The following is a 72089-nucleotide window of genomic DNA, read 5'->3' as shown; positions in this document are numbered from 1 at the left end:
CAGGTCCTTCAGCTAATGATCACAGGCCTCATTCTTAACAGCATGGAGTCCCCAAGGCTTCTATTTAAAGTCAGCAGGAGAAGCAAATGCTCAGTAGTTCCAAAAAAAAAAAAAAAAAAAAAGTCAGACTCTGTTCTTTGAGAGTATCCACAGCAGAAATAAATCTGAATTCTCTTGCCAGTAGTTTAATATCAGAATTTTTAATAGACTTTGAAAATAGTCTTACTATTATTTCTTCCCTTTTAACTGCTTTGTAGCTCATGGTCCCACTCAAGTTTTTTAGACAGTCATCCTTTTAATGTTGGGTTGGTTTTTTTTGGTTGTGTTTTGTTGTTGGTTTGGGGGGGGTTTTTTGGGTTTTTGTTGGGTTTTTTTGTTTGTTTGGGTTTTTTGTTTGTTTGTTTGCTTTGTTGTTTTTTTTTTTTTTTTTTTGCTTCAGCACTGTGTAACTGTCATTACAGCAGAATTGTCAGATACCTGAAATAAAAACATTTCAAGCCAGGAGGGGAAGCAACCCTCTGAAGAGTGCATGTGAAGTGAATATTTTCTTTGGTCAGTAACTCCGTTATTCTCTGAGAACCCTTTCATGACTTCTAGAATAAATTTGTCCTTTCTGTGCTGAGTGCCTGCTGTCAGGCTGTCCAAGTACCTCTGCAGACAACTCCAGCGTTGAAGGTTTTTAGGATTTCCCATTAGCACCTTTCACTCTGGTCTGTCGTCTCATGCAGCAAAATTTCTGAGTTGTACAAGTCCAAAGTGAGAGTGTCAGCAATGGAGTCCCATTTTTTTTTCTCCTTTTTAATTAAATAACTTCATGCCTTTTCACCTGTATTCCCATGGGTTTCATAATTTATAATACTGTTCTGTCTCTTCCTCATTTACAAAAGTATGAAATGCAAAAAGCAAAAAGAGGATTATGTAATTGGATTGCATTGGTCTGAGTATGTGAAATGCCCAAAGTCAGTGACCACTGAAATCAAAAGCAGGCAGAGTTCTCAATGTTTTGTAGATTATTTTGGTGTAAAATAATTTAACAAAATTGAATTTGTCAAGCTTTGCTTGAGGAGCTGCCTAGTTACAATGTTATATCAACACAGCCTAGGCTTGCTTGATGTAAAATTTTTAGATTTTTGATTCTAACAAATTGACACTTGTTCACTGTTCATCTGTGACTGTGTCTCCTTAGATACTTCTGACATGTCATTTTTAATTAGTCAAATCAGTTTCTAAACCTACCATTTATGTATGAAGTAGTAATGTATCCCAATAGAGAATGGAACCACGCTTCAATATCCAATTTCCACTGGTATCAGGGAGACTAGGATTCCGCCCAGCATCTTCATCAGCTCCTCTAAAACAGATAAATGCATAGTTATATGCTGAACAGTTTCTTCCACTATTGCCAAAGAAACCAGACATTGCTCATTGCAGAAGTTTGCCAGCTGTTTACAGCAATCAATTTTTAAACAATCAGGATGATACTTCCCAAGTTGACATTCTGTTGTAAGATTTTTATTTGCTTGTTTTGTGGTAAAGATAGGGGAGCATTCTCCAGGGAGGAAGAAGCCCAAACAAGGACATGACAACACACTACTTCCTCTTCTGAGAAAATTTCATCATACTCATATTAAAATTTCTGGCATTTTTTCCTTTGGTGAATTCCCCATTGGTAAGCTCTGACTGCCAGGTTCAAGTTCCTTCCCTGATAGAGAAGGGATTGATGCCATGACTCGGAAGGCAAACCAAGCCCTCTGCAAGGCGGAATACCTCTTGTACTCCCCATGTTTGCCTCAGACAGAGTAAAGGAGCAAAATATTTTATCCAGACTCAAGTGAAAGGAACAGAAGCTCAGGACAAAGCAGACAAACAGTGGATTGGTTCTTTAAGTTGGAAAATACTGGTCCTGAGAAAAAAACAGGAAAAACAGAAATTAATGTCAACATGGAGGAAATATTTGATAACTAGATAAAGGCTTAAATAATTTTTCTATAATTTTCAAAAACAATGCAAGGTTATGTTATTAATGTGCTCACAGGGCCAAAAAAACACTGGAAAAACTATCTGCTTCCTGGATCAATCAAATTAAGTAATATTTCTCAGCAGAAGTGCTTAAGGGCCCAAATAAAAGTAACACAACATTCAGAAGCACTGATCAAACCCAGCATTACCTCGTCTTTGAACATCAACAAAGCTAAGATGTCAAACTTACTTAAGTATGTATATTGTGTGATTGCGGACATCAACCTTAAACGAGTACTCTGTACAACTCTGTAAAGTCTGCATCTTCTCAGGTTGCTCATGAGACAAATTTTGGATTTTACCTGTAATGCTCTCAGAACTGTTACCTGAAATTGCTGATTTCCAAAGGCACTCCTCTTTGGAAATACATCTGGGATACAAATTCTTACAACTTTTGTGTTGCCTGAGAAAACCGTCATGGTAAGTGGACATGTGCTGGAAAACACTAAATTAATGAACTTCACTCTGTAGACCAGGACAGAAACACAATTTTCTTAAACCCATTAAGAAATGAAAAATACCACCATCAGACTTGTCAACATCTCCACACTACTGAAATCTTACAAGTAGTGCATGCTTTTTATGTCCAGAGCTTTTAAATCTGTGTATTCACATAATTAAATTGGAGTATATGTTCGTCCCATGTGATTATGGAATAAAATATGATCATATGCATATAAGCCCCAAAAGGGGGGGAAGCCAAATTGGAAATACTTCTTCCCTTCTCAGTGTTTCAGAAGACCTCATGACTTCAAGACACTTTTGCGCTTGGGAAGAGGAATTTATGGTTAGTTAATATTAGAGATTGACAGCCCTCATACACATCCTTTATAAATGGATGATGGCTGCTACTAAATTTTAATAACAAGGGACAAAAAGAAGGTTTTGGCCAATTTATTAAAATAATTTCTCTTATTTCATGGTAAACAATCTATTTCCTGATGCCACAGAAAAGAGCCGTTTATTTCTTTTTCCAAGCTGAACCCGAATGTTTTGATCTCTCACTTGAAAAGCACTGTCCCATAGATTGCAATGGAATGTTCATGAAAGCCCATCAGTAACATCTGTGCAGCTGTTTAATTGCTCATTTGCCAGCATGGAAAAAGCCCAGTGTCAAAAAATTCCACCTAAAGCACAAACTTCAAAATACTCTAAAACAGATGATAATTGCCTTTACTGATGCTTAAAGTGCAATAATTTTTACCCAGACAGCAATGACATTATGCAAAATAACATGAACTTGTGAGTACTTGAAAGAAAGAATTACATGAATGTGAAAGGCTACAAGAACTGCTAGAAATGCACACAGACCATCATCTCACACCACAAATAGGAGCCAGAATGACAATACCATAAATTAAAACAGCCCTCAAGCAAAAACTAACAGCCAGGAAATGAGAAACAGATTTAAAACAGAGAACAGAAACCAGAAAGCATGACCACTAATGAGATTCTGCACAGCACTTACAGTAACAAAGGAGGTGACAAATGATAGCAGAGATACAGTATTAATAAGGAAGTACAAATTATATTTCCTATTTATGCTTTCACCTTGCATAGGCACCTAGAAATTGGAAAGGGGGCATACATTCTCACCTTCGAGGGGTGGAAAGATGGGAATGGTGTGAAAATCCAATTGCAACACATCTCACAGCTGGAAAGTGGAGAAAAAAAGCAAGCTGATATAACCTGCAGAATTAAAATAACGTTATAATGCATGAAGTGATGCCCAGCCAGTACAGAAATAATGACTTCAACTCAGATTACAGCAGCCAATTTACTGTAAATATACAGCATGCTAATGTAGTGTCATACTCATTTCCTCTTCCCCCAGTGCTGCTTGTATTAAAGGCAGGATTCCCATATTTCTGTCCAGGATTTCTGCCCAGATAATGCAAACGCAGGGAAATTGATGCATCTGGGATACCTCAGAGCAATTGCACACATGAAATACAGATAACCTGTTTGTGAGAAAAGTCAGGCCTGCTGCACATGTTCCATTAAGCCCAGATCTTGTGGAGCCCAGGAGATTTTGACTGCATGCACAGAGCCCCATTTCAGCACGTGTGCTGCGGGGCCAGCGCGTCCTGAGCTCCGCATGTACGTGCTCCTCGGGTGGTCTGCACAAGAGTTGTGGATGCATCCAGAGCTGTGGCATCACTGCAGCCTGCCCAGAGGCTGTTGGAGATCCATAAATCCTGGGCAAGGAGTCAAAGACCTCAAAGAGGCCTCATACGGGAAATTTGGTCATTGATAGGGAAAGTTACAGGATGACGATCCCCAGACTGGGGGAGTCAGAATGTAATTTTGCAAAAGTCACATCTAGACAAGGCTGATGAAGCAACTAAGTGAATTAAACATGATAAATTAGCAGTCTACTAAATAATTAGAAAAAAATAGAACCACAGGAGGTGGACAGAAGTCTTGAGTGGCATGAGTACTATGTAATCTATCAATACTATTGGCATAGTTCAACATTGCTCAGCCTGAATTGAATCTTTTGGTGTGTGAACTAAGAAAAAAGAAAATGTTCTTGCAATGTAAGTTTTCTTATTGTTAGGAAACATGGTGCATTGCAGTTTCATAACACTGCATATGGTCTCCCAAAATGCAGCCATTTATAACTCTAATTTCTTTTCTTCTCCTATCCTAGTGTCTCAGTATTCTTGATGCAGTTTGGTAATGGATAATGAAGATGCACTTCATGTTAAACATGAAAAAACACATACACGAGAGATTCCCCTCAAGTGAAACAAACTAATTAAAAAAAAAATCATAAATATACAACAAATACATAAAACAAAATTAATAAGTATTATGTCTTATTGAATGTATGTAACAGAGAGAGTCTACAAAATAAGAAGTCATAAATGGGATCAAAATACTTATTATTCTTTAGGAAAAGGAAAGATATTTATGCAGTCAGGTGCTAATACTGAATCACCTACTCAGAAAATTTTTCTTTAGGTCAGCTGAAAAAAATTCATTCCAGTGCAATACTACCTTGACTTCAGTTGTATCAGAGCTTAATGAACCTAATTGGAGTACATCATTAATTGGAATATATGATAATAGATCCTTTTTTGGAGTACCTTTTCTTTTTCATTGCCTTTACATTCCGTATACTTCACAGAAATCAAAAGGCCAGGAGTCCTGACTGACAAAAAATTCAAGTATATGCTTAGCTTGATTCATGTGTATAAACTCATGATAACAATGGAATTTCTTTCCTCTTTCTTCACAGATGAGATATTTTCCTAGAGAGAATCTTTCTTTGACACGTTACAAAACCTTTTTAGAACAGAAAGCCCATACTTAATGCCATAAATCTGTGTTTCCTCAATCCCATACTCTAGTGAACTTTTGTTCCAAATTAGCAACCCCACAACAGACCTTCTGGCACAAAACTATATGCTTATGCTACCCCAAATTTCTATCTCCACCTTTAGAAGGTCTTTGCTATGTCTTTTAATACAAACACCCCTGCATTTTGTTAAAAGTTGATCTTTAGGACAGGTGTCTAACCTGAATTATTTTACAGCCATGTATAATACTAATTCAGAAAATGGATGGCAACAGATATTTAGCAGGCACAGAAACCTTCTTAATAAGTGAACAGCATTGACTATATGTGTCTTGTTCTGCTAGTTCAGAATTCTTGCTTGCAGTATGGCCAATGTCCTTGGCCAGGAGTGTGGCCCTCTCACTGTCCTGCAGACTGGCTTTTCTCAGAACAGGGTCTGGCTCCCCTCCTTGAAGAAACTTGGTGGCTGAGAAAGTGCTTGCTTGGGCAATTGCTGCTCCTGCAGAGATGCAGCCTGGGATCCTAAGCTTTGAGGTGCTGCCAACTACCCTACCATGCTTCCTCCACCTCCAGAACATCCTCAGCTCTGATACCAAAAGTCTGATGTAACAACTCTAGCTGTGTTACAGCCAGATCATGAAAGAGAGGAATATATAGAAAAACAGTTCATGCTTGGAGCAACAGCTTAATTCTGTATAATATTTACTGCCATCATAAAATCCTAATTAAATGTCAAACACTGCAATTTGCATGAGTTTGGGTAGAGTTAGAGATCCTGAGGAACACTTTCACTTTCCTCTCATAATATAGTTACTGGACTTTATGCATTGAGTTGGATGTCATATTCAGTCCTAGAGGAACTGTCTAGGGATTCTGAGTTGTCAGAGTGCTATTTTAAACTAAAACCCAAATAAAACAATTTAATACCATTAGTGTTATAAAAGAAAATATTAATTAAGTGCTGTCCTTAACAAAGCTTCTTTATGCAGTTCAACACCTGGTTTAGAACTGACATCTCAAAGAACACTCCATATTTTATCCTCACTCTTCACCACCATCTATGAATAATAAAATTCTTACATGTGCACGTGTTTCAAAAGAAGTTTGAGACTGAATTCAGGCTCTGTGTTTCACACCTATTCAATGAAATTGAAGCCAGGAGTAGAAAAAGGTCTCTGGGAGGTTCCCACTCCCACTCTGAGCGGGAATGCTCCATGGCTTCTGGGGAACATGCTCTGATGCTGCTTACAAGCACCGGCAGCAGTGGTGATCCCACAGCCCCCCCAGCCGTCACTTTGTTACTCTCTCTGTTGCAACTTAGACCCATTATTCTTTGCCCTCACCCTGGTAGGTCTTGACAACAATTTATTCTTTCTCTGTTTGCAGCAGCCTTTTTAGATATTCGAGGGCTGTCTTCACATCTTAGACTTGTTTTTTTCCAGGCTGCACTAGTCTCAGAACTGACACTGAGCACCAGGTGAGCCTTCAAGCAGCATCCACTGAAGTCAGAGATTGTTTTGCTTGCCAGTATTGCTCCTATTTTCACAAAACACCCTGTGCTATTTGCTTTTCAAAGGAAATGTCTATAAACTGGCAGTAGATGACAGAAAACTAAGTTCTCTGAAGTGCGATGATTGCTCCCATATTTTGCCTGAGCTGGTCCTTGCAGTAAAACCTTGTTTTTGTTTTGGGTTTGTATGTTTGGAAACAACAGCATAAGCATTCCAGGATTTGCCTGACTTTGCAGATGTTGAATTCTACTATTCTATTATCCATCAAAAATCTTTTGGTTCTGTCATTCTGCTGAAGAGTGAGCAGAGCCACAGCCATTCTGCCTAGGTTAATGTATGCTCTATTCCCCTTCCACCACAGCAGGGTGCCTCCAAGAGATGCTGACTGCTCTCTGGTCCATCCCCAGAGAGCAAAGAGATGTGTTTGTGTGGATTAGTGTGTGGAAATTCACAGTATATGAGTTTCCAGACATGCAACTACCTGTTCACCTCCAAAAAGCCTCCAAAGTTGAAGAACTGCCTGAATTAAATTCTCTTCTGTTGTCTGTCCTTAACTAGGATGACTTCTTCCCTCTTACTTCTCCCTGTCTTCTCAAAATATAGATTTAGATGGCAAAGAGTGAATAGCCCAGGCAGCATGCTGTGACCTCAGCACCAGCACAGGGGTCACTCCAAAGGGATGCACTGCAACACATGGTGCACCAGGCATAGCACCCTCTTCACTGGAATACCTTCAAAAATTGTCTTAGAGCTTGTATCTTGCTCATCCCTAAGGCAGCATTCTGTGGTCAGCGTGTCTTTGGAGGGGGTAATCACTTGGCAGAATATCTGATTTCTCATGGACTTTTCCAACTTCAGTGCTGAATGTAGTCCCAAATGAAGATGAGTCCAGAGAGGCTTACAGCATCACACTAATGGAAATATCTTCTCTGGGATTCTCAGGTGGTCAAATACACTCCAAATCCAATCCAATGGTGATGCTCACATGGAGAAATAGGGTTTTAAAAAGTCTGTCCTGAATTATCCAGTGAAAGTATGGAATTTTCTGCACTCAATATAATTTCTTGGGGTAGAAAGCAAGCAAACAAACCAACAAGCAAAACAACAAACAAACATTTTAATTGGTTAAAAAAATATATATATATATTTAAACTCGTTCTTGGATTCAAAGAGAATTATTGCAAGCTGGTTCCTCCCACAGCACTTATCAACATTCTTAAGCCTATAACCAATAGTGTGTATTACATTTCATCTAATGAGATCTTTTAGAGATAGAGAGTTGCTAAACAGTTTGAGGTCATTAATCTGTCAAGTGCAGAACATCAAAACCTTTAAATATTTGTAAAAGCAACTTTAAAACCACAAAGGATATTAACTATACAAGAGACGTGGAAAATAGTGGCAACAGGAAACAAAGAGCAATGGAAGAGCAGAATCCATCTAATGGTATATGCAGGCATTTCTACTACATTTGGAGCGTTTAGGTGGACTAATTCTCCAACTTGCAATTAAATCAGTTCCAATTACTTTAATTTTCAGCTTTTCATTTTAAATCTCCTGCTTACACAAGATCCCAAATTTCAGATGTAATAGAGTGGCCCCCTACCCAATTTTAGAACTGCCTTCTTACAGGGAAAATGGACAACATATCTGCAGATACTAGTGAACCACACCTGTATTCATGAAGCTTTCTCCACATTTTTAATTTCTCTACAGTCATAACATGGAGGAGAGGGAGGGAAATATTGGAAAGCAAAAGCTTTTCATCTTGGCTTCCCTCCTACACCTGAGTCACCGTATCTAGTTGTCTTTGGAAGCTTCAGGTTTCTGGGTTTTCCATTTATTACATGCAGAATGGTTATCTGGATTTGGGACTTCTAATCTAGCGTTTTTCGCCAGTATGAAGTTGTCTCTGTGAACTGGATTTTCACACATATTACCCTATTCTTTGTAACTTACCAAAAAGAACAAAATACGTAACAGAATTGCCTGTATTCCCAATGACGTCTGTTACACTACTGCCAGACTGCCAGGTTTTAGGATATGAGGTGGTTTATTACTGGCCTGCTGTAATTGCACTCTGTCATTGTAAATTCCCTTAATCCTTAGAGCGAGACTTGTTATAGAGACACATTCTGTAGTGTTTGCAGAAGGAAAACAAAATTCTGAAACATCTGAATTACAAACATTTAAGTCTCAAAACTGACACCTTGAGAAATCCTGGATCTTGCACTGAGGGGAGGGTAGCACAGATTGCAAGGACTGATGGAAGTGTGGGAGAGGACCTAGTCAGGAGGAGGGTGACCAAGTGATTGATGCTGTTCAAGTTCTCCAGGGTTCTTAAAACAGCAACAGTTCAATCTGTCTTGGTCAAATTTGCATAGTACTTTCTGTTTATTCCCAGCAAAAAGATATTGCAGACAAAATAATTGAAGTAAACTTAATCCTTACTCACAACCAGCATTGCCATAATATCCCAGCACTCAGACTGTGCCTTCAGGCGGGGTGATGAGTGAAGGGTACAGAATATAAATTGCACACTCCCCATCTTTTTCTTTTGGAGGAGAGATCACAGAATTTGTACAGGTAAATATTTATTCCAGGAGAGCTCTTTTGCTGAGATGTTTTGATGCCGCATCTAGTGTGCCAGATAAAACCTGTCTACATATGCCTTCCCTATGCAAGTGGTGGTTTCCTCTCTTCTCCTTCTCTGCATGATTACTAGCCCTTTCGGCAGAGTCCCCAATAGAATCAGTGTAATTCTGTGCTTGGGGAACTCCAGTGGTGGGATCAGTTTCACTTTTAAGTGTTTAATTCTTTGAAATATCTTTGTAATCTGGGAAAATGCTAAACAGGGACCTTCTCCAAACTGTATTGTTTTGTGATCAAATGCACCCATAGTTTGAGCATCTCTGCTGCACAACAAATGACATTTCTGTGTCAGTTTTTATGAACTCTTTTTGCAAGTATCCTCCTTGTTCATTACAGAATTAAGGCAGAGAATGGAGCTGTTTATCCCAGGAATACCCAAACACACATTTATCAGTTGTGTGTTTCCCTGCCTTTTTTTTTCTTTTTGTTTTACTTTTACAGTGTTGTGACTCACCCCTACATTTCCTCTCAGCTTTTCTGTCTTTTTCTTCAATGTGAGTCAGATTACTTTGAATTTATGTGATCATAGTTGCAGAGTTTTCATTGTATACTTTTCCTTGCAGCCTGGAGGCCTATTATTTAGGATGAGGTTGCTTTTACCCTCAACATTTCCTCCTGTTTGGTACTAACTCCACAAAAGTGCCTGCAAAACTTTTTCTATTTCTATACCAAGCTGCAGACACTGGAGTTCTCTACGCTGCAACGTGACTGTCTGTTCCTTTTCTGCTTGCTGGCTTCAGGCAACAAACACATGAGAATTTCAATTGTATTTTCACATAATTTTCCTCTGTCTCATCGTTCCAATGTTTCAGACATTAGTTTTAAGACCATATGTTCCTTCCAGAGCATAAATACCTTAATTAAGATGTAGGCTTAAAACAATCCCTAAATAGTTTGAAGAGGTCTGAACAGATTTTTTTAATTTAGGCAGAACTGCAAGTTTTTGGCTAAAAGCTTTCAGGTTTTGTATATCATAAAAAGTAATCAGACTATATCTAGACTATATCTCCTTGAAGATTTTATTTTAAACATTGCTTTTAATCTGTTGGCATAGAACTCAATGAAAGAATGTTTTCTGAGAGAATGCTTCTCAGTAGAATTGCAGAGTTTTCCACAACGTGTCATAACTAGGGCTGAGAGAAAGGAGTTGATACCATATGAGCACATGATTTCTTTCTAAATTTGATGTCTTGCTTCTTAATAGTACATACCTTTTTTTGTTGATTTTTTGTATGTTTTCCCCTTCCTTTTTCTTGCTGTCTGTGTCGCTAGACAAGTAGTGGTCTAGTGACTTTTTGGTCACTCTTAGGTCTGATTGAAACAGAACAGAATTTTGAAGTTTATAAAATAGATTTTTGCCTAAGCAGTAGTACAGGTTGCAAGACCTGCAGCAATTTCTCAGAAGTTATTGGGAAGATAAGAAGTCAAAATGCTGTCAGACAAGCTTAACTACATGGAGATGTGAATAGGAACTAATCTATGACAAGAAGGCTGAGAGGCATAAAATTGTGATCTATTCCTGGCACAATTTAGAGAAAACCAAACCATTTTCTTTAACTATTTGCTAACGGGAGAGTGAACTGTGAAGATCTGTCAGATACTTGGTGAGTTTTTTACAAAGACAAAAATGACAAAATTTTGAAGAGGTAAAATGAAGTCCCAGTGAAATAAATAGGTGTCACTAAGAAGAGTGACTACAAATGGAGTCTGGCATGGTCCAAGTGAAATGGAGATGTGGTCCAAGGGAGTCAGGCACTCTAGGTAGATCTGCACAGCAAGATGGTCAGGTGTGTGAGCTAGATCAAGTCTGACCCCATGAATCTGAACTCAGAGATGATTCTAAGGTTTTCTGGTTTCATTATGATGGTAAGCTGAAGCTCACTAACAAGTTAACATATCCAAATTATTTCCCCATTATACTTTAAAAGTTCTTCCTTGTTACAGAACAGACAACTTTCTAAAAAAACACAGAAATGTTTTAAAAATAAGTCTTCAATAATTTTTCTTTTTCACAATGTATTTAAATACAATAAAACATTTAGGAAGCTATTTCAACATTTCTTTGAAGTGTGGCACTCTGAATCAATTGGATGGCATAGTGCTAACAACCACCTGTTTTCCTAGGGGCTATTGCTATTTATCTGATGGCCCCAGGATTTTCAGCTCAGTTTCCTCACGTCTGCCCCATACACTGCATTTTATATGGCCTGAGTAGGGAAAAATAATTCATGTGAGTCCTTTTGTGGGCTGAAGATCTTATTAATGCCCTGTGGCAGGCTGCCCAATATGTGCATTTGCAGAGCCATCTGCTACCTGCACTTCAACAGAGAACATGACTTGGCTAAAATAACTACTTTCTGCACAGAGACGTGCTCATACAGTTTTTACTGGCTGTTCTGGGGTTTCAGGAACATATATTTTTTTAGCCCTTGAAGAAACTAATTCATTCACCACACCCTTTTCTAGTGGGAGCTGCCTGGCCACATGTTTTCTTAGGATTTGCATCAAAATTAAATATCCAAGGGTAACCACCTGTAGCCTACACATACGTGCAGTTCATGGTCAAGAGCTTAATAAATTCAGTTCCATAAGGAAAAAAAAAGAAAATCTTTGCTACTTATATTCTGTGTCTGTATGCTAAAAGACAAATGTATCTAGTTCAGACTGGTACTTAAATATCCCAAAGGCGACAAGCAGCTCTTTATGTGAATGACACTTGACTTATGTTTGAAGAATATTTGGACTTTGACTTGGAAGTACTCAGACATAAGGGATGCACTATAAAGGAAGAGATCCATTTTGAACAGATTATAGAAACCACATGTGACAGAGTAGAACAAATGTTAAGCACTTTTTTTGAACATAATTGAGAAGGGCTCTACTAGTACTTTATGCACAAACCTTGTATAAACAGAAAAATATATCCAGTAGCTTCTATCTTAACAGGTGTCCCACAAAATATGTCAGACTGGTGGCCAAAGAAGATATGTGAAATATTTAGGTGAAATGTGTGCCATGGAATGATCCACTCCCTCATTTTCCTCTGAACTTAGGCTGTAATTCTTCTACCAAGTAGTGGCAGTAACAAGGACTGAGTTTGAAGCCTAGAACTCCACTGCAAAATTTCAGAACAGTTTGTGTCTGTCTCATACACCAAACACAGGAAAAAGTAAGCATCCAATCCTATATCCTGTGTTTGTAAAGTTCAGTCCACCAAATCACTGCACTACGCATTATTTTAGTGTCCTCAAAAGAATAAAGCTGTCACAGAGCTGTCACCTCTCTGGTCTGCCCATTCAGCTAAGCACAAGGTGTCATATGGCTAAATTGCCATCAATTTCAGATCCAGAATGGCTGTGTTAAGAGTTTCTTTCCTGCCAAGTCATCCCTCTTTGCTGCCTTGAGATTTAATGTTGACTAGAGCTCAGCTGAACAACTCATCTCTGGCTGGCTCCAACAGTGAGAGCCTGCTAAATAGAAAGGACCAAACCTCTGAACCCAGCTTTTGCTTCTCCTGGGTAGCAAAAATTGGTGTCCTGAGGCCAAGAATAAAATAAGTTAAACTAGAACAGGTAAGCTTGCTGCCTTGCTGAGAATTGGTGCCCATCCCTGCCTCTCTAGCTGAAGTGATACTGCATGCCCTGACCTATGGTAGCAGAAGGATACTTACTTTTTTTCCAAGACTCCAGCAGTGATGGAGGAAGAAGCAGGTTCATGGTCGCTCTTCTGCAGAGGCTTTCCTTGAATCCATCTCCTTTTGCATGTCTCAGCAATTCCAACACTGGTGGTTACTGGGCTCAGCAAAAGTGTTGAGGTGTATTCAGCAACACCTTTGAACTTTGTTAGCTGTATGTCTTAGGCCACCAGAAGGTCTCTCATACAGGAGCAATCAATGCCCAGCAGTCAGTTAAAGCCCTAAATAAGCAAAGAATAAGTAAACGCAGAAATTAGTTTTTCTCAGATACTTCTGAGTATTTGAATCAACGAGCTTCCAGATTTGGTAAGAGGGAACCCTACTTTCCAAAGCACAGACCCTGGGTCTCAGACTCAGTTAAACCCTACAGGTTCCTTGGAAGTTGCAACTCCCTCAGTATCACCTGTTTGGAAATTGAGGTTTAGCGTAGTTGCATTTTTTTTTTTCCTCTTGAAGCAAGGACAGCTACTGATAAATAAGGGAAATCAGCCACTGGGACTAAGTCAGAGACTGATTCCAGTATGTGCCTATTCAGCAGTAATTTATGAGAACGCTTCAAGAGTGGAATTGTGATCTAAACTTACTGGGGAATGCTATTGGATTTTTATTCTGTGTTAAGGTTTCTGGTTACCGAAGTCACCACACACTCAGGACAGTCCACAGACTGGACTGGCTGTTATTTGAATGATGACAGAAGCCTGTGAAGTGTAATAGCCCTAATGGATAACAGGAATGAGTGTGGAGGGTAGGGAGAATTGATTAGCTTGTGGGATACCAGTAAATACAAAGTGCTTAATCACAGGCAGACTCAGCACCTTGATCTCCCAATCAATGGCACTTGCAGGTTCAGAGCACATGAGAAAACCTTGGGTGTAAAGAGGAGATAAAAGGTGCTCTCTCTTTGTTATTTCTGCAATGTTCTATGCTTATTTATCCTATTTCATCCTAGCAGTCCAGGCTTTTAAAATATTTTTGAATGAAGCAAACTTTTCACCCATTTCAGAAAGAAATTATACAGCTTCTCAGTACCCAAGAGCAGCCTACATCTGGGAATAAAGAGGGCATTATCCCTCCTTGTGAATAGAGAAAAAGGAATTTTGATGTTTAAACGTAAACAAGTACCTAATTGAGATGGAGGCCAATTACCCATACTCTGGAAGAAATTGTACAAGGTTTCTGAGTGGGCATGGTACCAACACGCAACTGTGAGAGATGCCACCTCTAACATGCATCATTACCTTCACTAATCAGGAGCGCAGTAAAACCTGTAACTGGCCTAGAGAGGAACGAGCTAGAAAGAGGCACAGTTTGATTTTTCCTTTGGGCTAGAGAGAAAAAAAAAAAAAAGGGAAGAATAAAATCCATACGCAAGGCTTATGTTTCAGCCAGCAACCACTGAGCTGTCCCTGCTGTGAAGTGATAACTGAGACTGATAATAAATGTAGCCTGACTCTATCAGCTGTACAGACTTATTGTGCTCGGCTGAAAATAGAAATAAAATCAAGTAGTGCCAAGGAAGGACCAAAATGGATTCTCAGAATACCGAGACCCCTGTGAACTTGGGCCATTTGGTTAATAGAAATCTTGGATGCAGACCATCTCCGAACAGGCTTGAAAAACATAAATCCTAACATTGTGCTAGCTTAAGTCTCAGGGTTTTAGTTTCATATCTGTAAATGTTGTTTCTCGATTTCAGGACTGAAAAAAATAAATGCTGAACCAATATTGCAGTGTAATATTCAGCTTGAAATGCTTCACTAGAAAACAGAGGGGGGGGTTATATTTCTGTAATTATTTTTTATGATATACCTTTCCTCTGTTCTTGTCATATATTGTTACAATTTTTGGCAACCAACAAGCAGCTTGCCCTTAGTAATTGAAAGATACCAACCTTAAGCTGGCTGCCTGCTGCCACATCTGATCTTGTATTACTGCTTGTGCTGGTGAAATGAAAGGGCTGGGAGACAAAGAGCCGCAGCCATCTTGGAGCTGGACTTCAGGAAGCTGCTGGGGAAGTGGGAATTCATAAAAACAGCCTGTGCCATCTTAAGTGACTCTGTAGCTTAACACTCAGAGCTGATAATAAAGCTATGGGAGATTTCAACAATGGCAAGTTCACAATTCCCCCAAGGCTGAAAAGCAAGAAAAGCAATACATTTCTTCTCTCAACTAGTTTGGGTTTTTTGTTTGTTTGTTTTGCTTTGTTTTGTTTTTTTAATTTATTTTTTTCAAAATTTGGATCTTCATCCCAGTGTTTTCCTACAGGTCTCCTGCAGCTGCTTCTCCCGTTGTCTCCCATTGCACCAATTACCAAGCACTTACCATTTACCATGTACCAACAATCAAGCATTTTCCATTTCTCCTCTATGTAAATCCCCATAACCACATTCTATTCCTACATGTGGTGAAAAAGCTGTGTTGCTGAGTGCAATGTTACACAGGATATCTCCAGAGACTTTGGAGCTTTGAGGGACAATCTGATGGCATCACTGAGGATATTTGAGGCATTTGATGCCTGCAGAGCCAAGACAATGGAAAAGACTGAGCCTGGAAAAAATAGAAAGACTTAATAAAAATGGTAGCTATAAACAAACAGACTAAAATTAGGGGTAAAGATAGAGGAAAAAATAACAAAAGAGAAAACCATTTTTTTTACCATGGAAACTGTTGGTGCTACATTATAGATAAAGGTCTGACAGCTTTTCCTTTTTAAATCCCCTATTTACAGGGATTATGTTGCTCAGATGTGGAAAGTCTCTGAAATATGGCTTACAAGGTCTCAGGAAAGGAGCGTTAAAAATAAATTTAACTCTTTGATTTTTAAATATTAAACTATACATGCTAACTTTAAGAGCTATGTTAAAAAAAACCAAACCAAACCAAAACAAAACAAAAATGAAACAAAAACCAAACAAAAACCAACCAACCAAACAAAGACAACAAAACAAAAAACAAACAAACAAAAAAAGCCCCAAACAAAAAAAAAAGCAACCCACCAGAACAACTTAGCATGCTCCTTTAGTCTAAGTTAGACAGACATCCTGTTGTGTTTTTCTTTTTGGGCCCTATACATTTCTTGAAGATAGATAGGGATAATTTCTTGATTCCTCTTGCAGAGGAAGGTAAGGGTCACTGAAGTTCTTTTTCCACTAGCAGGGTATTTCTAGGCAAGGAAGACTCTCAGACTATCAAACCTGCAAGTGATCTTAGGCTATGACATCCTCAAGGTGTAAAACCTCTCTGAAGCAGAAGTGAGTATCTGCTCCCTGGCTGGATGAAAATAACCTCTAGAATCCAGCTCTTATAAGTGGTCAAAACTCCAAGTTTAAATTGGCCTCCTGAAAATATTTTGCAGTATTTTCTTAAAAATAGCCATTTCTACAAATATTGTTCTAAATAGACACCTCCCAGTGGACTCTTTACAAAGAATAAATACAAAGTGTACTTTAGAAGGGAGCAAATAAAAGCACTGTCTATTTGCAAACATGTTGGCTACAGCAGGTTCACTTTTCTGTCCTCACAGGTTCAAACCTGCAATTTTATGGGAGTTTTTTGCAGGTAGTCCTTTTGTTCTGTTTTCTTTTCAGACACTCACACCACATTTTTAGCAAGCGACGACTGTGTAAAAATATTTATATGTCTATGAAATTCAACGTGCTCATAAGGAGATTTAAATGTTCTTGGGCACACCTGGTGGCAGAGAGCATAAAAAAGACTACTTAGGCATCAGGAATCAGAGTTTTGCACGTCACCAAACAGAATGGAATCAAAGTGTTTAAAGCCTTGGAGCCCACATACTTGGACGCAAGAATAAATCCATTTTCTCATTTCTTAGAAAAAAACCTGAGGATGAAAACGGACTGCTGAAATAAAAGGAGTAATTTTCCTCCAGGTTTTTATTTGCTTCAATCGAACCAGTGTTTCAATGCACCAGCCGCCCTTTAGACCTGAAAAATACTTTAAAAATGCACATTTGTACTCTTACTACTGTGGCATAAGATGCTCTGATAAGACACAAACTACTGACATCTAGGTCATCAGAGAAAGGAGAAAGTGCTTTCTGCATGGATTTGGAAGCATTGAACTTTCCATGAGTGATTCCAGCTCCAAATGCTGTTCAAACCTGTCCTCATTGGAACCATCCAGCGTGTGAGAGGTGCTCATTTCTTGATGGAGATGTGCCAAGGCATAGGGAACTGGGAAAAACTGGTCTTTGCAATACATGCCTCGGCACAGGGTGCTGCTGAACACGTCACAGCGATTAAAAAGCGGGAGAGAAAGTGCACTGAGCTGGCAGATGTCAGTGGTTCAGTGCCTGCGCTGGCTGGGGTTTGCTCTCAGAGGCTGAGCTGGCGGATCCTGGGATCACTGCTGGCAGAGGTGCCTCTGCACAGTGCACTGCTGGACTAAGAGCACAGCAGCAGGAATGTGAGGAATTGGGCAGGTTAAGAGATTTGGGCCTATGGGGTTTTCTTAGAATATATTATTTTCTTCTTTTCTGTTGGATTCAGCATCCTCAGCAATGGGAAAGAAAGGAATACAGGGTGCTAGAGAACCACAGAATCAGCTATGTTGGAAAAGACCTTTGAGGTCAAGTCCAACCTATGACCTAACACCACCTTGTCATCTAAACCATGACACTGAGTGCCACATCAAATCTTCTCTTAAGCACCTCCAGGGAAGGTGACTCCATCACCTCCCTGGGCAGCCATTCCAATGCTCAACCACCCTTCCTGAGAAGAACTGCTACCTAATGTCCAAACTAAACCTCCCCTGGTGCAACTTAAGACTGTGTCCTCTTGTTCTGTCAATGGTTGCCTGGGAGAAGAGACTGATTCCCACCTGGATACACCTCCTTTTAGGGAGTAGTAGAGAGTGATAAGATCATCTCTGAGTCTCCTTTTCTTGAGGCTAAACAACCCCAGCTCCCTCAGTCGTTCCTCATAGGACTTGTGGTCCAAGCCCCTCACCAGCCTCGTTGCCTCCTCTGGATGTGCTCAAGCATCTCAATGTCCTTCCTAAACTGAGGGGCCAGAACTGGACACAGCGCTCAACATGTGGCCTCACCAGTGCTGAGTACAGGGGAAGAATGACCTCCCCGCTCCTGCTGGCCACACCATTCCTGATACAGGCCAGGTGTCCTTGGCCTTCTTGGCCCCTTGGGCACACTGCTGGCTCATATTCAGCTGCTGTCACCAGCACCCCCAGGTCCCTTTCTGCCTGGGCATTGTCCAGCCACACTGACCCCAGCCTATAACACTTCATGGGATTATTTTGGCCAAAGTGCAGGACTTGGCACTTGGTCTTGTTAAACTTTATACTGTTGAACTAGGCTCATCTCTCCAGCCTGTCTAGGTTCCTCTGCAGAGTCCTCCTACCCTCCATCAGATCCACACTCACTCCCACCTTGGCGTCAGCTGCAAATTTACTAAGGGTGGACTCAATCACTTCATCCAGATCATGAATAAAGGTATTAAACGGGACTGACCCCAGCACTGACCCCTGGGGGACACCACTGGTGACTGGCCACCAACTGGATGTGGCATATACTCATTACCACCCTCTAGGACCAGCCATCCAGCCAGTTCTTAAACCTGTGAAGAGTGACCCAGTCCAAGCCATGGGCTGCCAGCTTTTCCAGGAGAATGCCACGGGAAATGGTGCAAAAGGGTTTGCTGAAGTCGAGGTAGACACATCCAAAGCCTTTCCCACATCCACCATGTGGGTCACCTGGTCATGAAAGGAGATCACGTTGATCAGGTAGGACCTGCCCTTCCTAAATCCATGCTGGTGGGGTCTGATCCCTTGGCCATCCTGCGGGTGCTGTGTGATGGGACTCAAGATGATCTATTTGGTATCTTGTCAGGCACCCAGGTCAGGCTGACAGGCCTGGAGTTTCCTGAATCCTCCTTCAAGGCCTTCTTTTGGATTGACACATTGGCCAGCTTCCAGTAATCTGGAACCTCCCTGGTTCACCAAGGCTGGTGATAAGTAATGGAGAGCAACTTGGTAAGCTTTGAAAAAACCCCCTTGTTATTTCTGTTCCCAGAGTAGTTTCTGCTCCACAAATAAAATAGACAAACAAAGCTCAAACTCTGTAATTCTTGCTGCTTACCTGTTTGTGCTGAAAAATTGGATAAAATTTATTCATTATTTTCATAACCCATGTATGTCTGGACAAGTGGGGGACTATCTAAATGTCATTGACTATAATTTTCAAAAAAGAAAAACTCCCTCATACAAAAACAGGCCCTTCCTAGAAAAGGGGAAATGAGTGGTCTATTGCCTTAAACTTGAGCCTTGCTCCAAAAGTGCCATGTCCAAAGTAGATGCAAGTTTTGGGATGGAACATAATTCCAGAAAAAATCAACTGCTTAAATCCAAAAGAAATTTTAATTACACTGGTAAAATTCTGCCTTGTAAATGCATCTCACCTTTCTTTCCCCTCCAGCTTCATGCCCTTCCTCTGCTGTAGAAATCACAGTATATACAAGAATAAGGAATCTGGGAAAGATGTGCTCTTTAACAGCAACAGATACTTATAAGTGCAGATACATATTTAATTTTCCCTCATGTGTTTATGCTGTATGACTTTGCAATTTATAAAAAATTTGGGCTCCCTGAGAGCAATACTAAATAAAAGCCTGACTGTTTGCCTTTGCTATTTTGACACAAGTTAAGTGTCAAATGTATTTTCAGTCATCTGAGTCACTGCACACTGGGTTTCCAAAACCTACAGACATAAAACAATATCGCAGTTTGATTGGCAGCGTGCTTTTGAATGTAATTAATACAACAAAAATAAAACATGAAGAGCTGTGATTGATTCTTTGTGTGCATGTCTGTATGCTTGATACAGGAACAACACTAAACCCCAAGAGTAAAAAAATCTGCTATTCACAATATTGGTTATCCAGCTTCACCAGAATATAATTGGTCCTCAGGGAGTACAACAGAGAGAAATGAATAAAATACATAGAAGGATGGAAAGTGAGAGTAGGAAGTTTAAAAATGCAATTATTTTATGGTATCTAAAACAAAGATTGTTGAAGCCAACTCTTCTTACTTTGTTTTGATGAAAATAGAAAATGATATTTCAAATCTATTTATTGTAAATATGGCTATCAATGGAAAAAAAAAAGAGACAAATTTTAAAAAGGCTGAGACTTATCTATAGCTACTCCCACTACTTCTGAAAATCCAGTTTTCATCAATTACTTTTTGCAATTGCAAATAAAACAAAACCATCTGAGCAGTCCAGCTTTTTATACTCAATGTTTCTATGGATGCTTAAGGACTACATGGATGACAACAGGGAGTAGGTTCATTTTTACATGTATCTTGAAGATATTCAAGGACTGGACTGAAAGATGATTTGGATGAATACCTTGAAGAAGGTGGATTTCAGAAATTGATGAAGTGTCATGTGACAGGTAACAACTTGCTCCAAAGCTCCTTTCCTGTGTTTCATATCCCTGGGATTTTAAGATTACATGTTTGTGCTGTTGGCAAGCATTTTAAAAGACTGTCATCATCCCTGTTGATGCTGTGCTGCTTCTGCCAGGCCCTACGCAACAAAGAGACTTTTTGTGCACAGGAGAGTTCATAATTAACCTAGTGATGAGGGGCAGTAAGCAGATACGATGACAAGAAGGAGCAACAGGGAGCACTGATATGTTTCTGCACAGGGTACAAGTGGAACCCACTGCAGGCAGAGCACCCAGCTGCTGCCCATTGTTTCATGGGCTTGTCCAAGCAGGCAGGTCTAAATGAGAGATCTAAGTGAGGATAAAGCACCACCTTAGGTGCTTTTTGCAGATTCTAGAAAGATTTCACCTCCCTTAGGCCAGCTCCAGTCTCCCTGGGGACTGAGGACAGCCCCTGGGCTCCTGATGGGGAACAAACCCAAATGTGAGAGAAGGGGCAGGACAGGAAGAAGAGCAAAGGTCATTCCCATGGTAAGACAAGGGAAAGAGGGACAGGACAGAAAGAAGAGTTGTAGCAGAGGGAAGACTTCTGCAAAAGGGAAGACAAAGCAGATCAGAAGAATGTGCAATTCTGGAACTCAATTGCTAAACACATTAGCAAAAAACTGAAAAACACTGAAAAACACATTCTGTGTAAAATACATTTTGATGGCTCCATGAGTAGTAGCATCATGAACAATGAGTCTAAAAGCCTCTGCCTGGTTGAAGACAAGTATGGAGATCTCTACAGCTCAGAAATAAATAATTTTATTTCCTTTTTTCTGGTCTGAAAAGTATAAAGAATTACATTTAGAAGTACATAGGGAGATTACTATGCCACAGACTTAAAAGTTAGGAAAAAGTAGAAATTCCAGAGTTGTCTGTGCATCATCATTACAACCCGTGGAAGCAGTTGTGATGTTTTCTTCTAAGTTCCCAGAGAATTTTTGTGTTGTCTTGTCATGACATCTGCTGGATCCCCAGTGTCACCCATCTGTGTGGCCTCGCAAGTGCTCAGATTGAGAGAAAAACATAGAAATTTAAGAATTTTTCACTGTGAAATGAGTTAAGGGGGTCCTGTATAATATTCCTTTAAGGCAAATGTTATCGCTTTTAACAACAGTAACAAATTATCTGCAGGTATCTCATGTTCTGCTATTTAAAGTAAGATAAGTACAGACACTCATCCTCATACCTTAATTTAAAAACTCTGAGCTTTTCCTTAAAATGGACGACAGTCACTTGATTACTATAAGCATAACCACACTCAGCTTTAACCACAACAAATTATCCATCACTCCACATCTTAGGCTGTTAATGGCAATGTAAGTACAATCTTCAAAAGCATCCAGTAATGGCAGACTAAAGGCTGCTTCATTGCTTGTCCAAAAATAGCAGAAAACTACCTTTCATATCATTCCAAGGACTCTGTGTTTTCTAGAAAATGTATATCTTACTCTTATCTGCAGATTGTCAGACAAAAGCCATATGCCTTAGATGTCCTAATATGCCCTGTGCTTCAAGCAGGCTTGGTTTTACAAACATTTAGTAATTTTTTATCTTGAATTGTATTTCTTAGCCCTGCAATGTAAAACTGGCTATAATATACTTTGGTATTATTGTGTGGTATTGACAGAAAATACTAAAAAGGGAAATGTAACTGATGGATGCAGTGTGGAGCTGCTCCTGGAAGGACTGACAAGCAATGGATGTCCTAATGGAACAAGAACAATGGAGGGTGAATAAAGGCCCGGGTTCTTTTCCTAGAAAGGACAAAATAGAGACTATTTCTAATATTAGCGGTTCAAATAATCAGGCACCAAAGGAGCACAGGGACTACTATGCTGAGAAAGACCAAGGAATAATACCAGCTTTGCTCTTCTACGAATGGTATACACAAGATATTTAGGATGAATAACCAAGCCCCAGATGACACACACTCTGATTGTTGATTGTACAGGGTCAGAAGGTGGTTCCTCCTGACCTCGGCTACCTTGCTTGTGTTGTGAAATATGGAGAAACTCTGTAGTTTTCATTTTGATGGCTATAGCAGCAGTTTGCACCCTCATTTATATTTATGCCTTTGTATTAGCTGATACAATCTCCTGGTAACAGGGTTAAAAGGCACTGAAATACACAAATAGATCATTGGGGATAAATTACATTGGTAACTAATGCGATTCTTAAGGCTCGGAACTGATAATCATCGGATGGTGACAGACAAAGAATCCCCAAGAATATCCCTTAAAAACCATGGCTGAACTTGCAATTAAGATGAAACTAAATTTATTCCATGTCAGCAGTACGTTCACTGCCTTGGCTTTCACTGTAAGGGGCATGCCCAGTCCCTCCAGGATCATAGGGTAATGCTTTATTCCCCTTGAAACCAAAGGGGAATTCCCTTTTGAGAGTCTATGCCACAGGCCCAGGTGATGAGGCAGCAGCATCTCCATTCCTTCCCTGTTGATGTGGCCTCAAGGCTCTTTTTTTCATAGTTTTACTGCTCCAGCCAACCAGCCCTTTTTGCAGCTTGGCTCCCATTCCAAGCCCCCAGCTAGGGGTACTTTCACAAGTTCTCCCATAACCTCTCACGTTCAGCATGTTACTGTCATCCCGTGGGAGTTTCTGCTAAATTCTTTGTGTTCTGAACCTGTCTTTCTCTTAGGCTTCCCTTCAGGAGGAGCTTTTTCAAAAGCTTTTCCCAAGTAATTTTGTTGATAAAGCTGTCCTTCCTAATTCTTCTTCCAGTTGAGAGAATAATCACTGCTTTCTGTGGATTCCATTACGTCCATTCAGGTTGTTCTTTCCATGAACATCTCTTGGCCTTGGATTTCTCTGCAATCCGCTTTAACTGCTACTTTAGATTCCACCTCCTGAGTGGCTGCTTTGGGCTACTGGACACCACCTTTTTTTCAACTTTCATTCAAAAAAACCCCAAAACTAACCAACTTATCTGTGGGCTGAGTAACAAGACCACCAAAAGATTCATTTGGGAAAGGAAAACAGGGGAAGGCAATTTTGGAACAAGAGTTTCCAAGTACAGTCACACAACATGGAGGGAAAAATCTAAGAAGTTTAGTGGCCACATTCCCATTTCTAATTTACTATGTTTTTTACAATCATGCAGCTGTTTCAATATATAAAAGCAAATGCATCACTGGGAAGTTGAACAAGAGTCATGAACCTTCCAGTCTATTATATACTACACCCTTGACAAAAATGTACAGAGAAAAAACCCATAATAATTTAGTAATATTTTTCTGGTTACTGTGTATATTCTTTAGATTTTTGTATGTTTACTTTTACTAGATCCAGTCACCCAATCATGAAGAAAGGAAACCATCTTTCTTGACACAACACTTTAGACAGATTAGGGGTGACAGTTTGGGAAAATTGCAAACTTGATTATACTTTGGTCATTTCACATCAAACGTATGACATATATCATGTATAATAAGTGGGAAAATACACTTTTATATAATAAATTAGAAGGTAACATAGGTTAATAGAAATCTGCATGCCCAAAAGACAGTGAAGTGGAGGGGAATTCACCTGATACACTGACATTGCAAGTAAGTTTTAAGTGAATTCATGTTCTCTAGGCATTCCAAAGCCTTATCACCTGCAGATTGAACACAGTTGTGCCTCAAATAAACCCCTGAATGTCCAGGAACTCTGAAGTTTTCTGATCTCTGACTTCTTATAAATTAGGCCATCTGAAAGCTGGGATGTAGTAATCAAAATGATCAAGAAAATAAATTTCTAACAGAAAACATGAGTGCATGTTGCACAGTGGCAAGGTTTGGCTGATGCCAAGACACTACCCAGATGTTCCTCAGTTCACTTGAATTGCTAAACCACTCTAGAGTACCTGGTCAAGGACCAGAGTCTTTGGAGAGTGAAAACTCTTCCTGTCCTGAGCAGGAACCTGCATGGTCACATTTTGATCATCCAGAAGAACAAGTTGCTCAGAACTGACTGCTTGTGTGTTCTGGACAATGACTCAGTTAGTAGTAGGAAACCTAGATCATAGTCAAAAGCTCTTCAGCACAGTGAAGAGTAGCATAGAATAACAAAATTGATTACAATTAATTTCATTTTTCATTCTAATGGAATTCCTTGTTCAGATATTGATTCTCACTGTGTATTTATCCTTCTTGAAAAAAAGAGATGCTGTCTGAAGCACTGAAGACACCAAGAAGGAATTTAAAATCAACTCATTCAAATTAATTCAAACTGCCAGTCACTGTATGTTTTTACCACTGCTGTGCATTGCCAGTCATCTCCTGGATTTTCAAAGCTATAATATTGCTTATAAGTGTATAAACAACACAGAAGTAAGGGGCAAATGACTTCTTGTGATGCTTCCAGGTTTCAGGCATGCATTTTTTCTTCTCTTGGTGCTGTTGCACACCTCTCACCTGCAAATGGACTAAGAGGATGGCTGCACTGAGATGCATTTCAAATATTCCACTGTGAGAATTCCACCATGTTTTTCCCCAGCAGCCAGAGATAGCTGGTCAAGGATGTAATTACACACACATTCACACATGCACACACACATTGCTGACTCAGGAGCAGCTTTAACTGAAGTGACAACCAGGGGTGAGGGGGAAGCTGAAGTTGATTTAAAACAAGGGGAAAGGAATTAAACATCAAAAAGTTGGAAATTCATTCAGCTTCAAACCATTGTTTCACACACTCTCACAAAAGATGGTTAGATGGAAACATAGCAGGTGTAAAAGGAAAAATTAAAAGAATCTGCCCTTAATGGCTGTGTTGGAAACCAGCTTTTGTTTGAGGTGTATTTATTATAGCTCTTGTGCTGCTTCATGGTGAGGATATTTTTCTCTAAGGTAACGTGTCAGGTATTGATAAGTTTGTTTAAATTCTATATAATTAAAGCAGTAAATAGAATACTGACATGTCTGTGACCTGAAACACCATTTCATAGATAAGTATGTGTGGGACTGTGCTATGAAAAACACGCATGGGATAAGGCAGAGGTCAGCAAGGTCCTTGGCTTTCAGTGAAATAACCTGTTTACTCTAAATCATGCATCGGCATTGAAATTGCAGGAAGAAAGCACCCCTCCTCCCTCCAGTACTGAGACAGATGGAATAGACCTCCAGCTGGAGCCTTTTCAATGTTTTTCTGGATGGAACTGATATCTCCAGAAATGAAAAGCTGTATCTACTCTTTTTTATTTTTTTTCTCTTGTGGTAAGTATGCTAATTGGATAAAACAAGCAGAGACAGTTGCAAACCCATTGCTACAAGATATACTGTTTAATACCCACTCAAGCCATGAAAATGATTCTGTTTGTGTTAGAAAAGAGAAGCCAAGGAGAAAGGTCATTATATTGTGTCTGCAGCTTTCGCTCCTAATATGTGATTCTCATTTCTCAGTAAAGGGAAAATCAATACTCCTCTAAGTTGCCTTGGATTCAGAAAAGATGGAGCTTTTACCCACTGTGTGGTAGTGATTTAGAATTATCATGACGTATATCATGCAATGCTGGTTTTTACAAAGCTCTGAACTTCATTTTGACTTTTTAAATTGTGCCATTGAGCCTTGTCTAAAATTGCAAAATAGAAACACTTTAAGTGTGATGATATTTCAGCAGATATTTAGCTCTTTCCATTATGAGCTGCCTCTTAACAGCATACCGTTCTCCTTAGCTCTGATTTAGGTGAGAGATTTTTCTCTCAAAGCTGGAAGATTAAAGGCAGCCATGGCATCCAGGATTTGTGACAATAACAAAAGAAGTACAGATCAGGTTCATACACTTGTGAGGGTTTACATACCAAGAGGCTATGTTTGTAACAGAGATACACAAGTAATTTGCTTCTTTTTTTCTTTTTTAGTTATAAGATCATATTCTCAACCTTTAGGCTGGAAAGGTTCAGAAAAGCAGCAAGGCATTACTGGAACTTATAAGGAAATATAGCCAAGTTTTAGGTTCATTATAGTATATTAAGAAATGTTACTTATATTCTAGAAAAACCCATCAAACTGTGACACAGCTGGACACAAAGGAATAATGAGAAGGAAAAATGGAGACAAGTAGTGTGAGTGGGAGCTCTTATTGCTAGATGTGAAGGAGCAACTGGGATCACTGTAAGAAAAAGCCTGGAGTCAGCACCTGGAAGTACAATCACTGTCTAAGTCAGGACATGTCACACTCCAGCTATAGTTGCCAACAAAGAGTTAACAAGGAGAAGCTAAGGATATTTCTCACAAGAAGAAACCTCTGGCAAAAAAATTACATCGGCTTAAAGAGATCAGTATCATCCCTGCATCATGAACTCAGTGTTCAGCACTAAATCCACAAGCCCCATGTCTTTGGCATACGGTTTCCATACAGATAAACACATTTAAAAATATATGCAGGCCTCTCCCTGAGCATGTGTTGGAGAGCTGTGATGCTCTGTGCACCCAAGGAGAAGCCAACCCCATTCTGGAGGGACGTTTCTTCCTGCAGTTGCTGGGCCAAGCCATGATAGGGGCTGAACAAGGCCCTGTATGAAAACTATTATTCACCACTTAGAGGGGAGTTCAGATCTGGATCCAAATTCTGATCCTGACTCATCAGTCCACAACAATAGGATTTCCTTAATTTCATATTCCATATTTCATCATCATATTCCAAGTTATGTATTATCTCTTCCCATACTTCCTGTATTTTTTCTCTCTTTTTTTTAATATAGAACACAAAATTTTAAGTAGATATATGTTAAAAAAAAACATCAAAAAAACCCAACTAAAAAACCAACAAACCAACCCAAAAAATTGCCATTGCCACCTGCTCCTTTCCCCTCACCATCACTCACTAAAGACACCATCTGGGAATGACTAGCAACCAGAGCAGGGAGTGAGCAGTCCATATGTTAAAATTTAAAATTTGACAGCCCTATTCTGGCCTTTCCATCACCTACTATTTTTCTGTTTCACAGTTTCAGTACGATAACTAGTCTCTTCAACATTCGCAAGGACTAAACCATTCTTTTTCATTGGATAGGTCTTTATTTTAGGTTAAATCTTTCACTTTAGCTGAAGTCCATCAAATTTTCTCCACTCTCAGACTTCCGAAAATTTAATGTGAAACAGGATGAGACATTTAATTACCAAAACCTGTGACAATTACTGTACAGCCCATGTATTAAATTATTGAACTAGAAAGATGAGAAAAAAGCACAGTTCTCTCTTCTTTTGCATTAGTTTGTAAATGTGACAGACCTCTGGGTGCTGTTAATAATTTTTCTCAAAGCTAGCAAGATATCTACATAACCTTTTTTTCCTCTCCTAATTTCAACCCCCAAATCCCATCTTGTGGATTTGCCTTATCATTCAGATACATGTGATGTGTAGTGAGACTCTTCAGCAAAAACAAGGTAATTTTTTTTTAAAGAAAAAGGTATTCATATCATTATAAAAATGGTCAGAAGAAATCCAAAGGAAGATGGAGCATCTGAAATGATGCTTGTTTCTTATTACTATCCATGGTCCAAATTTTTTACAGACTAGTCCTCTTATAATAATAAAACTTATAGATTGTACCTCTTTAAAGTTTTTTGATGTACATTCATGTGGGGGAGGTTATAATCTAGGCTCAAGCAGATGGAGGAAAAAAAGACTCGTGAAAAAGGCCAGACACAAACTTTTATATGTACAAAACAAAGCCAGACTGAAGCATTCCACTGAATATCAGCAGATCTAGTACATTTATCTTTTGAATGGATACATTTGTTCAAAAAGCACAAAAAGATTCTGTAAGACCATTAATGAACATCTGAAAGAAGTTTAGACATTGCACGGCCTGACTATTACATACTGAATAAAACCAGCACCCAATAAGATTCTTTGAAACTGAAACTATATTAAGCATTTACTTTAAAATAAAACCTGCAACTACACCTGATAAAAGCTTCTGAATGCTTTTGTACTCCACTCATAACCTTTTCAAGGTTGTTTGGTGCCAAGCCAAATATTATTAATGCAACTCAGGAAATGTTCTGACTAGGCAGACAGCACAGTGGGGGTCTCAAAAATTTGCATGAATTCAAGGAAATGTGAGGAGAGAAAGATGAGGCTCATCAGAATTCCTGTTGGAGAAATGCAGTTCACATTCTTTAAAGGTCTGAAGCACTTCCTGGACATTGTCATTTTAACATTCAGTTTGTCAGTAAATTTCTAAATTTTAAATTTCCATGCAGATTCAAGAGTTTAGTGATAAAATATTTGGTCAAAATAGACATTACCGAGAGTCAAAACCTAAGCTGGTAAGGATCATATTCTGCCATCTGGCTGAAGGTAAAAATCAGCAACCTCTGCCAGAGTTTTACTTTGAGATGTCCCTACTGAAAGGGCAGCGTTTGGGAGGAATTAACACTATACAGAGATTTACTTTTAGCCACAGAGTTTTGAGATTTACAGGTGAAGAATTAGTATGTTGTTTCAGTGAGAATCTATCCTGTAAAAGGTATGTATTTTATACCTGTTCTCCTTCTTCCCCTCATATTTTGGAACCCTACTGGTGTGGCTGCCAGCTGTGACCAGGCTGTCAATTATTTGGCTCCCTCACTGAAGGGCTGGATCACATCCAAGGCTTCTTATTTACAAGGCTAAAACAAAATCCGATCTCTTTTGTTTGTATGCAGGTGCTCAATTAGGAGAGATCCTATAGGGAAACAATTTTTTATTGAACCATAAAAGACATTGATACTCTTTAATCTGAAACGTCAGCAAGACATGAGGGCTGCTTCTTGTCAGGAGCAAAAGTAGTAGTGGAGTCAAGAGTTTCACTGATTCAGCTCACTTTCCTCAAAAATTGCTTATTAAGTACAGAGAAACACATGGAAAGGCAATGTTTAATCTGATTTTCAAGACTTTTTCAGTCAGAACTGAATTCTGGAAGCTTTGTTCCTGTTGCAGTTCTGCTTTCTGATAGCTTTGTTTTCTGACACCTCCAAACCCTCTCCCAGGCACTTCTGACTCTGCTCTGAGCAGGAATTTGCCCCTGCTTGGGAGTAGGAGCTCAGGAATTGTTGTTAGGACCCCCTCAGGTAAAAGAGGGGTGCTGTGCTGCCTCCACCAGCCATGGGAACCAATGAAACACTGACCTTGAACACACAGGATCCTCTACAAGCTGTTTTAAGGAGTTTTATAGAAGCAGGAAATGGGCCTTTAGCACGAATTCAGAGTCCTTCCCTGGGGATGGTCATCACAATCACAAAGTACTGGTGCCAGGATTGGTAATGGAAGGGTTTTCCACAGTTTTGTCAAAGTCAAAGCTTTCAGTAAAGTTTTCCTTTAACAAATTATAAAATTTTGTTTAAGATGTAATTTTCATTGAGATGTGGATTTTTTTTGTCTTTTCTCTTTTATCCTTTCTTTCAGTATGACATGAGATCAGGAAAAAAAACAACTTTTTTTTTAAATTCTCTTTTTTCATGTATCATGTCACTGCAATATAGCATGTATTTTGACTTTGTGTCATATTTTAATGTACAATGGAGCAGCAGAAGTTTGATTATTATTCTGTTGTCTCACTGGTGTGCTGTGGCATTAGAACTGCTACTGTTACTAGCAAGAAAAAGTTAAGCATTTATTATATGCTTATGTTCAAAGTTCCTCTTGTCACATTGAGACTTTGACAGCCATACTTCAAAATAAACATTGCCTACTAGAAAAAAATTCTTAGAGATTTCTCTGAATATTTTTTCATAGAAAGATAACTCAAGGTCAACGAGAAGATATCAAGAGCAGAGGAAAACATAGTTTACCACAGAATAAAAGCTGAAGAACAGCCAAGTACAATCGTATGGGTGCTATAATGTGTTATCATGGGGGTATATAACAGTCCAAGAACATAAAACAAACATTAAAGGACTTATCATTAGAATTCAGAAATTTAAAAATGGCAAAGGATTCTGGATATTTTCAGTCTTTAGCAGCTTATCCTTGGCTAATCTGGGCAGATACAGGTCATGGCCTGTCACAGTTCTCATGTGATGGGCAACCACCTCAGCAATCCATCGCAGTTTGGGACCACTGGGTGTTAAAGAGACCATCAGCAGCAGCTTTCAGGGCTCTACAGAGAGTACACAAATTTTTAAATCCCTGATCAGGCTGTTGATACCAACAGGAATATTTTCTCTTGCATTTTTCCATCTTGGAACTGAAGATATGAGAACTCAATGGGTAGGACACAACCATTGCTAGGAGGTGTGGTGCTCTTCCAGGCTCTAGGGGCTTTGCCTATGACTCCAAGAAAAAATAATTCATCAACCAGTTTCTGAATGTGAGGAAAAATTTCTAGTGCCTTCCACTCTCTGCAGCATTTAGCAGTGCTCAACAACAGCAGATTCTCAGCTTAAGGGTCTTGGCAACAGTCTCCCTCCTCATAAAAATCTCCCTTGAATTCTCACAGATGTTTTAATGGTACTTATGTTTCTTCTCAAAAACACAGCCTCAGAAGCAAAATTTTGCAGGAAAGATTTAATATATCTCCAAGAGCATAGATAAAGGTGCTGAAGGTGTTCCATTGGTGCCATACGGAATGATTTGACTAAAGCAAAGGAGATACCTGCAGTACAAACGGGGATTCTCAGACATTTGTGATGCAGCTATTTCAAACTGCTTTGGTCTGAAACTAAACATAAAAATTAATGGCTCAGCCAAGCATTGTAAATTCTTTACAACACTTCAGTGGTACTTAGGCTGGCACAAGTGCTAGTTCCATGCACACGGATGAATGAATTAGCTTATCTTTTTCAGTGAAAATCAATACAAATGGGCCCTTGTCTGTGGAATAGGTGACCTCTTTTTTGCAGAGCTTGGAAAGTGTTTCCTAATGATATTGCCAAAAGAAGAAGCAAGTACTGGTCTATATTTGAGACATCTTGGTATAACCTCAAAAGTGGTGGTCACAGTTTTGGCTTCATCTAGGGGTATAGTCAATGCAGAAGGGTAATGGGAATGACACTGCAACTCTGGTGCCCAGGGGATGATCCTCTTGCTGACACACACTCCTGCTTCCCTTACAGGGCTGAGGTGAGGGAGTAGTAAGATCAAAGCTTGAGTCTGACCCTTGTATATGTATAATTATCCAGTCATATGCACCTTCATGCTTCCCAGGGCAACATTCTTGGTGGCTTAGCACAGCATGGAACAGCAGAGTAAGGATTAGGATGACTCCTCCTGATAAACTTGCATATGTATTTTGATGACCAGTGACAGCCATTAAAGTAACACACTTAGTTTATTTTTTAGAAATTAGTATGTATTTGATATTCCAGTTACCTGGTATCTCCCTCCTGGAATATGCAGTGATAGGCTTGATGCACTCAGCAAAGGCAGAGCGTGGCTGAAGCAGATCTGAAACATCTGGGGCAGGTAACTAGAACTCCTTGGGAGTGCAGCTTGCCGTTCTAAGCTCCCTGAAGTTCTTCCAGCACTATGTGTTTATTGGAGAAAGGACATGGCAGATATGCATCTCTGTCACAACTCCTGGAAACAAGATTTTCTTGCATCTGCTCTTTGCAAGGCTACTTCTCATGGCTCTGAAATTTTCAGGAACCTTTCCACTGCTATCAGAGGCCAGAACTTTGCTCTCTGTAAAGTCACTGCATGGAATGCAGTTAGGTGTGAAGGCTCATAAGGGATAGAAGAAAAACTGCTGCTGAGGGGAGACTTTTATTCACAGAGTAAGGCCTGGCATCTGCTGGGTACAGAATTGCAGTTTTTTAATATTCCAGAAAACTTTCCAGCAATTTAACATCCTTGTTGTTCCAAAGATAAGGCTGCAAACCATTTAGAAACATGAATATAGAATGTGAATATAGAAGTGAATGTTCTTACAATTTTTTTTCCAGATCATTAAACTCACAAGCTTTTTCTTGTTTGATGCTAAGAATTTTTTGGGTTCTTTTGCATATCAACTAACATGTCCACAAAGTCAATGTGACTGACTGGTCTAGAATATAACATTAATCCTTCATTGTGACTCAGGAATTAAATGTGATTAAAGTGTTGTTTTTTTTGTTTTTTTTTTTTTTTGTATTCACTTATTTCCTCATTAATCAAAACCCATTCTGCCAGACAGCTTGTTTATCTCATTACTGAATGAGATAATCTAAGATAACTGAACAATCATTTTGGTTATATCCTACTCACCAGATCTTAAAACAAGACAATACGCTCTACAAACAAAGAGGTTTTTTTTGTTCTTTAGTTAAATATGGTCTTATACTCTACAAATCATAATGTTTCTGAAATTCAGTCCAGTTAAGATGATGAAAAAGCTGGAGCTTATGAAACAGTAACAATAATTGCTACTTTCTTGCTTTGTAGGTATAGCAATAAAATTCAGCCAAAATTACTTTTATTTTAGTGTTTCAAGTAATCTGTTAGAAGCAAAGATCAGTCTTTACCAATTTAAAGTCTCCACTGGTTGTGAGGGTAATTAGATTCATGCATGAGGATTATCCATAAAGGACAGTACTCCAGATACTCCAAGGCAGCAAGGAAGTGCACAGGCTTATCCTGCTCATGCTGAAGACTTCAGGAGTCATGCTGCTTCACCAAAGGCAGTGTTGGTGGCAAAAGCCAAATTAAACAGAAAGCAATTTATTGCAAAACATCACTTATAAAAGGACATGGACAGGTGATACTTTTTTCAACTCCATGCTGGCTTTCCACTCGATTCCAAGTGTTGCAGGCTAAACACAATGGCTGCATGGAAAGGATGGAGGCTCCTGTTCTCTTTCATTCTATTGAGTATGTGTTCTGGATCATCAGAGAACTCCACATGGAAGCTTATTTTTCACACTAGAAATAGTTGACTTCTCATTCACATGTGAGTTTTAGAGATCTTATAAGGCAGCAGATAGAGGTTTTCTTCATTTTGTCATTCCTTGTCATCAAAGGGACTAGCAAATGATCCCTTTTTATTTCTTGGCACTGGCAACAGGAAAAAACCTGGCAAATATTGGAAGTGGCAGGTGCTTAAATACAGTTGATTTCAACAGTACAATGATAATTTAGACCAGCTGAAGCGCAAGGAGAAAATAAAAACTCTGGAGCTATAATGTACTCACATGGACAAAAAATATGCAAATATTTCTGTCGATTCCCTACTGGACTTCCTGACTAAATAAGGATTTATTAATCTCTAAAAAACCTGAAAAAGTTATCAGAGAAAAAATAACCCCAATACTTTCAGGCAGTTTCCAACAGTAAACACCAGAATAATCCATTCCTAGCTCAATCCCTAAACCTTTTGTTACACCAGACAGGGATAAAGAAGGACTAAACTATATGAGGATCTCCAGGCTGAGTCAGGGATTACTGGATGTTGGATGCTACCGCGGCATCACTGCTACCCTTAGAGGGACTGTCACATGCATTATTTTTATGCAGGCCAAGTCAGTTTATGCATAAAATGACCTTGTCCACCTTGCAAACTGCTCCATTTCACAAACTTCTTTCAGACACTGTCTTACATTTTTCCTTCTCTCAATTTCACACCACATGCCTGGTGGATTTTTTTTGTTCCTTCCTCAAAAACTTGTGGATAGGTATGGACATAGCTCCATTGCTACAGGTATTCTCACCTTTTTATCTACCATGGTAAGCATGATGCATTTCTCCCTGGATTTGATTGCTTTATCCTTTTGTCTCTGATTTGGTGCATATTTTCAAAAATTTATATGCTTCTCCAAGTGAGAACTGGAGCTTTGCATTAGTTAGGTGGTCTATTGACCAGCCTGGTGACATGAAGAATTTTCTTGTGGCTCTGAGTCAGTATTTCCCCTACCTTTTCACCTTGTAAGTGCAGGCCAACAGTTTCAATTCTTGCACATTTAGATACTATCCTCAAACCACTTCCCTACTTTACCTGGAAATACCTCTTCAGGTCTCTCACTTTCACAACATAATTATTTCATTCCCAGTACCTTATAACTCAGTTTAAGAATTTCCAGGAACTTCCCTGAAGCAATTTGCTATGTTTTGCAGTCCTGGCTGAACATGGCCAGGCTGTTGGCACTCCAAGCTCCATGCAGGGATCTGTACTTTGCCGTTGGTCAGTGCTTTTTGTGGTTGTGGTGCTTCACCCAGGACATTAGTTCACGTGGCAATACCATGTACAAACCAAACTGGAAATCTCCAGTGATACCCCGGCTCCTACACCACAAAACTTCTCTGGAAATTTACCCTTAATCAAGAAAATGTTGCAGGGCACAGCATCAAACTTCAGCTCCCTCTTCATCTGCTAATTATAGATCAGCATTTAGGACTGTTATTGACAGAGACAATTTCTACCAGGAAGAGACTTTGGGGGTTTCTTTAGCAAGTCACCCTTCACAAGTACAGCAGAATTTCTTCCTTTGTAACTCTGTTAGATAAAAGTGATCTGGTTTGTCAGGCAAGATCTGTTCCTCATAAACTCATGTCATTTATTGCTCTTGGCATTACTGCCCTGGATTTACTTATTTTGCTCTCAATATTTGTTCCATTATTTTAACGAGCAACACAATTACAGTTCTAGGCTTTGATCCTGATATGAGCTCTGCAGGAGCTTTACAAGTGTCAAAATTCAGTTAATTTCATGCCCTTTTTCACTTAGGGCCCTGTCCAACTAACACAGAAGTCACTGAATATTTTACTCATTGAATAAATTGAATTTAGATAAGACATAAGGGAACCTCTTTCATTGATACCTAAACCAGCTGTACTCTTTCTTTGATTTGAAAGTGTTTTACCCTGAGACCTATTAAAGGCTCAGCCTTCATGTATTTCCATCACTCTTCTTCCCACTAAACTCTTTCAGCCAGTGTTTCCTATCCTAGTCTCCTTGGTCTGGTCTCTCTGGATCTTTCTGAAAGGCCACCTCTCCCTTCCTCCCTCTAGAGTAGCTTTTCTTCTGTGTCGTCCCTGGCTGTGGCATTTGCAGTGCTGCTTTCTCCATGCAGTCTTCTTCCCAGAAGTCCTGAGCAGCACAGCCATGGTTTTATGAAGGACCAAACTGTAGGTGGGTTGGTGTTACTGAAATCTCTTTGGTTTAGGAAATTGGGTTGAAATTCCCTTCAAACAGAAGGGAACACTTCAAACAGACTCCCACACACTTTTCTGCTCATATCAACCCAGGAGAAGCCAGCAAGTGAGAGACATGTGAAAAGGGGGAAAGAGGGGCAAAAGTTTTCAGGCATTATAAATGCTTGCATTTGGCTTAAGGAAGGGGTAAAGGGTCATCTTGGTTCTTGTTTTGTCTGATATGATTTATATATCACTGTTGACAACAACAGAGGCCAACTCCAGTTTATCGATTAACAGCTTGGCAGTGAAGGACAGAGTCATTTATTTACTTTTCATTACAGAGTTCATCGGGTTTGAACTCTCATTTAGGACATGCTGGGAGATTTCTCTGTATTTTCCTAACTTTTACTCCTAAGCAGACCTTGGAGGAGAGGACAGGCTTTGATTTGTGGATGTTTGATATTCCTTTGTGTATTAGATATTGTATTACTTGGCACTTGGGACATCTGACTTAAAGAAGAGAGACAAAACAATAAAAATATGTAGAAAATATTTTATGATATGAACATCAAAATTAAACAACAAAAGCTCAGATATTTTTTTTTTCCTCTTCTGGATGTAAGGATTTCTTGAAAAAAACCAACCAGTCTAAACTGCTCAACTATAACCTTGCACATCAAGGCTTTAACTCAGGCAATTGCTTATGGCTGAATCACATCAAAGTATAAAACAGTTCATAAAGGTGGACCTTCACCAAGAGGTGCTTTATCTAGGTTCACCAGAAAGTAGGGTTTTAAAATTTGAAACTTGCGTTTTCATGTGATATTTTGACCTTTCAGTTTCTTGGAACTGCTTGTTCATAATTTTCCTCTCTTTCCCAGCAAATGCCACAGGAATTTAGCCTTTTGCTGGCTAACCTGGGAGGCATTGTATGCACCATTTTCATTTAGACAATGTCAGAGGTGGCAACAGCATTCCAGACTGAAGTCAAGACAACAAATTCCATAATGAAAGTGTCTTGATTCTTTTTATACATTTCTTTCCACTTCAGCGGAGATTTGAATTTGTGTTTGGGGAAAGCAGGATTTTTTCTCTCTCTCTTTTTCTTTTTTTTTTTTTTTTTTTTTTTTTTTTTTTTTTTTTTTTAATTGTAGAAAATATGTTTGTTTATGAGCATTTGAAAATGACATCTTTGGATTTTTAGGAGGTATCTTGGCAGTGGAAAGGACTATAAATCACACACACATTTCTGCAATCCAAAAAGAAACTGTAAGACCACCAAAGCCTGGCAAAAGAAAGTGAAATAAAAATTACTATTCCCTTTCTCCTGCAACTTACATTATTCAGAATATGAAATAAAAAATCTGACAGATGGAAATATTTAGATTGGCACTCAGAGAGAAGATGCAGTATTATCAAAATGGATTCTACTCTACTTTGTAGTCTCCAATGCCTCCATTAAAAAAGCACAAGGCAGAGATATTTTAATGGAAAACATTTTATTTGCATTTATATGGGAGAGCGGAAACCAAAGTTTAAAACCACAAATTACTTTATATATAACGTTCTAGCTTTGGGGTTTAAAGCATCCAGATGTGAAGAAATATCAGATATTTTGAACTGAACTTATTTTCCAGAGGAAAGGAGAGGTTGAAATACAAAGAGATTTGCTCTACTCTCTAAAATACCTCAAAATCAAAAATTGATATTGAGGTGTGTATGATTGGGTCATCTGGGCCAAATAACCAAATAGATAAAGAAAAATAGGAAATACTTTTGGCTTTAAATGGAAGTTCCTAGATGTCTCATCCAGACTGACTTCAAAATAGAATTTGATTACTGATGTCTTATATGTAGCTAGGTAAAAAAGAAGATCATTCATTTTGGAAATTAATCTTATCAAATCTGAATCATAACCTTACCTTTCATCAACATCTTAACAGGAGATTAACTGTTATAACTAGTACCTACAGCAATCTGATTTTGTTTGAGAGAAGAATCACTATCAAAAGTCATGTTTAAGGAAATACAAAAAAGGTGGAGAGGACCTCTCCACACCAGGTGCCATATGGAGAAGACAAGGACAAGTTGCTTCAGGAGAGATTTCATCTTGAAATATGAAGGAAATTTTTTTACAGTAAGAACTCACTGGGGCAACCTCCCCAGAGATATGTCAGAGTCCCTGTCCCTGGCAGTGTTCAAGATGTAATGGGACGGGATGCCAGACATTCTCCTGTAGGCTCCCTTTCCCATGAAGAGTTGGACCAGAGGAACTTTCAAGGTGCCCTATACCCTGGGCAGCTGTATGATTGTATGGATACAAAAGAAACTGTGGGTGCCCCACCCCTGGAAGTGTTTGAGGCCAGGTTGGATGGGGCTGTGAGCAAGCTTGGTCTAGTGGAAGGTGTCCTTCCCACAGCAGGGAGGTTGGAATGAGGTGATCTTTAATGTCCTTTTCCACCCAAACCATTCAGTGATTCCATGATATTATAATTCTGTGACTCTCTGATCCATGCTGCTGCAGTGTGGATGTTTGAGAATGAGGTGAACTCTATACATGCTTATTCTTTGCAAGGTGATGAATGAAAAAGCACACAGCATTTTGAAATGAAAAATGTTGAGGAGCTTTAGAGAGAAGACTGATTTCTCTTTTTATTTGTTCTTTATAATTTACAAAATGTACCATTGCTTTTCAAGTTGCCTCATTTGAAAACATTTGAAAGGAGAAATTCTAGTAGGTGATGTTTCCAAAGGTCCTGCCCTCAGTCATGTGTGGCATTAGAAAACATCAGTCATGCTGAAGGCTTCATCTCCCAGAACTATATGTCTGGTACTTGCCATTCCTAGGCTGTCACAGACATTTCCTCTCTAGCAGAATTCATCTGCAGCAGGGCTAGTATCTAAGAGGTTTATTAATAAAAGATTATACCTCCACTGTATTCTATTCAGTTTCATATAAATAATTTAGGCACAAAGGAATTCCCTAGTCCTTTTTACAGACTTGAAAAAAAAAATACAGTGCAATGGCAGAGGGGATTGTGGCAAATCTGTTCTTACATTCTCATACTAAAGACACATGAGTAGTTACAGCAAAAGACTCCAGAAGATTGCCAGAACAATAAAATATGAGGTACAAAGTGAAAAGAAACATAGAATGACACATTACAAAGGCACGTCACAAAGTAAGAAAACAAGAGAAAGGGGTTTTATTGATACTAATGCTGGTCAGGTTACTGTATTTTATGAAACATTTCAAAATATTCTCTTTTTTCATACTATACTTTGAAATAAAAAGAAATCAATTTCATGGAAAGAATGCCCCAAAACACAGAAATAATTTAGCAGCTTGGCTGACCAGGGCTCTCACCTGAGGCTGGAAATCTTCTCCATAGTGATAACTGAGAGCAGGGCTTTGAGTAGGTCTGTGACCTCATCCAGGGGTGGTTTGATCAGATGCTTTTTCTCTTGGCTATGAACTTGAAAACTTTCCTGGTGAACGAAACCTATGAAAACCTTTTTGTAAAGAGGTCCGGAACCAAATCCCATTGCTGTGATTTTAACAGCTGCAAATGAGCTACTCTGATTTGCACCAGCCAAGGAATAGAGTCAGAGAAGAAACCTAATAGATTACAGGTGAGAGCTGCCTACTTCCTCTCTTTGCTCATCTTCTTTCTGTCACCTTAGAGATCATCTAAATTAAACCTTCAAGCAATTCAATTTCCCATTTCTTACTTCTCTTTCTCTTTCTCTTTCTCTTTCTCTTTCTCTTTCTCTTTCTCTTTCTCTTTCTCTTTCTCTTTCTCTTTCTCTTTCTCTTTCTCTTTCTCTTTCTCTTTCTCTTTCTCTTTCTCTTCCTCTTCCTCTTCCTCTTTCTCGCTTTCTCTCTCTCTCTCTCTCTCTCTCTCTCTCATTGATCGTCAGCCTAAAGAAGCATTCTGCAAAACTGCTGGGCTGGTATGCATGTAATGCTTTTAAAACAGGTTTCTGGAGGTCTGTCTCCAACATATTCCATCACATGACCAAACACCACATGCATCAGTGGTCTCAGCTCATCTGCCTCCAAAGCAAGTGCAATACTTGCACAGTCACCTCTGATGAGGTTACAGATTCGATGCACCATGAGGGACACACCTGATGATTTTAATTAGGTGGGAATTTGTGAAGGCAGGCAGTAGAAGTTAGTATATCCTACAGCAGGAATAAAGCTAGAGCCACTTCCAGCCATTTATGGGGAGTCAAAGTCATATTCCATGAAAGTAACAGACGACTTTTCCATGTACAAATCCTGCATCTAGGAAAAAGTCCACGAAGAGGTAACATCATGCTGTTACACTGACTGATGATTAACTCCTTTTCACCGCTGAGAGACTAAAAACCTAACAGGAGCAAAAGTGAGTGTTCATGCCACTTAAAACAAGCATTTCACAATCTTTTTTGACTCAAGTAGTTTAATGTTCATTTATTCTCTGGTTATAATTAGAGAGGAACAACAAAAAACAACCCAAATTAAATATAAGGTTTTTCTCTTGGTACACTCTTTAAAACTTTCGCTGCTTGCTCTGTTATGGGGAATATTGCATGATTGTGTGAAAAAACCTAGAAAATATAAGATCAATCCTCTATTACTAACACAAGCATTCTAACAAGCAGTTTAATAATGTACTCATTTATAATTCCCTTAGTTTGAAAAAAAAGAATATTCCTGCATCAGAAGAAGAACTCCTCTAAATTAACTTTTAATCCTGCCCTTTTTTTGCTGAGCTGTCACCCTCACGTAAGCACTTACCAACCACTTTCATTGTGATTCACGTCATACTTTGTGCACCTCATTCTAGAAATCAACATTACATTTATATCACTTTTATTTTATGGTGATAACAATGCATGAATCTACTAATGTGATGGAAATATCTTAAAAAAAAAGTAGCCTGCCTTCACTAATTTTGTGTAAGACTAATCCTAGAATACTGTTATTCTGTGGTTAAAAACATTAAAACCAATACAAATCAACTGCTTTTTAAAAATCATTAGAAAATGCTGACTATCCTACAAAGCAGAACCTTTTGAATACTTACTTTGTTCCAACATCCACAGTCTGAGTGACCTTTTCCCTGTTATAAAAACAAATACAACTTTCAATTTAGCTTTTGAAAAGCATAAGAGATTCCTGTGCAGAGGTTTCCAGAGCCATAAATGGCAAAAGACTTAATAAAACATACGAATTAATAACAAAATTAAAAATTCATTATTGTTTTTTCATTATTTTATATAAAATATTGAATCAATAGAAGTATTGCCATTATTTTTTAATAAGAACACAAAGAATCAAGATATTGAACATGGTTAAGGCATCTTAAATAGAGGGGCTTGCTCACTGATCCACTAAAAAGTAAATCAGTCAGCATTTGCCTGCCAAATAATGCCATTATAATAACAGTGGTTTGAGAAGTTGATGTACATCATTCATAGCATTTCTGGTAGTGTCACTGCTCTGTAAGGTTACAAATGTTCTAAAACACATCCAAAAGTTTCTAAAGGGTGATATTTTTATTCATAGGAAATGTAATGTGCCAAGAGCACCTTGTCTGTCACTTCTTCATCCAGCTGTATGACAACCCTTTTTCTGTCTTCTTGTCTTACCTGTAGATTATTTTCCTCTGTCTCTTCTAGCTGTGTGCCTCAGGGTTCACTTCTCCATTAGGGAATTCAAATAAGAATATATATGAATTCTCTTCTGGAAAAAAAAATAGTTATCAAGATCACTCACCATAGAAAAGCCAGAATGCAAGGCCAGTCAGTGCCTCAGGCTTGTGGCAAAGGGCAGCATAATTCATAGTCTGGGGAGTGTATGAAAATAGAGATGTGTATTATTGAAGCTGAAGAGCAAAGGAATTCCTAGGATCCTGAGGACTGCAGTTAGAACAGAAAGTCCCTCCATGCTGGAGGAAAACTTAGAAGTTGCTTTTGTGGCCTGAAACCTTGGGTGAGACTCTCACAGTGAGAGATGCTGTTTTTAACAAATACAGCAGGTCATATGATTGTGCCAGCATGAGTTTATGGTGCAATGAGAAATTGCAATGACCTTTGTAGTTAAAGAGCATCTTCATCTTTTCAGGAGAAAGTGGTGACATAAAATGTTTGGCCAGTCCCTTCTTACAGTCCCCAGGAAATGAAGTGGCTCAATGATTTAGCTCTGGACATTTATCCTACTCTTTTATCAGCACATTTGAAACATGGTTCAAGTCTGTATTCCCTGTGAGCTAGATTAAAAGGCTGAAACATTGTAATCTACGTTGCTATAGACCCAGGTAGGTGCTTAAATGGAAAACTTCATAATTTTTTTCATATAAAAACCATAGCTATTAAAGAAAAATCAGTGAAACCATAGAATCATTAAGGTTGGAAAAGACCTGTAAGATCACCAAGTCCAACCATCAACCCAGCACCACCACTGTGCTCACCATTAAGCCATGTCCCTTAGTGCCTCATCTACAGATCTCTTGAATCTCTCTGGGGATGGTGACTCCACCACTTCCGTTAGCAGCCTGTTCCTGTGCTTGACACATCTTTCTGGGAAGAAAGTTTTACTCTAAAATCTAAACCTCCCCTGGTGCAATTAATAACTTTTCTTCTTGTCTGGTCATTTGTTACCTGGGAGAAGGGATTGACCCCCACCTGGCTACACCCCTGTAACCCCAGGGAGTTGTAGAGAGTGAGAAGGCCCCTCTGAGCCTCATCTTCCCCAGACTGACCCCCTCAGCTGCCTCTGCTGCTCCTCATCAGAGTTGTTCCCACCTTTTTTTTGCCCTTCTCTCAACATAGAAAATACCTTCAAATAAAATTTAAAAGAAATACGTATTTAAACCCATCCAGATTTTCAAGGGTACTGTGTACATGCTACAACTGAGGGAATTTGATTATGATAATAATCAAAGCACACCTTTTTAGAAACATCATCCTTTGATAGGCCTGCTCTCAAGAATAATGATCTTTACTTTGCTAATTTAGAGAAAACCTCTCTTTTTTAATTTGGATAAGACTCATCATAATTAAACTGTCTTCAGCTATTTTTTATGTTCAAACACTAACCTGAAATATAATTTGCAATAATATATGATGAAACAGGAAAAAAAAAATAACCCTTCTTGATACCAGCATTTACGCTTCAGTTGAGAAATTAAGGAAAAAAAGTCCCTCAAGACTTGATGGACTAGTTAAATAAAACATTTAACATTGGAAAAGTCTCTTTTTTAACCTGTTTTTCAGACCCTTTGAGGTCCTTGTCTCCATGTATGCCAGAAAGGTAATCACAAAGACTTGGAAGGTGCTGTTATGCCAAGCTTCCTCCTGTAGTCACTACAGACAGGCATGATTTCCAAGGGCTACGTGAGAATATTGATCCTAGGATCTCTGCATCATCCCTGGAGGAGACTCTTAGTCACTCCACCAGCAGTAGAGGGTAAAGGGAGAAGACTATCCTTTCTAGGCAAAAGCTGAGCTTTGAGAATACCCATCTTGAGCAACCCTGGTACTTCTCTCTTCCCAGGAGCACTCTAAAGGTTTGAGAAAGATTATCATTTCTGGGTTGAAAAAATTTTCAAAAAGAAAACTTCTATTGGGTTAGAAAATCAAGGGTCCTAAAGGTGCAGTTTTAGTAAGTCTCAGAAAACTTCCAGGGAAATTACCCAGGAAACTATAAAATATATTTTTCTGAAGTACTGAAATCTGAAGGACCCTCCCTTTCCCTTTCCCTTTCCCTTTCCCTTTCCCTTTCCCTTTCCCTTTCCCTTTCCCTCTGAAGTATTCCAAATAATGAGTTCACATGCTAATATCCGATTATTATGCAAAGGCCCACCCCTAAATTTATTGTGGGTTTCTTTCCTGCTAATACTACTTTCAAGTTTCTCTTTCTGGATTTGAAAAGGATTAAAGGGTGTCTTAATGTAAAAGTAGAAACATGAGAGATAAAAAGAGAAAAAAAAGAGGTAGTTGGACAGAAAAAACAAGAAAAAAGGAGAAGAAGAAAGTAGACCTGAACCTAAATTTCCATTTGTTAGTGTATTTTAATCTTTCAAATGTTCTGGTCTAAGGGACTCTAATGGAAAGGCATGAACACATTGTGCAAATGAGTATCAAATGTCTTCCTCAGGCTCTGGAAAGTTGTGACTGCAATTTTCTATTGGTCTTAGAGGAATGTCTCTTACAGAAACAAACCAAAACAATTCTCAAGCTTAACAGAGGGAAACCCAATGTAAATTTAACCCCATGTAATTTCATGAAGCAGTGCAAAGCAAAATGGCAGTATGGAGAAAATGTAAGGAAGCAGAACAAGTACTAATCTAATGTACTCAGTACACTCTTTAAATGAGAGAGGCATTAAAAAAATCATCATCAGAGGAGTTTTCTGCCCTTAGTACCACAGACAAAATTTGGCACTGATCTGTCAACAGAGAAGATCTACTTTTGAGGTGCTTGTAAAAATGAAAAGAAAATTTAAGTAATGATTTTGAAGAGATACCAACTTTTATTTTCCTGTGTCCTTGTTTAGTAGGAAGACATTTTTCTCTTCAGTGAATTTTCTCCAAGACTCTTACAAAAAAGGGTAGATATAATTTGAGAAAATACTGCTTATAACTATGGTCTGTATAGAGCAATGCAGGTATATGCATAAATTTTAAATCTTCTGTGGATATATTAAAGCATGATTTACTCTGTCAGTGCAGTCCTGAGCACAAGATGGATTAGTAAAAATCTGTAAAAATGTGTTCTTTTCTCTCAAAATGTATGTACTGCGTATTTCACATACATTTATAAATTTGGAGAAATACATTTATGCACTTCATGACAATCAAGTGAATTTCTTGAATATGAATAGTGTGCATTGGCAGCACAAAATAAGATTAATATTTATGAAATATAGTTCCAATATATTCTAATAAATTAACAATATTAAGAATAATTTAAAAAATGTTACATATTGCTTTCTTTTATGTACCATAACACTTTTGGATATTTTCCAAACATTTATCAGAAAAATCGCTTCAACACTCTATAAAAGGCTTCTATACATTTTCATAAGTGTTCCATGCCTTCCAATATTCCTCTCCCAAATAAGGTAGAACATATGCTTATGAAAATATCTTCCATATTTCCTCTTGATATATCCAATACGCATATCAATATTATTTTTGCCACACATTACTTTACCATATATCACATTTGCATACATATACTTTAAACATAAGCAAAATATTTCAGAACACATTGCTTCTGCCATAGGAAACACAAGAAAATCTGCCATCAGTGGTCACCCAAGAGACCAACAGAAAAAATAAATCACTGCTTAACAGAGGTGGTCTTTTACTGCAGTCAAAGCAGCAGTGTGCCCTCAATACTTGTGGGAATATGTTGGTTTGGTTTCCTTAAGACAAGAAATGGCTTAAACAGGGTGGCCCCATGAATAACTCCCTGTCTCACTTACTTGATGATAAACTCAAATAATAACATAATAAGCCTTACCCATATGTAACACGAGTCCATGTGAGCTAGGCTGGTCATAAAGGTGCATAGACCAAGTCTGAAATGCAGAATACTTACTCTTCATGATGATATTTTCACTTTCTCTTTTTTTAAAGTATTAAACAGAACATAATTTTGAACAAAATTACAAAGGTGATGTAAAAAGGGTTTTTTTTTGTCAACAACTGCATTATTGTTGCTTTTTTTCAAAATACACTAAATATTCTATAACTGTTCTATGTTTCCATATCTAGGTTTTATCAATAACTGATTAAAAAAAATGAGTAAGAATAGAAAAAAACAACCCTCAAATCTTTTAAATGTCTCAGATTTATTTAACATAACCTTTACTTCTCCAGCAAACACATATTCAAATACAGTCACAGGTATTCAAGGCCCTACAACCTTTATATCACTCATTTCTGAATTAACCATCATCACCTTTTCTTTTCCCCCTTGGTAGCATTCAGGAAGGAGTCTGCAGTTTCCATTGAGGAAGTGCTGGTAAAGTTGGATGCCAGATAACAAAGTTAGGAGAACACAATAGTGGAGGCACACGGACAAATGGAGTGACTGGGGAGGAGACAGAGGAGCAAGAAGCCACAGCTTTCAGGGAAAAAAAAGAAGTACCAGAATCTCATGAAGAAGCTGAAGAGAAAAACATATTAAAATTAAGAGGATGTAAGGGCTGATAGCAGCCAGCAGGAGTGTCCCTCTGATATCAGCAGTGCCTTCACTCTCCTCATGTGAGAAGTGTGCTGGCAGAGCTGAGCCACGGGCACACCTTGAGGTGATGTCAAGGGCCAGCGAGACCAACTTGGCAGGCACAGGTCTGAGGCGAGGCCTCCGAAATTTCACTGCTAATTGTGAGATAGCACAGGGGCTTTTCTTGTGTTGTTTCGCTTTTCAATTTATAAACCCTGGGGCTTTCAGAATAGACCTTTGAGCATAATAAAATATCTCCTGCTAGAGCAGGTTGCTCTTAGCAACCACAGCAATCCCACACACACTCTTTTCTGATGCTTCCAAATACTTGCAGTGTTTACGACTGCCAGACCCAGCAAATCATCATTAAAAAGCAACAAAGACTGTGAGCCCACACACTTGTGACTTGGTTTGCAATCTGCTCTTGGTCTCCTTTCTGCTCCTGTGTTTCCAGGCTATGAGTGATCAGGAACACCTGCTCATTCCCTCTCCTCCAGTTGCACATGCAGACTTTTGGCTGACCAAGGCTGTCTGCAGTGGTGTCAAACACCGGCAGGCCCATTACTTTCAAGCCTTTCTTGTTCTTAGACTAAAGATTTGCAATTTGCTCAATGTTGTCCTGGTGATGGGGGTTTATTTTCCTATGGGCACCTGGACATCAAGGCACAAAAACTGCAGAAAATCCTTTAAAGCAGTCTGCAAGGAAGGGCAGTCACTCTCTGGAAGGTTTTCAAGCAGTCTTTAAAGCATCCTTTACTGCAGTTTCATTGTTTCACATGAAACAAGACAGGACAGGACAGAGGGGGACAATCTGGCTTTCCCAGTGCCTTGCTCAGCATGAGCATCATCCCTGTGGGCCACTTGATGTGGTGGAAAGGGAGCTTGTCTGTCCCAAACCGAACTCACACCCTTGCATATTTCTGGAGCTTCTTGACTATGCAAGCACAGGAACTGTAGAAGCTCCCAGGACAGGGAGGACAAGTGACACAACTAACTGCTTTCAGCCAGAGCTGCTACCCAGGGCACTCTAAAATGCTCATGAAATACAACCTGAAATATGTCTGAAACTACTTTTGGAAAAAAAAAAATGGAGTGAGAAAACTGTACTAATGTTCAGAGAGATGTTACATTTCCACACTGGATATGGCCAAAGGACATGGTGAGCTTGGGCAGTCTTCCTAGCCTGATGTCAAGATTATCCTGTCTCAAACTTTACCAGTAAGGACCTCACACACACTTAGGTTCAAAGTTCAGATCTTTGAGGAGCTCATGGGAGCAGAAGGAACTTAACAACTTTCCATTTCATGAGAAAAAATTGACAGGGTGTCAGAAGTAGTTTTTCAAGTATGACATTCATGTGTCTTGGGAATACTATACCAGAAATCCAATGGTTTAAAAAGCCCCCAAACCCAAAACAACCCAAAGACAAAATGCCCTTTGAACTCAGCCTGGCCTGAGCAGAACCAGACAGTGAAGAGAAGTGACTTGGCACCAGCAGGAAACACTACCCAGCCCTTCAGCCCCAGCACCTTCCTTCCCAGCTTCTCATACTCTAGGAATATATCAGAGCAAAAGAAAAAAGAGCAACAAAAACCCCTCATGCAACTATTTCTACTTTGTCTGCTTTAAGACGTATTCAAATAGCTAAAGCAATTGATTAATAAATAGCTTTTTTTTTTGTATGGATGCAGCCTTACATGCCAAATGTTAGCCTGGAATTAGTATTTATAGTAGAGTTTAAAGTCCCTGAATATAGAGATTTATATTTATAATGGAAAAGTTGACGATCTTTTGCTGTAGCTATATTACCAGACCATTCTATAATAAAAAAGGTGTTATTTTAATAGGAGCATTTCTAATCTCACTCTAATGTAGTTGGGAAAAAATGAACTTTACGAGGTGAATGTACAATGTACAATTTAACACAAATATTCATACCAAAAGATCAAACAGTAAATCATAAGAGCAGTCTATTTATCATAGAGTTTCTCATAGACTCTGATTTTAGATTTTTACTGAAGAGAAATACAACATCTTCTTCTATAAATCAGACTTGTTTAGGTCTTCATTAATTTTAATAGCTAATTTCATGCATTAAGTAATTTTTACTCCAAAGAAGCTCAGGAACAGAATTCAATGGATTAAAAAATAGCATCAATGGCAGTGAGTGGACTAATGGCATAATATTAATAAGAGGAAATGTACATACAAATTCAATAAATGACAGGATTTTTTGATGCATCTCACTTGGAATACAGTATGAAAGTGGCCTTCTAGAAGCTATTAAAAAGACGACAAATTCTGATTCACAAAAAAGAGGGAAAATCCCCTCAAAAGATAAAGGTAATCCTAAGAAGAAATCTGGGAATTTTCTAGAGATCACGTGAGCAAATCCTGTGTCAAAACCTGGATGGGTTTCCCTCCTTACATGTATACTCTTACATGTGTAGTCTAAAGTCAGAAAATGTAACTCTGTAGAAAGGGTTGTGGGGGTGAAGATCCCCCCAGAGCCAGCATGCAGGTCAGCCTCTCTGCAAAGCTAAACCTGGGGCAATTCTTGCAGCCCTAAAGTTCTCTCCTCAAAGAGCTATAAAAAATACAATAGTCAGCATCATCTACTCTAACCCATTTTCATACATCTCTTTCGTCTGGTGTCTTCAAAGCTGTCCCAGAAGCTCCTCTCCTAACACAAACAGGAGTGTCTTTCTCAGGGTGGGCCGTGGATGTCATGCGACACATGCAACACACATTCAGACAGCACAAGGAATCTGTCCCTGCAGCCCTTGCCCAGGCCACAGCTGATCCAACAGTCTTACCCAAAGCCTACCTTTGGTGGCACTGCTCCAGGTCTTCCCACAGTGTAAATCTGTGGAGCTGTAACTAGGGCTAGTCTAAAAGTGAGCTTTCCAAAAGGAAAAAAGTCACTGCCAGTACTCTTGTGAAGTACTCCCTGTAGGGCAATGAACCTGTCAGTCAATAAATATAAAAAAGCCCTAGTTCCACAAGCACTTACATACCTGCTTAAATCTAAGCCTCTGAGTAGTCCCTCTGCGTGTCAGTGGGCCTTCGCACTTGAAAGCATGCAAAATCTGTAAGTGTTTATAGGGCCAGGAAATGAAGCACTAAAGTTTGCTACTCTTCTCCCACACCATCTAGAAGAATTAAAAGCAAATCCTCTCAATTTGTAAGATGCATTGTAAAAGAAGGCTATAGCGTAGGACTGTTTAAATGATGTAAGAGAAACAATACAAGAGAGAAAAGAATGCCTGTGTTTTTTTCTTCACCTTATTTCAAATTCAGTATTGCTTTTTGCTTTCTCTTGCTTTTTCTTGCTTGTTCCACTTGTACTCTTTTCCTTGTTTTTAACTTATTCATTTTGCTTTGTAATAATAATAAGCACCCTGAAATAGCAGCTGATTACTAGTTACACTTAATTTAAAAATAATTTTACGAGAAAATATGTTGTATCCCTTGGGCTGCTTAGTTCTCTGCAAAACTTATTGGAGTTTGTTTTTTTCTTCCATTGAGGAAATAGTTTTGGAACTGTGTGTCACAACCCAGGGTCAGCATGTCATGCTGATGATGTGAAAACATATCCATATCAGAGAGCCTCAAGGGCTGTGCTGTGGCCAGATGTCTTGGTTTGAGGCTGAGTTAAACACAGTTTAGCAGGTAAAGCAGAAGCCACAAGTGTAAGCAAAACAAAACAAGGAAACAAGTCACTACTTCCCATGGGCAGGTGTTCAGCCATCTCCAGGAAAGCAGGGCCTCATAACATATCATGGTGACTTGCAAAGACAAATGCCATCATTCCAAACATCCTCCCTTCCTTTCCCCAACTTGTATTGCTGAGCACAGCAACAAGTGGTATGAACCACATCTTTGTCCCACACAGCTTCTTGCACACCACCAACCTCCTCAGTGAGAACTAGAAAAGGTTTGGCCCTGTGCAAAAACTGCACAGAAGCGGCTTAAACATCCCTGTGTTATCAACACTGATTTCAGCACAAATTCAAAATGTAGCTACTATGAAGAAAATTAACTCTAGGCCAGCCAAAATCAGTACTCCAGTTGAAGTGACTCCAAAACCTGTTAACAAAATTGCAAAGACACCTAAAATGAAGTGGGAGAATCCGGCACGCACTTCAAAGACTCCATTAAAAAAACCCAACATATATTGTTATTGTATAGATACATAGATGTATACATATATTGGATAACATTTTAAAGTTATTGTATGGACAGAAATGTCTCTATTTTAAAAAACACTTTTCATTAGCTAGACATATATGCAAGATTATAATTAACACAGATATATTTATATTTAGGAGTTGTGGTTCTAGATATAAATTTAAAAAAACCCCTTTGGACAACTCCAATCTGTGCAAGAAGACAATTGCAACAGTAGTTTTTCAATAATTCATTAAAAAGAACTGGAGGATTAGCTGGTTGTTAAAAGATGCTCCCTTTGTGGATAATACACTATGGTAAGGCACGGGTTTTGTCCATCAAAAAGAAAATGCTTAAAACAATCATTATACCTAAGAAGTTAATATTAAATTTTGAAATTCTTTCTTTATATCAAATGACAATTATTTATCTTACTGAGGCTGATCTCCATGATGGGATTTATAGTCTGGAGGAATAAACAGTTCTTCAGGAAAAAAAGCTAGTCACTTTTAATATTTTAATGTATACAGCCACGAGTTTGCTAGAGACCTTTCTTATTGTTTAAGCCTTATGCAGGTTATAATCATTTTTAATTTTTTTTCTGCTCCATCAGCAGCTGAAGGGATATGCATTAACAATACAGAAATACTTTTCACTGTACCATTTCCCAATTTAGAAAAATAAAACATGAATTCAATGCTTGATTCTGAGACAGTCTAAATCCTTCTGTCCCTAGTTTTTAAAGAGTCAGAAAACCAATGAAAGCTCATGCCTCACAGCACCTTTTTGGCATGTTCAATTGGAGCACTGTCAATCAGTTCCTGTTATTAGATATTGATTCCCCTGCAAAAGTGCCTAATTCCCTACAAAAAGCTGGGCAATTCAACGTGCTCACCGCACACTGCACACATGTTCCCCATTAAAAACCATCAGGAAGCTAGCACATGTACTTGGGGAACAAGTTCTGTTTCTTTGTGCATGTGTGTTCCATAAAATAAATTTTTTCCGTACCATGAAATTGAACAACCTTATGTCCACTGCAGACAATGGAAAATAGCCATTGACTTCAACATGCTTTATATCAGGCCCTCTGTACTTCTAGCTGTTCCAAGCACACATTTCCCAGGGCCTAACGTGGGGTTAGTCACTTGAAATCATTCAGGACTTTTATAACACTTCATTAGGGATGATAAAACTTCTTTCACAATAAATTCTTTTAAATACTGCTTTTGTTCAGGGAAACAAGCTCATGATTAATTCACTATGTGCATTTAAGCACTGCACCCTTCTCTAGAGAAGGTTAATGGTGAATTTTCTGCAACTAATACCTTCAATTTAATCACCAAGTTAATTCTATGTAAGAACATCAATGGCTTATTTGGCAAAAAATACTTGCATGAAACATTAAGAGAAAGGTTCAGGAGTGTAAATCCATATAGTGCCCTTTAAAGTTACTATTACCACACATTTATGAGAGTATAACAAAAAGGAATTAGATTTCTTAAAACCACAGGAGGAATGCTGTTACCACAAGAAAAACAGTAGAACTCCCCAAGTTGAACATTCTCTTCTCGCTTCCTTATGTGTCTGGATCTACAATAAGCCTTTCTTCAGAGCACTTTTCATGTGTTTCCTTGTAAAATTTTAAAGAAAGTTCACACACGGGGACAAATCAAGTAACATTTGACCTATACCATTTTTAATTAAAGTACTTTAATGCTTTACTACTATCCAGATTTCAAGAAAGAAAGTGGTTTTTTATCTTATCTGTCATTTTCTAAACATAAAAGTCATCCAAACTTCACATTGTTGCTGTTGTTTTTCATACTGATTTCATCAGATTGAAATCCAAGGTTTCTTCCCCTTATCAGTCGCTGATAATTCTTATTTAAATTTCTCAAACTTTTGCCTTGAGAGATTGAAGATATAGCACTGGTTTTTTTCCCACATCCCTTAGCTTTGCATCCATATTTTTATTACTTTGTACCTACCAGCACTGCAGTCTTTTAATTATCTGGTTTCAAAACTCTCATGTGCTGTCTGTGGCTCGTTCAGATACATACAGATCTCAAGGGCAGAAAGGATCACAGTGAACATCCATCACAGTCCAGCATAGTCCATAGGACTGCTCTTCACCAGACTCTGCTAAAATTGAATGGTTATGCTTGAACTAGCCTGGGGCTTTTAGGAAAAGCAAACAAGCAGCTCTATCAGTTTAAAAGTTACCCACACTAGGGAAGCCAAACGAACCTTCATTATATAGTTACTGGTCTCTGGTTTTTAAAAACACTTTGCTTTCAAAGCGATTTTTTTCACTTCATCTATCTTATTTCAGTTCTCCAAAAGCTTATTATAAATAACGTTAACAAAACCACTATAATGGAGTTTAAAAAAAGGACTCTATTTTCTGTTAAAGACGACAGCCTGTCAGACAAGGAGATAACTAGTTAAATGCCACCAATGAAAGATTTCATTTGTGATGAGTACAGCTCCCTGTCATACACCTGGGGGAATTCCAAAGTGATTAACTCCTTTTCATGATTGCAAGGCAATGTGCTTCCTCCCTGGGCTATTCCCACAGTTTTCCCATGTGCAGCACAGTGACTCAAATTCCACTCCTGGCACAGAGGCAACAGTCATGATTACTGAGAAAGTATCACCCTTCTTCTGACAGCAGTTCCTTCAGCAATTAGTCCTGGAGAAAGCAGAGTTGTGGCCATGATTTACACAGTGATGAAGCCCAGCTATGGCAGATTTCTAGAGAATGTCTCAATATTCGTGTTATATGTTCCTCATGTCATATCCTGTCCTGCTTATCCTTGGCTCATGAAAGAACAGACCTCCTGATTTCTGGTAAAGGTCTTCTCTCTTATCAATACTTCCTGCAGAATATCTAGAGTAAGAAGTCCGAGACTTCAGTAACTTCACACACTATATCAAATTGGAATCCAACCTCTTTATCTATAGTTTTGTATAACTTTATTTTGAGCAACTGGCAGGTGTCTCTATTTTAGTACAGCCAAAAGGGAAGAAAATACATTTTCTTATTTCATGAGAAAATCCTTTAGTCAAAACATTTCAGATCACCACAGAAACTAGATAACATGAATACACAGGCTCAAAATAAAGGTAAATCTATCACACTTCAAAAAAACCCAAACCAAACCAAAACAAAACATATTGAGAATTTACTCAGAGACAAAACATGAAGAAGCATTGTTAGGATTGCTAGAATGAGTTGCAAATTTGAAATAAACTTTTGTCCTTCAATTATTTGGGCACGATATTTCCAGGAGTTATGGTTCATTTTCTTCCTGTCTTAAGACTGAAGACAGGTGAGGTTCAATCGTTATTTTAAGAAGAGTGTAGTCTAAAAATTCTAAAAAAGACAAGTGACAAGCAATGTTCTTTAACATCTGTTCATGCATATGGAATAAAAAGACTTATTCTTTTAAAAATACCAAGGATTCCTTCTTTCTTTTCCTACACGTCCATCTCCCCCAGCTCTCAAATTATGATGTCGTTCTCCATGTTCAGGGAGAGCTGATGGAAACAGAATAAGCAACAGCTTTGTTACTCTCTGTGGTGTGTTTAAAACCTTCTCTCAAGCTACAGCACTAGTTTATGATGTGTCTGACATGTCATTAGAATTGCAATGGTTAATTACCAGGCACTGCAGAGACACAAAACTTAGACACAACCTCTTTGCAACAGAGGAGTGGAGGTTCATCTGTAGATGAATGGGGGTGAGGATGATAAATAGCATAAAATTACTATTGTACTCTGCGTAAAACAATGAATGCTCCATATCTGGCATGTAGCAAGAGTTTTTTTTAATGTTATGCAGCATTTATTTTGCTTGGCTGGGGCATTCCTACATTATAAATTCCTTTTATGCATTAACCACTGCCCTCCTGGCAGGGGCTTGAGCCAGATGTCAATGGTTTCGTTGCTGGGGAAAAAAATAAATTCAAAAAATGGTGTGTCCTTGACATGTCCCTAGTATAAATAAATATTTTCTGAGAAGGATGGGAGCCTAGATGCTATAATTTTTACTTGACAGATTAGGACAACCGGGTTGAGAGTATTTGACAGCTAGATACAGTCTGATTTATAAGACTGAGTAGGGAAGCATGACAGACATATGTATTTATTAAAGATACACTTACAAAACGTTCCAGTTTAATTTGACAACTCTGTCAGCTAAGACCTCAGGAAGTGCAAGGATATTACTCTCTACCTACCACCATTACACTGTCATTTCAGCAGAAGTTAAAAATTATAAATAAATAGTTTTAGTACTTTAAATTTATAAATTGTACATTATTAGATATAAAACAAGTGTATCTTTTAGCAAAATAAATTACAAAAGCTGAATTAGTCAATGTAAAAAAATGAATATGTATAATACATAAATATACGACACTGCACAGTATTATGAATATAATATTCAAATATATATCAAGAGAAATACTGTCATGGCAACATCCTAGCATAGAAATATTATTTTTTAATTTATTTAATTTTACAAATTTAGTTGTATAAATTCAAACTGAGGACAGAATTCACAAGACACTTTTTCCCCCCTAGAAATTTATAAGAAAAATGCAGGCATTCCTCTACTACTGTCTCTTGTCTTTGCTGTTGAAATTCAAATTATCAACCAACTCTTTTTAGAACCTTAGCATGCTGGTACCTAGAGGCAACATAGCCCTAGTCCAAATCAGTACTGTAGCAAGGCCAGTTTAATCTCCATGCAGATAAGTAGGATACATACACACAAACAATATTAGACATGTCTCTGTAAACTGTGACAAAATCTCTGTAAACTTAGATTAGACCAGACATTAGCACTGTTGAACAAATTTTACATTCTCTTAAAAAAAAAAAAAAAGGCAAAACCCAGGAGTTTCAACCATTACTGACCAAATGACTCAAGATTAAAAGCTAAAGAATTAGCATTTTGAGGAAACACTTCCAATGAAGATAAGTGCAAACTTTCACTCCCATATCTAGCATAACTCTGCAAATGAGGCAAGAGGAGCAAGAGGGAAAGGAAGGAGGCAGGCCAGTTGGCAAGACAAAACCCAAATAAATTGCAAAGTCTCACTATTTTATGTAGCGAAAATGTTGAACAAATCAATGTAGTTGAATATAAACCAATCCTAAGAACTATTTTTAACACATAAATCTAATTATATTATCTCCCAAGCAAAAGTGATAGCCTTGTCCTACTTTTCTGCCATCCAACTTTTTACACCTGCCTAAGTACTCCACTTACAGACGTGGCTGTAAGTCTTGATTTACCCTGGGAAAATCCTTCACACTTTTGCATCCCATCTTTCTTACTGACAGCCAAGTACTAACTCTAAGCTTAAAGAACTGTTCTGCATCAATAGACCATAAATTAGTAACTTTGATAAACAAGGGGAGAAAGCATTGTACAAGAAACTGATAGATCAAACAAAGAAAAAATGACAAGAAGTAAAGGAATGCAAAGACAACATTTTTTTTCTACAATCAATTTCTTTCTTTTCCCCAAAGGACAGCAGAAATTTGTGGTCTATGGTTGTTAAAATTCATCTCTAATAAGTAGGATCACTCACCTACAGAATGCTTTTGCTGAATTTTAAGTCCTTTAAATCAAATAATAAATCTTTATATACTGTTACATACCTTAGATTCAGTGTGTTTACAATGTATCAGGATAACTCAAATGCATGTTAATATATTAATAAAGATGATAATGTAGCTAAAGGCACCATGAGTAAAATTTGCCATTCCATTTGAGTAGTGTGAGAGTGAAGAACAAAAACACCTCTGCACAGTTTGCAGCCAAACGCAACAAAAAAGTGCAGATTTTCATTCAAAAGTATTTCAGAAACAGAAAGGAAAAAGTTTAATCCACTGAAAAGACTTTGTAGTACATGGTTTCTTTTTGAGAAGCTTATTTCTTCATTGTAAGTGTCAATGATAGTTTTTGATGCATTAAGAACTTTTATCTCAGCTGACGACAGTAAAGTTCATAGTTACAAATCGAAAAGAAATGAAAAAAAATTACAAATCTTAAATCAATCTTTATCCTGGAGTGCTAATCCAGGCCCAGACACTATTTCAGTAGATTTCCTCAGCTTCAAATCCCCAGAATATTTAATAGGAACTTTTGGGATTTGTTAAAAAGTTACAGGCTACAACATGTAGCTGAGCTTTCTGTTGAGTAACCATCTTCATCATCAAATTCTCCCACTTTTCCTTTTATTTCTTTTTGCAGGTTTGAACATCAATAAAATATTACTTTGTTTTAAGTAGAAGGAGAAAAGTCCCCATGTGTATCACAGGTAAAAACTGATAGAAGAGTCTGACTCCACACTCAACCCATAAATAGTGTTCTTAGACCTCACATCATTATCTCTTCAAATTTGGATGGAAACCACATAAATTAAACTTGCAGTGGAAATAAGTTTGCAAACTCAAGTAGAAAGCAGTTTGTGCCATTCTTCAATCGCTTTGCAGTCTGTATGTTATTACTGCTATTGAAATTGATGGCAAGAATACAACACCAAGGCCCTGCACATGATTAACTTTTTATTCTTCCTGTAACTTGCTATAAACCTCAAATGAACTCGCAGGTTGGCAAGAGCACATTAACAGCTAGATGCCAAACTGTAAGAGACATTTTTTCCGAACAGCATCACCTTCCCTGGAAGTGTTTCCCTTTCCCTCTCCTCTCCATTTTTTCCTCCATCTCCTGATAGCTATTATAGTTGGTTGGATATTTCACTTGTATTTGGGACTTAAATCCTTCAAAAAGTCTTGATTCTAGACATAAAACACTCCATGAAGAGATTTTTCCTCCTTTCAGCTCCAGCCTTGCTTTTTTTTTTTTTGCTTAGAAATGCTGCAAAAAAAGACACCAATTATTCCAATTGGCCTGTCAGCAAAGAGACAGACTGGGCTCACTCACCCGTTTTCCATAGATCCCAGAAGAAGAACTGATGTTTCAGAGTAACTACACAGCTTCAGCCATTGCTTTCTGTAGCATATTTTGCAAGTGATGCCAGATATTCAGTGCCCAAGGAGTCAGCTTGGTTGGCTGCATGGTCCTGAAGGAACCACTTCAGCACTCAGGCTCATAAGTCACACATGTCAGCCAGAACAGGATCCCGCTTCAGATTTTGTGAACATACTCAATGGAAAGTTCAAAAGTCACTGCTAAAGGCCTTATTTTGCAGAAAGACCTAAAGACTTAAAATACCTGCAAGGAGTTGGCTTAGTAGAGGACTCAGAGATGAAAGCCTGACAAGATTTTCCACAAAATTTCTTTGGAAAAAGGAACAGGTTATGGCCAAATTACCTCCCTTTTAACATGCCTTCACATGTGGAAAATCATATACTCACAGAATGATTTGGGTTGGAAGGGACTCAGATATCACCTAGTTCCAAACCCCCAGCTGAGGACAAGGCCACCTTCCGCTAAACCAGGTTGCTCAGAGCCCCTTCCAGCCTGTCCAGACAGACTTCCAGGGATGGGGCATCCACAGATTGTCTGGACAACCTGTGCCAGGGTCACATCAACCCTCCTAATATCTAATCTAAACCTAGTCTCTGTGAGTTTGAAGGCATTCCCCCTTGTCTTGTCACTCCAGGTCCTCGTAAATAGTCTCTTTCTGTCTTCCTTGAGGGGTCTTTCAGGTACCAGAAGGCTGCAATTAGGTCAGAAGACTTCTCTTTTCCAAGCTGAAGAATCTGAAATCTCTCAGCCGTTCCTTATAGGAGAGCTGCTCCATCCCTCTGATCATCTTAGTGACCTGGCTCGAACAGGTCCCTGTCCTTCCTGTGCTGGGGACTCGCAGGCTGGGTGCAGCAATCCAGGTGGAGGTCTCATCCCCATTGCATCCAGCAGGTGAAGAATTAATGGCCTTGCACATCAGTGATGGGGAATCTCAATTGCATACTCAAGCAGCTAGACATTTCAATTCAATGTTGATAAATTTGTTCCTTTGAAAATGTGGAACATACTTCAAAAATATCAATATGATGCCTCAGTGAACATCCCTTTATTGAAAACCACAGTAATGACACAACTCTGGTCACAAACAAATGGCCTGACAAAGTCCAGATAGAGACAGTCAAGGTCCGCTTCTGCCTTCACAATCACAAGACTGATTACAGTGGAAGTGGCCCCCCCAAGCATCTCAGGGAGTAATTGGCCTTTAGTTTCCAACACCTTTAAGTCCACATTGTTCTGATGATGAAAGTGTTCCTCTTTCGCTGTTACCAGCACCATTTTCTATCTATACAACTCTTGTGAACATCATGGCATTTTTGCTCCAAAGGGGGAAAACTCTAGCTGCATTACTAGAAATGAGGAGAGAAAAAAGAAAGATATTGAATGACAAACTGACATGGTCAAAACTATTGACAGCTACAAATAATATTAAGTCTCAGACATCCGTTCCACCATGCTCTATCTATTCAATCTATCCCAAGAGCTGCTAGATGCCTTGGAGATTGTACACTAATAAAACAGAAAGAAAGAAAAGAAAGAAAGAAACAGCAACACAAAAACAAACAGATACCAGAAAGTAAGAGAAGAAAGACCAGCAGATAGCACCATCAAGCAGCAATCAGGAATTAAACTTGTTTTGCAAAACTAATCCCATGTAAATCAAGAGGAGACAGGTATCAAGATTTAGGTGAGGTGTGAATGTCAGCTTAAATTTACAGGAACTAAAGATAGAGAAGTTATTCAAGTTGTGTAATTGCTATGTTGTTATACCTTCGTTTGGCATTCTGGACGAAAACTTTGATTGGAAAGGCCTTGCCTTTACAGCTCTCTTTTCATTTTGCTCATGGCTTTTTCTCTGGAGTTTTGCATGTGCAAATAGCTTAACCAACTACTAAATCCGAGCCACAACTTCATTTTCTACTTTCCCCGGAGTCCAAAAAGCAGGACCAGAATATTTTCCTCTGAGATGTTGTTCCACAACCCTAGGCCAGAAGGCTGGACAATACTTTTAACACCACCTGAGACCCCCTGTTGTTTGACCGAAGGGCTTGGAAGGCATCTCTGACAGCTGGGGTTGGGCTTAACACCCTGCAGAGACGTCTGCTGGCATCCCACTCATGCCATCCCAGCGGTGCTGGGGGCTATGGCACACTCTTCACTCCCAGGGAATGGTGGCTGTGCCCTCTCTCTGCTGACCTTCAGGGGCAGCTGCAGGGCACAGCTGCCTTGGGCTGAAGTCCTATTGCTGTGACCATGGCCAGTTGCGAGCATCTTGGGCTCCTTTCCCCATGACAAAGTGCTCTGAGAAACAGAAAACAGATGACTGGGACATTAATAATGTCATTTCCAGGCTTCTAAGGTTACAAAGACTTCAGCCCTACAGAATATTTATTATATAATTGTTCCCTATTAGTTTATATATATACAAACTGGTGGAGAGAAAAACTTTAACATAGGTATGAATTATTATGGCTACATGCAAGATGTTGCATCTCAAGAAAAATAATATTGGCATTCCTGTTTGAAACATCGCTTCTAAGTTTCAGAATATAATTACCAATTTCATATACATATACACATGATGTATAAAACAACATTTGTTGGATAAACAACAGAAATTCTACAGTTACAATTTAATTCATTTTTATGCTATAAGGAAAGGCTCTGTCTGCACAGGATACTGCGGAAAGCATAACTTCAAATGGCAGTAAATTGGACACAAAATTAATAAACTTTATCTAAGACACTTAGGAAAATATCACTGTTCATAGAATAAGAGGCGAACAGGCTCAGGAATGTGTAGGAAGTAAGTAGCAATTTAAAAAGTGTGATGAAAACATCTATATATATTTCACTTTTCTTCCCAATTTTCCATACCATTCCAAATCACAAGGATCTTTTAGGCTATTTTGAATACCATCTATGTAAAAAATTACCTCCACATGATGTCTGAATTTTAGACATGCATTATGAGAGGAAAAGATAAGGACACAGAAATATTAATCAATATCCTAACTTTTTCTATCAGTTTCTGATACCTGAAATGATGAAAGCAAGCTTATTTCACATTTGCAAACTTGAACCAAATACTTTGTCTTGAGGAATTAGATTACAGTTTCCATTGATTTATAATTCTGGAAAAAAAAAAACCCAACATGACAACAGGTTCTCACAGAAAGTATGCATTTAGATTTTGAGGACTTCAGGGAAAAAAAAAGAAAAAAAGTCAGCTTTACATGTGCTTCTAGGCATCAGTTGTAGCTGTATTCTTTCTGTACACATTCTGTTTCTTTCAGTGCTACCTGTTAAACAGTGACACGGGTTTGTCCTTTAGCATGAAAACGTTCCAGACGTATCTTTATTGAAGTTAGATGTTAATAAATAAATAAATATTTTTTTTAAAAAAAAAAAGCTAAATTGAAAAAAATATGAATACCTGCTAAGGCTATTGGAACTTTCATGGCAGAGTTCTCCAGCTATTAGCTGTTCTATTGCAAAATATGATCCTGTTGCAACCACAAAATTTAACACATTAATAAAACCAACTGATCAATACAGCAGTATCAGCAGTTGGCCATCTGTAAAGTTCAACGTTTAATCATAATTAAGTCAGGAAAAGCTGACAAATACAAGCGTAAGAAATCACACAATAACAATGCAGTAGAAGTAACCAAGCACCCTAAAATCATCAATCTGGTCAATTCTGACACTGCTTCCAGATACTTCTAAATAAGTCTGGAATAAAAATTAATCCCTAATGCACATCTTTTCCAATTATCAAATTAAGATTTGAGTTAAACTGATAAATGCAGCAGTGTTTTAATTGCATTAAGCCACACTAAAGGCCCAGTTAGGAAGAGTGTGTGCACAGAGAACTACTTGCGTGCTACACATTAAAAAATAGAAAAGCAATAAAAATAGTGGTGCGTTTTCTTTCCCATGCAATATTGTGTTGCTATCACAGTAACCCCTGTTGGTTGGTAGATGGGTATAAGGAAAACAGAGAATTTACAGCTTTGGATATGATTTATTTCCTAGGGCACCAGGTGCTTTAAATGCCACCAGAAGGATGCTCTTGGCAATGCCATACTGTCCAACATGTCTTGGCATAGATTAGCTCAAAGCTTTTGTGTCTTTGTAGACTTTGATTAAGGGCCAGTGCTAGAACTCCTGTGGGCTTTTACTTGATCCAGTGTTGCATAGGGATTTTTTTCTTTTCTTTTTTCTTTTTTTTTTCTTTTTTTCTCATTATGGCTGCCAAAAATATGCCAGTTAAGATAATTACATTTCAATTTAAATTGGTAATTTAATGGAAAATTTTAAACAGGATGTAGGGCAGGTTTTTACTTCCAGCTCTATCCCATAAGACCTTTTATGTATTGCAGATGATTTAGGAGCCCAGTTTCCTATTTTTGGCCCTCAGCAACACCAGAGAGTTTAGAAGTGTCCACAGTTTCGCAGGTTTCTCACTTCAATCTCTTTTACACCTGCAAACCTCACCTCAGTCTAGTTTTACCTGTCTATTTCTGGATGTTTCATTGACTACCTGGCTTTTTCAGTCACAATACGTGCAAAAAACCAAATTATTCATCAAGACATTTGCTCCCTTTCAAGAGGAGAGGTAGAGGAACCCAAGATATTCTGCCTGCCATGGCTCTGCTGCTTTCATTATTTGTTTCGGGGCTGACACAGAAACCTGGCAGTCGCAACACACTGTAATGGGAATCATCTTCCTTTGTTTAGGGCGCAGTGTGTACCGTCATTTACATAATAAAATCCTCACACAAATAACAGATGGTGAAGAGGCACTCATGTTGCCACATGTTGGAAGCATGATATAGTTCCTTGATGAACTCGTTTCTTTTACTTTTGCCTACAGATGCCTACAAGCTATTAAACCTCGGGAGTTAGTCAGCTGGTCAGGGGTTTAAAGACAGGCAAAAATCTGTCTGCAGAATTTTTCTGCTTCTAGGAGGAGCAAATGTTATGCCCTGATGGAAATGTGCAATCCATTGCAAATGGTTTCCACTACCATGAAAAGTAAATAATGGCCTCTATTTTCAAAACTCATCAGGCTGAAATTCTTCACTATAGAAGACAGAAAATGTCATTATTCCACTGGGTCGGAGCTCTTTTTCTCTCTTTTTTGGAATCCTTTTCTCAGCAGAAGCTTGGGACAGAGAGAGCTATGCTAATTCTGCATATTAGCAATAGCAGTTCTTGGATGCATTACTATTAATTCTATGTGCAAATTAAGTTCTGGAAAACAAACGTCTGTCACTTGAAATAACAGTCACAGAGGCTGTATACAGTGCAGTGAAATAAGATCACACCATAACCCCTAATTAGAGTTAATAGATCTGTTTCTGATCCCATTTATACTGATTCTACAATCATGTAATGCATGCTATTGTCTTGAGTGCTGCTGGTCTGTAAAAAGAATCAGTCCCCAGGATGACAGAGGGTATTTAAATGAGTGGTCATTTAGTTGTCTAAATGCTGCTGTTTAGATGCAGTTTTCTGCATTGCTGTCAGGGCTGGACTGCTGCAGTTTCACTGCAGAGGTTGGGATTGTGAGACAGGCTGTGGGAACTCCTGAAGACACCTTGTGAAGGCTAGATCTAGGCAGCAAAATTGTCTCAGGACATGGGATTTAGCTGTGGAGAGCAGGTACAGTGGGATTCACTGAGCATCTCATCACACCAGGTTGACCTCTTCACCCTGTCCCCATTTGGAAAGTCACATGCCCTGTAGCCCTAAATCAGCAACTCTGAAGCTGCAGTGCAAAGCAGAGATGACACTCACAAAACCTTTAAGGCAAGAAACTCTGCTGTGGCAACCACCTGCTTCCATCCCACCCTCTGTATTTGTTACTGCTGCTCAAAAATCACCAGGCTGTGCATTTCTGTCTGCCTCATGTCTGCTGCAATAAAACCTACAGACACAGAAATTCTATATAACAGATCTGTTGGTCAGGTGGTATGTCTTTCAGGGAGATACACTCTCTAAAAAAAAATCTAAAAAATCCCAAACCAAAGCAAGCCCAAAAATTTAAGGTTTGCATCAGACTACCCTGTGATGGCCTTGAGCTCTTATTCAGACTGTAAACCTGATGTGGATATTTCTTAATGTTTAGTTAGCTCTGATTATCTTGTTTGTGTTTTGTGGGTTTTTTTTAATTGTTGGGATTTTGGAGGTTTGTTTTTTAGGAGCCTGTCCCTAAGGAAAGAATATTTTGAATTGGCAGTGGGGGTTTTTTGTTGTTGTTTATTTGTTTTTTTTGTTTGTTTGGTTTTTTTGGGGGGGTTTTTTTTGGGTTTTTTTTAATCCAGTGCATCTTAAGGAAGAGCTGCAGATCTGATTATCCCATAGCATGGAGCCTTGATCTGCAGTCTTTAGAATCCAGGAAGTATGTGGCTATTTTTCATGCATTAATGCACTAGTATTGACCAGTTAATTTGAAATCACTTTCATCTCATGTCATGGCAAAAAAGCAAATGCAGCACATCCAGAGCAACAGATTTACAAGGTTACATAAAGATACAAGCAACAAAAGGCAGATAAAATTCCTTCATACGTTTTTGCATCAAGGTTGAATATTAAAGGTGTCCCTTTCCAGAAATGCTTTATGTGATGCTGATGATGTCACCAGGAACTTACTACTCCTTAAGCAGTTTTCACCTCAACAGGTTATATTCACAGAATATTGCACTCTACTCGAGTAATCCCTCGGAACTCTCTTCAGTTAAGAGACAGTGTCCCTTCTTATTTTTCTCTGACTTCTTCACCACTCCCCAAAACAAAGAAAGACAGAAACCTGAGGATAGAGAGGGACTGAAAAAATATCTTGTGGGTGATTAGGGAATTTGAAACAGGATTTTGATTAATTTCCTCAGGAGAATCTATATCTGACTGACAGTAAAAATACATTATTTTCATTTATGCTTGTTCTATAATTAGAGCTCCATAGATACACCTATAAATCATATATTTCAATTATTACAAATACAGCTCTTAAGCATAATATGCTTGTAATATTACTAATGTTGGTCAAAAAAACAATACTGGGACTAGAGTGCAAGACTGTCATATGGAAGTGCTTCTCAAGCTATAGCTAATATGCATGTTACAATTAAACCTCTAAAAAATAAAAAATAAGGTGATTGAATAATTGAAACCAAAACTGACCATGGTTCAAGACTGACTAATTTGCATTTCTCCAGTTACAGATTATATAAACATCAACAATTTGTTCATAAATAAACGTCAAGAAAATAAGAATATGCATAGAACTTAAAACTAGGGCATTAGAATTACAATCTGGGTTGCTGAGAACTGAATTTAAGTGTCTTGTCTTAATATTGACATACAACATTGACTGCAAAATCAAATGCCTATGTTCTTTCTGTAAGATCTCTCTCTCTCATGCTCTGAAGCTAAGATATGCAAAAGAATGATGAGTACAAGCAGAGAACAAGCATATCATATTACCTTGATGTTCACTCAGGATTGAAATAGAACTCAGGATTTAAAGAAAATCATTGCAGAAAGAAAGGCATTTAAAGCAATGGAAACAAGTCAATTCTAGACAAAAAGGGTCAGTTCTTCTGATAAACATTTTTACTTGAAAAGGAACTGGTTCAAGCAGTTGAAAGATTCACCCCCACTCTCACTTTTATTATTCAGAAACAGGTTTAATTATGCATTTTAATTACGTTGTATTTCCAGTTCTAGACACATAAAAAGAATAAAATTTTTAAAAATAAAAACAACAATAACAGAAAACCCCAACCAAACAAAAAAATCCCAAACAACAAAAAACAACACTCCCTCAACAAAAACAAACAAACAAACAAAAAAAACCAAACCAGAAACCCTACTTTTTAAAAAAAAGATTATTTGTTTTTATAGAGATTTCCGTACTTTCCACGCCAGTTTGCAGTTGGCATTAAAGACTTCCTTCTCTGGAAGAAGGCACTGTCGTGTATGGCATGACAATGGCTGTATCTGTCACGTTGACTCTGCTGCTGACAAATCCATAACACTACACAGTGCTTCTACTGACACTTTATTTCCCATTTTTAGTCTCCTTTTGAGATGTTTCTCCTACTGTTTTCCCCCATTTTCATATTTTTTTCAGCTCCACAAACTTGTTTTTTTACTAAAAGATTGATCTGTTTTATACTTTTAAAAGATTCCTTAAATTGTTATTACCTTATTTAAGATTCCTGACTGATGCTGTCTCAGAAAAATACAAGCTTCTCATTTGTCTCAAGTTTACTCATTTTTTTAATGTCTTGAATTCAAATACAGATTTGTTTATCCTCAAGGGTTAGATATTGTCAAGGACCCCTCAACTTCACCACGTCTGTGACATCACAGGCTAACCAAACTCCAATGTTTTGTTAAAATCTATTTCTGCTTTTTCTTAGGTATTTATTGCAAATCCCAAACTCAGGTATCTCTCCTTAGAAGCAATTATTTATCTAAAACTTATTTCTTAATAGCTGTAGTTCTAGGTAAGATTTCCCTTGTCTAAAAGCCTATTTACTATGCAATGTAACATAGAAGAAAACAATTTAAACTATCACTTTATTGAAAACACAGTTGCACTGATGTGTCTACTGGAATTTCCTTCCTTTTGACACTGACACAACTTTTGCACTTGTACATAGAGTGAAAAGTCCATACTGTCAGTAAAGCATAAATCCAAGAATTCCATACTGGTTGTCTTTTGAGTTTCCTTTTTATTCTTCCACTTTTGTCATCCAGAGAGATCAGAAATAGTTCTAAACAGTCCCTTTTCACCCTTCCCAAAATTCTTATTCTAGAATAGCTGCAGTAACTCTGTAAGCACAGGGAGTAGTGTCAGTTCGGAGTAATTCATGGCAATTTCCATGTTTATAAATAAAATTTCTTGTAAGCTAATTACAGAACACATGAATGCACGTGGTGACAGAGTACAATAACCTAATTCTGGTTCTTTGGGCTTTTTTTGGAAGGGGCAGGGTGTCTGACAGTATTTGGAAATATCAAAGGAAAAAACAATCTCATTATTATTTAACCTATCAACAGTTCATTTATCTGGTGGAAGTTTAAGCCTGTTGATTTCCACTGCTGCTCTTTTTGAAGTAGCTCATAAGCAGCTCTTCAGTTTTCCTTCAGTTATTGAAGGCTCCAGAGAGACACAGGACAATGGGGGGGAAGTGCAAGAGCTCTAGAAACCATGAAAAGTTGTTCCAAATATAGCTTCGTTTTGCTTTGCTATTATCCATCAGCACTTATGTCTCAGTAACAGCAATATCCTAACACAATTAAGCAGTCTTCGTTCTAACAAAACAGAGAGCCTGTCATGGTTCCTAAAGACCACAGTAAAATTGAACACATACCAACTTTTCCCTTTTCCAGGTTTAAATGAATTTGCCTGCTCTTTCTTCTAAATATTTTTTATATCTTCTTTTTTTGTCTCCAAGTGTTAAGCAATTATTTGACCAACATCATCTCCTCTATCAAATAATTTACAAATCCCACAAATTAACTATCTTTAAGTGAAACTGTAAATCTACACATGCAGTTTTCTGGGTCACAGCCTTGATGGTTCACGAGATGACAGGATCCTTGTCCTTTTCCCTATCCTTTGAAGAAGGAATTGGCCTTTCATAAAACAAAAACCCAGCTGAATAACAGAAAATAGGGTATTCACAGACACCTTAAAAACAACAAAAATTAATTCCAAAATATGTATTTGTAATTTAACATTGGATTTCCTCTTAGCGAATTCTCATTCACCTGTTTTATTGATCTCAAGTCTCCAATGAAGCAGAAGAATTTGACTACGACCATTTATTTTCCTTGCTATCTCAATTTACTCCTGCATAATCCCCTGAATGAGGAACTTTACTGAATATGGAGATATTATTCTTCTCATTTTAAATACAGAGAAATACTAAAACCCACTAATTCCTACCAACAAGTTAAAAATTCTGGATGACCAGGTTGTCAGTGAACCAGGTCACACAGCTTTCATTACCCACAGCAATACAACCTACAGCCTGCCTCCAATCCAACAGTTTCATTTTTTAAAATTTTCTTTCTGTAGCACTTTTTTGTTTGTTTGTTTGTTTGTTTGTTTTTGCAGCATTAAATCGGTTAATATGTAAGGATACACTACCACTGAGTTTTAGCACATGATTAATGGCAGAAGGTAAAATACTTTCCAAGGAATTTTGGAAACAGGCACAAGCTGCATAAATTCCCAGCCTCATATCCTTCCTCCTTTGAATCAGAAAGATGTACTACACAGTGTGCAAAACATTAAAACTGGTACTGAACGAACAGACAAGTAGGACCACAGGCAGAAGATAGTTACAATAGAATTGTGACTTATCAAAGTAAAATAATCCAACTTCTAGAGATATATTTAACTAAAAATTTTGCCTGTGGAGGGAAAAAAACCCAACAAATCAACAAAAAGAGTCTCAATTTGAGGTCTGCATATTTATGTACATAAAACTTTACATTCTGGTTCAGACATTTCCTTATCCATAGGCACATAAAGTCCCTGCAGAGTTAAGCCTCCATCAACAGGGATGATGTTTTCAAATTTCCTTTGCAATGTGCACAGATGTACCTTTCTCCTGATGCTCAGTGCACATACCTCAACAACTTTCACATTTGTTCCTAATCTTTCCTGTTCAGCTCTGTTTAAAGAACAGAAATATCAAGAAAGAAGTGAAAGAAAAAAGGAGTCTCTGCCTGACCACTGCTGAAGGCATTCTCCCAGGAGACCAGCATCTAGTCCTGTTTGGAGTGTGTGCAAAGGAACAGCTTCAAAGTGGGAGATCAAATAGTTACTGCTGGCAGACACTGCTGCCCTCTCACAAGGGATAAAAATGGATCCAAAAAGGGAAGAAGGTGCTTAAATCTGGATGCTTCCTTCTCTACCTATTGGGTAGTCTATCAGTTGAATCCAAATTATGAGTGAGGAATAGACTGCTTGTATCTTCTCCACACACACAGTTATAAATGCCTGGCTTAAGTAGGGAACTGAAGACAATGGGAGCTGAATCCATGCATCTCACAAGAAACCTTAACACTTATCAGGCTCCTGGCATTGTCACTCCAAATCTAAACTGAGGAGATTTATGGCTCTATTCCTCTGTGATTTTTGGCAAGCTGTCTAGAAATTTTTTTGTACAGCAGAGAATTAAACCTTGACATGCAACATTCTGGCCTTGCCAGTTACCTATGCCTGTCTGAATATTAAACAGTTCCATGCTACTGAAATGCAACCAGCTCCTACCCCTTGCTCAAAAGCAAACACCAGCTTAGTTTGGTGAAAACAAGGTTCTAAGATTGGCTTATATCTCACATTCAGGTCCATGACAGTACTAAATCAAAATAAACTTGTTTAAAATGTATTTGCTTCAGTGGCAGTAACCCCAGCATATCCTGATCATGAATCCACTTGGACTGATCGAGGTAGTGGCATGCTCACAGTGCAGGTTCCCTGGGACTGCAGGTCATTCTGCAGCAACTTTTCTACCCGGAGAGCCTATATTTCCGGCTAAAAAAATATCTCCCCCTTGCCCTTTGAAAAAACCAAAGTATATAAGCATTACTAAAAGATACAGAAGTTTTCATTAGATATTCATACACTCTTTATTCAGCTGCCTGCTTTTCAGATATTTACTCTAACACCTCACCTGACCTATAAAAACAATCATAAATTTGGAGAGGGTGATTGGTCCTTCATCCACATCCCACACCCCTAGTCCTGACTCAAGACTCAAATAGTCAAAGGTTTGTATGAGTGGTTTAGAAAGGCAGGTCCTAGGGAATACAAGAGCTGATATGGGCTTATTTAATCTGAGCCTCTGTAGGGGTTTGGCCACTTGGGCAGATTGGAATCACCCTGAGGGATACAGCCCACTCCAACACTGTTAACACCACCTCCATGTGTCCATCCACCTCATCCCCGTGCTCTGAGACCAGGGGCTGGGACAGGCACCCACACCAGTCAGCCATTCTAGCTCCTTGCTTCCCATGATCTTCTTCCACCAGCTGAATTCCCAGCTTCAAACACCCTACACAGACATTGGGCTAATCTTGCTGCCACTATGCAAAAATAACTGGAACAGACATTGGACTCTTCGTAAATATCTAGAAAATACTAAACAGATGTTGGGGGTTAGGTTTGTTCCTTCTTTCTCTAAAGAATTTTTTCCCCACAAGTTACCAAGGAGACCAAGTGTTGGATACTTGAGAGTACTTAACCGAAACAAAGAGGTGGACAAAGGTGGAAGGGGGAGATAACGCAGGTAAAAGACAAAGCTTGAGGCAGCTGCGGGCTTTTCTTTTTCCGGCGTTCGGGGAGACGCGTGTCTGCCGCTCCTCGAGGAGCACAGCCGCCGCAAAGCACGCCGAGCGGAGAACGGCTGTTGCTGGCTGGAGGAGTTTCACTGTGGCCAAAGGGATCCAGTCCTGGGAAATCTACTTTCACCGGTTTGGCCTGAATCCGGAGTTTTCCCTGCCACCCGCGGGCAGCTGATCCAGGCCCTGCCTCTCCTTCGGCTTCTTCAGCGCTGCTCCTCTTACTACAGTGTGACCCTGCACCCCCTGCGCTGCCGGGACATCCTGCCCCTGCCTGCCAGGACATCCTGCCATCCCAGCTACCAGCCCGGGACTTTTCCACTGTTTCAGCTTAGTGCTCCGAGGATCCTGCAGGGACACCGAAACCAAACTGCCCTGGGTTTTGTGAAACAAAGCCCTCAAGGTTCTTGGTACTGTTGTCGTTTGTTATTAATGCTGTAGTTGTTTGGTGGTGGTGGGGGGGAGGAAAGTTTTTTTTGTGTTTGTTTGCTTTGTATTACATACTAGTAAAGAACTGCTATTCCTATTTCCCAAATCTTTGCCAAAGAGCCTCTGATTGTAATTTTACCTGGCAGATACCTGTCTTCCCAAACCAAGACAACTGATAATACCAGCTGAGTGCAACTGTTAAGCCTAATAATTTTGCACATGACGGCAGAAAGACGCTTCTGCATTCTCTCTCCAGGAGCTCTCTAATCGTCTAGAAAAGTAAATGCATTTACAAAAAAAATTGACAGAGCTTTGCCCCACTATTCTGTGGAGAGATATGACCTATCAAATAAGGCACCAGTCTGGGCACAGGAGGACCCTGGTTCAATTTCCAGCTGTGTTAGGGCTCCAAAACACAATCTTAAGTAAATTTTGTCTGTGCCTTGGTTTTCTACACCTTGAAACGGATTTTATTTTTCCTTGGTTTTACCCTGTAAGGCACGAAATTTACAGACATGAGAGGGAGGTATTACTGCATTTCACAGCTTTATCTTGAGTATTTGAAAATGTATCCTTCCATGCCACTGGCACTGCACTTTGGTTGTTTGTCATGTACTTTTCCATCATCCAACAGCAGATGTGCTTTCTGGATAGTCTTCAAGATTGTTTTACATAGCACTTGAGACTACTTTGTTTTAATTTTATTACTTTTGTTACTTGTTTTCTTTAAACATTTTAACCTTAGGGATTTGGTTAAGCTACGACTATTAAAAAATTATACAGCAATATGTAGCTTCTGTTTTCCATTTAAGCTAACTTTTGAGAAAGTAAATCTCAAAGGGTTGAATATACCTTCTCCACGTTTCTAAATCTTTCCCCATGAATGCTGCTTTCTGTCTGGGCAACATCTCTTCCCTTTGTAGAATGATTATTAAAGCCAAATGTTGCTTGAAATATGGAATATGTTTGCCTTGCTCCTAGAATTGAGAACATAGTGATTTCCTTACTTTCCTGTTTGTCCAAGTTCTGTCATCAGGTTTACATAAACAAGTCAGGTAGTCTTTCTTGAGACCAAGGAGATGATGATAAGAAGAAGGCAGACCAAAATGAATTTGCAGGAAATATGACCTTTTGGAAAAAAAAACCAAACAAAAAACGGTGCCTTTCTCTAGTCTCCATTCCAGAGAGGCCCAAGCTGCTAAAGTAAACTTCATCTGTCAAAAGCATGGGTAATCCAGGTCACAATCTTGTTTTCATTCCCACCCTCGGTTGTTTACTGTTCTTAAAGCCACAGCATTTCAAAAATTACATATTTTTGCATCTTATATTTAATTCCGAATTTAAAAGGCTCTTGGAAGGGTTGAAGCCAATCACAATTTGCAAAGAAAAAAAAATCCCGTGACCAACTGTAGCAAAAAATAAACAAAAGGATTGCAAAATTGATTTTAAATAGTGCCGTAAACCTTTGAAACTGTGCTGGAGTTGCAATTATGCAGCTCCCATTCCATTTTATAGAGACTGTATATTTGTGTTGCATAAGTTGCTCTGAAGAACCTCAGTCTGCACACTTAATGTCAATATCATAACTTCAAATTTATTGCTCCATTTAACCTCACTCTGGCCACTAACTGATTCCCAAATTCTAGAAATCCAGAGCAGCTTCAAATATCAATTTTTACAAAGAAATGAAATCCTGTTTCAGAAACAATACCTTTCTTTTCTTTGAGTATTAAACATAGATCCAGAAAGAGAGTTAAAATCTGATGTGTTTCACATATTTGGTTTACAAGCAGTTTTTGTCGTTTGAGAAGAGGGTAAGAGTCAGCCTGGGAATATTTAGGTAAGCCCAAGAAGCAACACTGGCAAGGCAAAAGAAGAAATCTAACCTGTTCCTAGTCATCACAATTAGTTCTGACCCACAGACTCAACCTGAAAAAACTTTGAGAAGCTCTAATATAAATATTAAAAATTCTCTCTTCATTAAACTGGCATTTTACTGACTGTGGATCCATTCAGAAAGAAAACTATATCACCAAATCCCCAAATTTTACATGTACACATGGAGGCCAATTGCTTTGCTCTCTGAACTTTAGTTCTGGCACTGAATTAATAATTGTTTCAAATAAATTACTTTTCAAGGGGTAAATTTCAGATACTCTCTCTTTTTCTTTCATTATTTTGCCTGAGGTTTACACGGCCA

This window comes from Chamaea fasciata, unplaced genomic scaffold (assembly GCF_029207755.1).
Source record: "Chamaea fasciata isolate MVZ Bird 193981 ecotype frontalis unplaced genomic scaffold, bChaFas1.0.hap1 SCAF_2, whole genome shotgun sequence".
NCBI classification, from domain to species: domain Eukaryota; kingdom Metazoa; phylum Chordata; class Aves; order Passeriformes; family Sylviidae; genus Chamaea; species Chamaea fasciata.
This window is presented reverse-complemented; position numbering follows the sequence as displayed.